The sequence below is a fragment of the Streptopelia decaocto genome, assembly GCF_964273445.1.
Source record: "Streptopelia decaocto genome assembly, contig: HAP1_SCAFFOLD_73, whole genome shotgun sequence".
NCBI lineage: Eukaryota > Metazoa > Chordata > Aves > Columbiformes > Columbidae > Streptopelia > Streptopelia decaocto.
The window spans coordinates 20107-90594 of NW_028115688.1; the positions used below are offsets into that span (position 1 = coordinate 20107).

Below are 70488 nucleotides of genomic sequence, written 5' to 3' on the forward strand. Positions count from 1 at the left end.
ACTCTGTGACTGTGAATGTGACTCTATGACTCTGTGACTGTGACCTGATTCTGTGACTCTGTGACTCAGTGACACTGTGACTCTGTGACTCTGACTCTGTGACTCTGTGACTGTGAAAGTGACTCTGTGACTCTGTGACTGTGACACTGTGACTGTTATTGTGACTCTGTGACAATGTAACTATGACTGAGACTCTATGACCATGACTCTGTGACTCTGTGACACCGTGACACCGTGACACTGTGACTAGGACTCTGTTACTCAGACCCTGTGACTCTATGACTCTGTGACTCTGTGATTATGTGACTGTGACTCTGTTACTCTGTGATTGTGACTCTGTGCCTCTGACTCTGTGACTCTATGACTCTGTGACTTTGTGACACTGTGACACAGTGATTGTGACTCTGTGACCTTGTGACTCTGACTCTGTGACTTTGTGACACTGTGACTGTGACTGAGACTCTGACTCTGTGACTGTGAATGTGACTCTGTGTCTTTCTGAGTCTGTGACTGTGACTCTGTGACTGTGACTCTGTGACTATGACTCTGATTTTGTGACACTGTGACTGTGACTGAGACTCTATGTCTGAGACTCTGTGACTGAGAATCTCTGACTCAGTGACTGAGACTCTGTCACTGTGACAGTGACTCTGTTACTCTGACTCTGTGACTCTGTGATTCTGTGACTGTCACTCTTTGACACAGTGACCCTGTGACACTGTGACTGTGAACGAGACTGTCACTGTGACACTGTCTGTCTATGACTCTGTGACACTGTGACACAGTGACTGTGGCTCTGTGTTTTTGTGAGTCTGTGACTGTGACTCTGTGACTGTGACTCTGACTCTGTATCTAAGTGTATATGTGACTCTTTGACTCTGTGACTCTGTGACTGTGAATGTGAATCTGTGACTGACTTTCTGACACTGTGACTGTGCTGAGACTCTGACTGTGACACTGAGACTCTGTGACTATGTGACCCTGTGACTCTGTGACTCTGTGACACTGTGACTCTGTGACTTTGACTCTGTGAATCTGTGACTGTTACTCTGACTCTTTGACTCTGTGACTGTACTGAGACTCTTTGACTGTGACACCTAGACTCTGTGACTATGTGACTCTGACTCTGTGACACTGTGACTCTGTGACTGACTGTAAAGGTCACTCTGTGACTCTGACTCTGTGACTCTTTGACTCTGTGACACTGTGACTCTGTGCTTGTGACTCTGTTACTCTGACTCTGTGATTCTGTGATTCTGTGACACTGACTCTGGGACTGTGACTATGGTTTTGTGACTGTGATGTGTGACTTAGTCATGGTACCAGGATCAGTCATATTTCTAGAAACTGAGTTTAGAAGCTTTTAGAGATGAATTGATAAACATGTGGTCACTGTTCCTGGTCAGAGATCAAGGTAGGTGCAAGATTTTGCTAGGACATCTGCTGGAAGTGTTGTTTAAACAGTATGGAGGATTAAATAGTACATAGGATTAAATAGTATATAGGATTGCAGTACAAGTGCTTTGCATCCTCTACAAATTGCCAAAAAGGCAGTGAAGATAAATAAAATAGACTGGCATTTTAAAATCGAGCGTGACTGTCTGCAGGCTAAACCATGTTTTCTTGCTATTTGATACTGCACTGTAGCCCTTGGGACTCGCTGTCTGGAAGAGAAAAAAAAAAACAACCAAATGAAATCTGAGAGGAAAAAAACTGGGGAGAGTGCCTGCTTTGAAATAATGTAATTATCTTTCTGTGTTGTGTTTTTTGAAGGTCCAAGTCTCCCTGTAGTGCTTTGTCTTACCCTAGAAGTTCATATACCCACTGCAAGTCACAATCAGGTTCTTTGTGCCCTGTCAGGCTCTGTGAAACTCTGTCAGGCTCTGTTGGGTCCTGTCGGACTCTGTCAAGCTCTGTCGGGTTTTTCATGGCCTGTTCAGAGAATCACAGAATCCCAGAGTGTCAGGGGTTGGAAGGGCCCTGGAAAGCTCATCCAGTGCAATCCCCACATGGAGCAGGAACACCCAGATGAGGTTACACAGGAAGGTGTCCAGGCGGATTTGAATGTCTGCAGAGAAGGAGACTCCACAAACCCCCTGGGCAGCCTGTTCCAGTGCTCTGTCACCCTCACTGAGAAGAAGTTTCTTCTCAAATTAAAGTGGAACCTCTTGTGTTCCAGTTTGAACCCATTATCCCTTGTCCTACCAAGAAAAGCCTGGCTCCATCCTCGTGAACCTCAACCTTTATATATTTTTAGCCATTAATAAGGTCACCCCTCAGTCTCCTCTTCTCCAGGCTAAAGAGACCAAGCTCCCTCAGCCTTTCCTCATAAGGGAGATGATCCACTCCCTTAATCATCTTTGTGGCTCTATTGGACTCTATCATCTGTTGGACTCTATTGGGGTCTTTCGGACTCTTTCAGGCTTTGTCGGGCTCTCTCAGTCTCTGTCATGCTCTGTCAGGCTTTATCAGGCTTTGTTGGGCCCTTTCGGGATCTGTCAGGTTTTGTCAGGCCCTGTCAGACTTTGTCTGCCTCTGTCAGGCTTTGTTGGTCTCTTTCAGGCTTTGTTGGGCTCTGTCGGCCCCTGTCGAGCTCTGTCAGACTTTTTCTGGGCTCTGCTGGGCTCTATATGTCTTTGTCGGGCTTTATTGGGCTTTGTCAGGCCCTCTCGGGCTCTGTCAGTCTCTTTCAGCAAAGTGCAACATCGCACAACAAACATTGAAAGAGACCAACAAAGCCCAACAGAGCCCGACAGAGCCCAATAGAGCCTGACAAAGCCCAACAAAGACCTGTAGAGCCTGACAGAGCCTGACAGAGCCCGAGAAAGACCTATAGAGCCTGACAGAGCCCAAAAAAAGTCTGACAGAGCCCAACAAAGCCCAAAAGAGACCAATAGGGCCTGACAGACCCCAGCAGAGCCCGACAAACCCGACAAAGACCTATAGAGCCCGACAGAGCCTGACAAAGCCCGACAGAGCCCCACAGAGCCTGACAGAGCTTGAAAAAAACCCAACAGAGCCCAATAGACCCCGACAGAGCCTGACAGAGCCAGATAAAATTGACAGGGCTGGACAGAGCGTGACGGGGCCTGATAGAGCCTGATAGTGCCTGACAGGGCCTGCCAAAGCCCAGTAAAGCCCAACAGAGCCCGACAAAGGCCGATAGAACCCGACAAAGACCAATGAACCCCGACAGTGCCCAACGGAGCCTGAAAGAGCCCAACAGAGCCCAACAGAGCCTGACAGGACCTGACAAAGCCTGACAGAGCCCAACAGTGCCTGACAGAGCCTGACAAAGTCTGACAGGGATGGACAGATCCTGACAAAGTCCAATAAAGCCTGACAAAGCCCCATAGAGCCCAAAAGAGCCTGGCAGGGCTTGACAGAGCCTGACTAAGCCTGACCATAACCAATAAAGACTGACACAGACCTACAGAGCCTGACAGAGCCCGACAATGCTTGGCAGAGCCCAATAGAACCCATCAAAGACCGAGAGAGCCTGACAAGGCTTGACAAAGCCTGACAGGGCCTGACAGCGGCTGACAGAGCCCAACAGGACCTGACAGAGTGTGAAAAAGCCTGCAAGAGCCTGACAGGGTCTGACAGAATCAAAGAGGGGCCGGAGCTCTTTTGCCAGTTGCTCAGCGCTGGCACTGGCTTCTTCTCGCTTCAAGATTTTTAAGAACACCTTGACCATGAGTGGTGATCAGCACACAACCTTGACCTAGAACGATAGTTAGGACTCCTCCCTTTGCCTCTTCTTGGAGACGGCAGCAATGGCAAGTAGGAACGGGAAGAGGAACGACTCCGTGATCGAGAGTCGGAGCGAGTGCAGGAAGAGCCTGATCATGACTTGCAGTGGGTATATGAACTTCTAGGGTAAGACAAAGCACTACAGGGAGACTTGGACCTTCAAAAAGCACAACACAGAAAAGTAATGACATTATTTCAAAGCAGTCACTCTCCCCAGTTTTTTTCCTCTCAGATTTGGTTGGTTTGTTTGTTTGCTCTTCCAGAAAGTATTAAAGTATTTGACAGGAATATATACCTTATATTCTATTGTAATACCTTAATAAGGTGTGCCAGAGAAAGAGGTGCAGGAGAGTCATCGAGCTGTTCACAAAAAATTAAACATGTATTCAATCATACATTCAAGACAGAGCGTAGTAAGAGTGGGACAGCAGCACAAAACAGCTGTAACGAATTCAGATGTTGTCGCCTTACTGTTCCACAATCATGGGCGAGCTTTCCAGCAAGTTATTCCTACCACACTAAGTTCTGCTTTGAAATACATACAGAAACATGGAAAAAAGCCAAATAAACTGTATTTATGAAGGCGGACTTTGTGTTACTACACATGCTATTAAAAAAAGAGAAAAATAGCTGTTTTCAAGAAATAAAAAACAATCTGAATTAGTTGGAATACAATAAATGCAATTTACATCAAAATAAAGAGAAAATATAAAAAGCATGTAAGAGACACATAGTAATCAACTTCAGCGGCAAATCCAGATCCAGACACTTTACCAGTCAAGTATTTCCTTGTGTTTCTCATCTATAGAATATTTTAGCAGCAGAATGACAGTGTTTGCAAACATGGAGAAAAACACCACCCCCTTTCCCAAAGGTAAATTCATAGTTGTGTAGCAATGACATTTACATTCACGGCAATCTATTAAAGACATTTTTGTACTCAGAGGGGCCCCAACAAAATCACTGCAATTACACAGTTTTAGGAACAAATCCCCAAGTGTTTAAGGACACGACAAGGAATCACGGAGCTGCACAGAAGTGTCCTCGCAACAACGGCATGACTCACTTTTTACCTTGCTGAGTCCAATATTTACAACATTTACTGCGAAATACATTCTGTTAATGCTTGGAAAATTCATACAAGGCTGCGTTGGTTAAAATTCAGCATGGTGTGTAGGAAAAAGGGTGAGATTATGTTTTTATGTACTGCTTTTGATGTTCTGCTCACTGGCTCCTTTTAACTTCTAGAAGGAGAAATAAAGGTGATCAGAACTTAAATAAAGCATCCAGACCCAACAAAAAGCAGTGAAACCAGATTCTAAAACATGAACATCAAACTTTATGTTCTGATTGCCTAAGGAATGTGGAAATCTATTCTTATACATAAACTCTTCTCTCCAGGTACATTCAGTGCAACTGAAAAAAAAAAAACAAACCAAAATTACAGTCCTACTTTGTGACAAATGACTCTACTCAGTCATCTGACAAAGACACAGCAAAAATCTCTTTAGAAGAGTGTTTCTTTGTGGAAGCCCAAGCACTGTGATCAGGTGTTTGCCATGTTTAGCCACAAAAGCACCAAAGTATTAAATATGTCATAAAATATATGGCATATTGACTGAAAATAGCAGTAGAAATGTCATTTGAGAGCAGTTACAAGGGTTCTGTTGTATTTTGGAGCCCTGCTTTAGGCGCTTCAAAGTAATCTTGAAAGCTCTACTATATTTTAGAAAATATTTATGACACTTGAAAAACTGCTGAGATCCCACATACTCATTGATCTGTCACTTTGTTCTTTCATATTTATTTGTTCTTTATTTTTACTGTGCAAAATACTCAGATTTGGGGCCTACGAATACCTGCTCTATCCCCCCACAAAGGAAGAAACATTCGAACACTGAGAATGAGACTCTTCCCACATGGGAACAAATTCCGTTTATGCCACAATGTCTTTACTAATAAAGCAAACACATAAACCAAATAATCTCTCCGTGTCCAGGAAATGGGATCTACAACTTGTGTCTTAGAACAACCAACCTCAAGAACAAACCCAGTTGAATCATCTGAAGAGACACCCCTGTCAGAGTTTAAAAATGAAGGCCTGAAAAAGTGGGCCTAAATGTGTAGACATAGAAAATGTAAGCCTAAAAATGTAGGCCTAAAGTTTTAGGCCAAAAAGCGTGGGCCTAAGAACGCAGTCATAAAAACATAGGCTGAAAAATCTAAGTCTACTCTGGGTCAGAGCCATTCAAATCTACCCCAGCACAACAAAAATTAACAGCCGCTTTAATAAGCAAGATACAATCCGAATGCCACTGTAAACTAATATCCATCAAAAAGGTTAAACCACACTGAAATGCCTCACAAAGAACACAAAGCCCTAGGAATACTTACAAAATGTGTGTTTTGCTGGGAGCTTTAACTGCTCCAGACGCGATTCTTCCAGCAGTTCCTGGTGAGTTCTCAGGGACTGGGGCATTGTCATCTGTGTATTCTGAAAACAACAGAAATACAGAAAAGAAAAACAAATTAGTCAATTCATGCAAATTCATACAAATGCAAAATTTTGTATGTAACATCGCACTTCTATTGTCTCCACACACCAACGAGACATTTTGAGAATGCACAAGCAGCAAAATATTTTTCACAGAAGAGCAAAAAAATACCCCAACTACTTGGGAAATGTAAACTGCACCTAAAACACCAAGATCCCTCCACGAGGATCGTTTTTCTATTTTATTTTACAGCACATTCTTCTTCAGATGAGGAGGAAAGCCATCAGACCATTTAGATTAGGCCCAAACAAAAACCCCAACTACTTGAGACGCTTAGACTAAGCCTAAAATGCAAAGATCCCTCCATGAGGATGTTTTTTATACTGCACTTTCACATTCTGGATATGTCTAAATCTTTGAAAGCTCCATCAGCAGCTGTTCCCTGGGACCTGCTGGCAATTTTAAAAATGAGTAAATAAATAAATAAATAAATAACAAGATGCAGATCTAGTTAGGCTCTGTCATGGTGGTTTGGTGCAGGGATCATGCATATCAGGGGAATATTTCACTATTTCTGCTCTGGTTTTCAGTGTATTACACCAAAACAGCCACCTGATGACATCATTTCAACAGCAAACCAGCAATTTGCAGGATTCAGCTTCTTTGGGGAACTGAGAAATTGCTGAGCTGACACCAAGTCCTGCAGTGTCCCTGTCACCTGCAGAGTCACCGCATCCTCACCACGGTAGCGGGCATTGTGACAAAGGTTCTATGTCAGTTGGGTATGGCAGCCGAGCGCCCCCTAGAGGAGAGGGAGCCTGTCAGCCCCGGGCCTATCACTGCCTGCTGTCCCTGCTGTCACCAGCCAGGCCTCTGAAAACTGGACAAAACATCCCCAGATTGGGGCCAAACTGGCCCAAAGTCTCCAAGAGACAAGTTGGGAAGAAGGATATGGGACCGAGGAAGAAAGCAAAGGGAGCAGGACAAAGGGAGGGAAGAGGAAAAACTAGACCCGGGCTGCAGGACTGAAATGGAGGAATTGAAAGAAAGGAGCCAGGAAGCAGGAGAGTGAGAGAAAAGGAAAGAAGAGAGGAAAGAAGAGACATGCAGCCGGACGAGGGGTTAGTGAGAGAGGATGGGACAGAGAACAGGAGGAGAAGGAAAGAAGGGAGGGAAAGAGAAAGGGAAAAGTAAAGGGAAGGGGAAAGGGAAAGGGAGAAGGAAAGGGAAAGGGAAAAGTTTCCTGGAAAGGCACCCTTTTGGCTCAGTGCACCCTCACCTGTCTGTTCAGATGCCATTCAGAATGGTGAAGGTTTCGTGGAATTCGTCCATGAATAAATTTCTCCTGTCCCTGCTGATTTCTCTTTTTTCTTCCTTTCCTCACCTTCCTGCAGTATCTCTGTCCATCGCAAGGAAAAGGCCAAGCTCAAACCCGAGTGAAACATCCCGACAGGGCTTCAAAGGGGCAAAACCCTCACCATCTGGGGACAAATTTCAGTATTTCTGGGCACGGTCTAAAGATTTAAAATGACTCTGAGCAGGGGGAAGGATCTGCTGAAGCAGAAACTGGGCCTGAAACATGGTGGCCTGGCAGCTTCAGGGTTGCAACTCCCACACTTCAACAAGACGTGACGTTTCCAGCCTGGCAGCCTTGGATCTCCTGCAAATAGTGCAGAAAGATCCACCCCTGCAACAGGAAATTCAGCTTTGTAACCCCCCGACACTCACAGCAGTGTCCTCAGGAACAAGCTTTACTCAAAGGGCTGGAATGTTTAGGGTGGTGTCAGGGTGGTCCCTCTGCCCAGATGCTGGAGGGCATCCAAAGCAGAAGCTTCCCATCAAGGCCAGTTTGGTTCCTGGGTGGAATAGAATGGATTTGGGCAAGGATATGCTGAGTAACAGTAGGGGGCACAAGTGGTGTAGTGCTGGGACCAGAGACAGACCTTTGGTCAGAGCAGGTGGTGCATGAGGTGGCCAAACAGCAGAGCTTCTTGGAGGACTGCATAAGGAAAGCTAGAAATGGGATAGAAATTGTCTAATATGGGAGATAAATAGGATAGTTAAGAGCCCTGGCTCTCTCCCAAGTGGAAGTAGAAAGTCCAGCCCAGAAGAGCTTCCCTGGTCCCTCCCGGCCCTGGCTGAAAGCTCAGGTGGCCTCCACTGCCCCGCAAGTTGGTGTCCTTCATGCCTCCCAGCTGCACTCTCATCCTCTCCTTTATCCAACAGGGACATTCAGATCTTTACCTCCTTTCTCTGAGTGCCCACTGGCCTTGATGCCCCAGAACACAGTTTCCTGTCTATAGTGACTGTGGAAAAGGTCCCTCAGTTAGAAAATTTCTCCAGAGACAGTCCCTCAGATGTCCCCACTTCCAGCATCATGCTGGGCTGATCTCAGAGCCATGGCCAACTGTGAAACCCTTCTCCACGTCCCAGGGAAGGACCGTTGCCAACAATGGAAAAAGTCAACACTATTGCAACTTTTCCTTTGCATTTATACTCATCGCTTTCCCCAGCTCCTTGTGTCCCAGGCTGAGCTTTGGAGCTGAGGGACAACAGAGATGCTCCCAAGGATGTTTTTGAGTAGTGGTACTATCACCAATAACAGTTGCAGGGAACTCCTTATTCCCTATGATGATGGTGAACTAAAGCTTTTTAATTTCATTCCCATCAGTCATTCTAGCTTCTCAAAGGGGAGTTGTTTCTTTTTAGCCAAAGAAAACCAACAGATGCCAGGTTGGTGCAAAGGCGTAAAGGAAGCCAGACTTTTTACATGGTGTCCACTTGCACACACCGTCACCTGCATTTCCAGTCTCTTCAGTCCCAATTGTGCAGCAGAGCCTGGAGTTCTGAGCTGCCTTCATCTGCCCCGTGTGACACATGTAAAATGAAACTACCCCAGTCAAAAAGTTGGTTTTGATTCTCTTCAGAGCCTGAAGCACCACATGGGTCAGAAGACAAGCCAGGATACCCAACGAGGACTCACATGCTCTGCACTTAAAGTTCAGGTGTTCCCAGGAATCTCAGGAAACAAGGCGTGCTGATTGCTGGGTGCAAGGAGTTGGTCAAGAGCCTCGTCTCCATTTCTGTAACGATGGCTTTGCTGCCTGGCTGATGTGCCGACTCTGTACATGGATGCTGACACCTGTTGAGCAACCTGCTCAAGGATGAACAAGGTGGGCATGAGGACAGCAAAAGAGAAGAACCTGGGTGGGGGCAAATGAAAGGGGATGCACAAGATGTGTTAAAGGCTGTTTGGGGGCACTTGTAAAGCAGCCCTGCACCCTGTGTGAATTATTCCTGTGGTCAGAGAGAACTTGAGATCTTCCCCTAAATTGAAAACATGAAGGAGATGAAAGGACAGTGTCATTCGGGATGGATGGGACCTCAGGAGGTGTCTTGACCAACCTCCTTCTAAAAGAAGGGTCAGACCAAATTACTCAGGGCTTTATCCAAAAACATCTTGGTCACTTCCTGGGAAACTGCTTTTTTGGTAGAGGGAACAGCATGAGAAAGGAAAACCATCAGAAACTGGAGCTCTGGATGTCCAGAGTGGAGCTCAGGATAAAGAAATGTCATTCTGAGTGCAGTGCTGTGGTCATTCAGAGGGACTCTGGATCAGTCATGACTCTATGTTTCAAGGAACAGCTGGTGAGGATGGAGAGACAGCAGCACAGGTGGGGACACACTGGGGTGAGAACAAGGTGGGGAAGCGCATGGGGTGTCTGCAGCCTGTGGGGAAACAGCCACAGGCCTGGGACAGTGCAGGATGGACTGTGGTGGAAGTGGCCAAGAATGATGCTGGATGTCCCTGAAAGAGCCAAGGTCTTTGTCCCCTTGGCTATGGCTGATGTCCCTGTCACCAAGGACTAAGAGGAGACACATCATTACCATGGCCGTGGCACCCCATTGCCTCCTTGCACCCCCAGGGAGTGTCACACCATTGTCCTGCACTGGGCATCGCACTCCCCACAGCCCCAGGAAGAGCCCTGAGCCACACGTGAGGGACAGGATCTCCCTTCCTAGGGGCAGGGGCTCAAGACTTGGCCATTGTCCTTCATCAAACAAACCAGGGTTTTTCTCAGCATCAGAGCTGCTGCACTTTGCCTTTGCCTGATGCAATCACTGCCTCCAATTATCTTCTCTAACGAGTCCCTGGGGAGGCCTTTCAGTAACAGCCCTCAGTGGGGCCCATTAATGCTTCGAGGTACTTTGGAGTTTGCTTCTGGCTTGGACTTCTTGAGCAGATTCTTCAGTCTGTCCTTGGTATCTGAGGTTCATGGACTCAGCACCAAATACACCACGGGGCTCATTAAAACACAGAAAGCCCTAAGGAGCGATGTTTCTTTCCCTAATTTTCTTCAAATCTTCAAGCCTTGTAGAACTAACTGGAGAGGTTTCAATGGGACACTTGCTGATTAAGATTTCAAAGAAGATTTCATAAAGGAGGGTTTTTTCTTTCAAGGGCATTTTCTATCATTTTCCAGTGACAGCAGCATTCGACACTGGACATTGATCCCAAGGGTCTCCTGAAGACATCTGGACAGGCAGGAGAACAGTCCCTTGAGGCTGGACACTGTATGGACAACCTCGCCCCTCACCCCCCACCCCAGTCTGCCGGTTCCCTCATTGGCCACCAGAGATTGCATCAGTTTTCCTACGTCAGACTTCTCCACTGAGCTCTGCAGGAGATGCTGCAGCTCCTGTGCACCAGCTCCACCTGCTCTCCTGTGCAAACACTGCACAGTTTAATAAACAGTAAAACACTTTCCTCAGCTGTGTGTGTAAGCTGGATCTGATGAGGTCCAGCATCCACAAGGGACATCCACACAAGAACTGGTTTAGACAGAGAGATAGGAAAGGATAGAAATAAACACAATGAACGTGTTGACTGCCATGTTAATTAGAGCTCTGAAGAACGGGGCAAGTTTGTAACTCCCTGAAGCTCAAAGCAGAAACCAGATTGTTGAGAGGCCACTGAATGACCAAAGAGCAAGTGGAGGAGAAATCTGAGAGCACTGGGAAGGGCAAACGTCCAGACAGTGCTGGAAAGTTGTCCTTTGACAGGGACATTTAATCAGGAGAGATGGGAACTCCTGAATGACGAGGGAGATGAAATAATAGAGTGTTGGTAGTAGAAGTACAGGGGAAGACCAATATTTCTTCTCCTACCCTTAGTACATCAGTCATCAGCTGTCTCACCATAAACAGCCAGTGCCATTTTAGAGGCCCAGTGTACCTGAGGTGCTGGCCTGGGATTGGCATCTATCACACAGGACCTGGGGAGACCAGAGCACCTTGCAGTGCAGGTGGAGCCTGGGCAGGGGTTCCTGGGGCATCTACACTGGCACCAGGTGTTTGTGTCCCTGGAGCTGAAGACATTTGTGTCCTGAATCCATGCCCAGTCCTGGAGAATTCTTTCCTTTCCAAAGAAAAGAAACTCCCCTACAAAGTCTTATAAATAAATAAACAAACAAACAAACAAACAAACAAACAAACAAGTAAATATATAAGTATATAAGTAAATAAGCAAATAAATAAATAATTATGTAAATAAATAAGTAAATAAACAAGTAATTAAATAAGTAAATCAATAAGTAAATAAGTAAATAAGTATGTAAATAAGTAAGTAAATAAGTAAATAAATAAGTAAATAAATATATAAATACATAAATAAATACATAAATACATAAATACATACATGAATAGAAAGAAAGAAAGAAAGAAAGAAAGAAAGAAAGAAAGAAAGAAAGAAAGAAAGAAAGAAAGTTGACACCTTCCTTTGCTTTGGATCTTTGTCTTCAGTTCTTCTTACTTTAATATTCATTGACATTAACTGATGTGCGATGGCCCTACAAACATTAAGCCAAGATCATGCTGTGTCTTGCACAGCGCCCCAGGCCCTATGAACCTTCCCTGCCCAGGACTCCTCACATTTTGCCCAGAGCGACTCACACTGAGGTGTTGGCTGGTTCCCAATCTCTTCTTGAACACTGTCAGGTTGGGGCCGTGACACCTCCCTGGGGAGCCTGTTCAGTGTCCAGCACCTCTGGGGGAAGAACCTTTTCCTCATGTTCCACTGACCTTCTCCTGGCACACCTTTCTTCCATTCCCTCAGGTTCTATCATTGGTCACCACAGAGAAGAGATCAGTACCTTACCCTCCTTCTCCCCTTTTGAGGAAGCTGTAGCCACCATGAGGTCTCCTTTGAGTCTTTTCTTCAGCTCTGATGCTCAGAAACCCCTTGGTTTGCTTTATGAAGCAGAAAGGAGAAGCCATGACCTCCAGGCAATGGGAAGGGGGATCCTGTCCCTCACACACGGCTCAGGGCTCTTCCTGGGACCGTGGGATGTGGGTGTGCAAGGCCCAGGGAAGGACAACACTGGTACAACAACTTCCAGCTTCCCCATGGGGCTGCAAGGAGGCACCGAGGCCCCAGTGCCATGAGGACAACATGTCTTCTCCTGGGCCTCAGTGGCAGAGACAACTGCCATGGCCAAGGGGACAGAGACCTGGTTCTGTGGGTCCCTTCCAGCCTTACAGCGCCCTTTGCCATCTCCACCACAGGCTGTTCTACACGGTGCTACCCCTGCCCCTCTTTCCCTGCAGGCTGCAGACACCCATCTCGCTTCCCCACCTGCTCTCACCCCAGCATTTCTGCACCTTCACTGCTGTGTCTGCACTCTCACTGGCTGCTCTTTGGAACACAAACCATGGGCTGGTCCAGCTCCCTCTGGGTTACCTCTTGCACCACAGCACTGCCTTTCCAGTGACATTTCTTCCTCCTCATATCCATTCCTCACCTTCCAAGTAGACGTCTTTTTTCTCTTTCCTGCTTCTTCCCACTATCAAGAAAAGTTCGACCATCTCATAAACTGCCCTTCAGGCAGGGAACCCAACCCATTAGTCTTCTTGTGGTCTTTTACCTGACCAGAGAGAAGTCACCTCGCCATGATCTTCTAAATCCCATGAGTGCTGCTGGCCTTTCAGCTTCTCTGACAGACACAACCATGTCCCTGCCGATGTCCCATCATGTTCTCAGGTGGGATGGACATGACAACCCGTCTCTCTTCCTGGGTAAGACCTGTGGGCCCTTGGGCAGAGGTTCTTTCCCAGCCATGTCCCTGCTGCTGGGCTGTCACCTCCAGCCACAGAACTGACCCCACTGTCCCTTTCACAGCCACATGATTCTGACTGGATTATGAGTGTCTGAGACTCAGCTGACCTCATAATAGCGAACCCATCCACCCCCCTCCCCATAGCCCAGGGCCTGACCAGATATTAGTGTGCTTGTTGTATCAAATTAAACAAATGTATTTCCTTCTAAATGTTTGAGTGGAGAAACTTTCTTTGCAGTTACTGTTGTTTTTATGTTGACATCATTTCTATCTCCTCTTCTGTCTCTTCTTTTTTTTTTTTTATTTTTCTTTTCTGCAGATATTCTATATTCAAAAACGTGTCCAGGGGAAAGATTCATTGAATCATAGAGTCAGTCAGGTTTGAAGAGAGCCCTGAACATCTTGTTTCACTCTCCTTCCCAAAGCAGGGTGACCAGGTGAGGTTCTTCAAGGTCTTTGCTCAGCTTTGCATCATCTCCATCACAGCACAGAAGGGAGAAGAAAGACCTTCAGCAGTTTTGGCCCAAATGCTGGTCACTGGGTGATGACACACTAACTGCACAGAGGACACTGCATCACAGATGATATTTGGGCTTGATGTTTCAGTGAACTTCCCACCAAGCATCCACTTCTTCAGCCCAAACAGCATCAATCGGGGTATAAGGACACCACTGGAGACCATGTCCAAGGCCTGGCACAATTTCATACACACAACATGCCTGTCTTTCCCCTGCCCATTTTGGTTCACAAGTCTCTTTCTTGTCCTTCAAGTGCCTGCAGATGGCTGCAGGAAGACTTCTCCCATCACCTTCCCAGGGACAGAGACAAGCTGAGCAGCCTGTGATTCTTCCCATTCTCCTTCCTGCCTTTCTTGAAGATGGGTTTGACGGATGCCAGGACCTGCTCGATTGCACTGTCATTTTGAAAACACAATCCAGAATCACAGGGCATCTGAGGTGAATCTCACTGGGTCAGTGGGGTTTGTTCCCAGAGTCACACACAGAAATGTCAGGGTTGTGCCAGGTGTCCATAACTGAGTTGGCTTTGTGGACTCTCATCTGATGTAGAATCATAGAATCATAGAATACTCTGATAGGAAGAGAGCCTTGGGATCATTGAATCCAACCATAGCCCAGCTCTCGCACGAAACCATGTCATTAAGAACCTCCTCTAAACACCTTTACACCCCTCCAGGGGTGGTGACTCCCCCACTGCCCTGGGCAGCCTGTTCCAATGCCTGACAACGCTTTCCGGGAAATACTTTTTTCCTAATATCCAATGTAAACCTCCCCTGGTGCAATTTGGGGCCATATCCTCCTGTCCTATCACTTGCTACTTGGGAGAAGAGACCAACACCCTCCATGTTCAACCTCCTTTCAGAGCAATAAGGCTCCCTCAGCCTCCTGTTCTCCAGGCTGAACAGCCCCAGCTCCCTCAACCACTCCTCATCACGCTTGTGCTCCAGACACTCAGCAGCTTTGTCGCCTCCTCTGCACTCTCTCTAGTATTTCAATGTTCTTCTTATGATGAGTGAGGGGCCCCAAACTGAACACAGGATTCAAGGTGCGGCCTCACCAGTAACAAGTGCAGTGGCACAATCACTTCTCTAGTCCTGCTGGCCACACTATTCCTGATACAAGCCAGGATGCTGTTGGTCTTTTTGGCCACCTGGGAATACGCTGACTCCTGTTCAGCCACTGTCAGTCAACACCCATAGATCCCTTTCCACCAGGCAGCTTTCCAGACACTCTTCCCTGAGCCTGTAGCTATCATAGAGTTGTTGTGACCCAAGTGCAGGACCCAGCACTTGGCCTTGTTAAACCTCAGACAACTGGCCTCAGCCCAACGATCCAGCCGCTCCAGATCCCTAAGTATGGCCATCCTCATGTCCCACGTCATGAGGAATGGACATGGGGACCTCAGTTCAAGGCAGCACATCCTAGTGCTGTATTCAGGGCTTCATGGAACATGCAAGAATAGCTGATGGTGTTTGTACTGAGTCGGGTTCATCTTATGTACATGAAATGCATGCTCATATCTCATCCATACAGTGGAAACATTGGCTTCTGACTTACTCATTCAGTGTCCTTGTGTTGAGGGATGAACAACCTCTCTCAGCTGGGGTGAAGGGCCAGTGCAGGAAAAGGTGGATTTGAGGGTGTCTGTGGTGACTGTCCTGGGCCAGTTTCCCCAGGTTGTCCCATGAACATGGGCACACACCAGCCCCTGCTCTGCTGGTGCTCCAGGGCTCTCCCAGGAGACCTGGCTGGGAGAGGACACTGCTGTGTGCCAGCCCTGCACACTCACACACTTCAGCTGTTCACTGGTATTTTCTTCTCTGGGGCATTTGCCAGTTCAGCCCTCCCACCCCCTCCTGAATTGTGCCACCCCCCTGCCCTCTCCCCAGCGGAGCCCGGCAGAGCAGCCACACTGGAACTGGAACTGGTCCCACAGCAGTGGGGACCAGTGAGAATGAAGGACAGTGAGAATGTTCATCCAGCCATCAAGCTGAGAGGGTCTCCAGCACAGGCAGCTTGCAGACCCAGGTCCAGACTGGCTCCCCAGGACAGCATGAGGCATTTGGCCGAGGGGATCCTCAGGAAGGTCCTGCAGCCACAGTGCCAGGGCCACCTGCCCCAGGATGCCACCTGCAGCAAAGGGTTTCTCTTTCCATGTCTTTCCTGTACACATACAGTGCCCCACTCTTCTCCTGGAACGTCCCATCTCCCCACAGAGCCATTTCCCAAGAGACCTGAGCTATGCTGACCTGGCCAGCTCTTCCTGCCCCCCTTCCCACGCTCCATACAGCTCCAACCTGGCGGTGCTTCTCTCTAGAGCAGGTGGGCTGTGGTGCCCGGGGCGATGGTTGAGTCCGCAGATTCACATTGGTCAGGATGGGAGGAAGACCCAGCTCAGGGTGGCTCCTGCTCACTCCCCCTCAGCACACAAACATGGTTCCTGCAGCCCCAGAGGTCTCAGAGAGAGGATTCTGGGCAAACAAGGCACTGCAGGGTCCTTTATTTCATGTAAACACACAGAGAGTACAGCTCTTTATTTAGAAAAAGACAACGGGTCACACCAAACATGTAGTTACAAACATAGATATAAGATGAAAAATAATTTTGCTTGTGGGTAGCATTAATACAACAAAGAATACCTAAAACCAATGAAAAAAAATAAAAAATGTACAAAACTCAGGTTGAACGAGTAATGCGTTATATTACAAGTGACATGCATAAGCAGGAGGTCACTTCATTACTGCTTTTGAAAAGTGAACAGTCATCACTTTCCTTATAGACTCCTTGAGCTCCTGGTTCCTCATGCTGTAGATGATGGGGTTCACTGCTGGAGGCACCACTGAGTACAGAACTGACACCACCAGATCCAGGGATGGGGAGGAAATGGATGAGGGTTTCAGGGCAGCAAATACGGCAGTGCTGACAAAAAGGGAGACCACGGCCAGGTGAGGGAGGCAGGTGGAAAAGGCTTTGTGCCGTCCCTGCTCAGAGGGGATCCTCAGCACGGCCCTCAAGATCTGCACATAGGACACCACAATGAACACAAAACAAATAAAAGCTAAAAAGGCACTGACCACAATAAGCCCAAGTTCCCTGAGGTAGGAGTGTGAGCAGGAGAGCTTGAGGATCTGGGGGATTTCACAGAAGAACTGGCCCAGGGCATTGCCCTTGCACAGGGGCAGTGAAAATGTATTGGCTGTGAGCAGCAGAGCACTGAGAAACCCAGTGGCCCAGGCAGCTGCTACCTTGTGGACACAAGCTCTGCTGCCCAGGAGGGTCCCGTAGTGCAGGGGTTTGCAGATGGCAACGTAGCGGTCGTACGACATGATGGTGAGCGTAGAATACTCTGCCACTATCAAGAAGACAAATGAAAAGAGCTGTGCAGCACATCCCAAGTATGAGATGGTCTTGGTGTCCCAGAGGGAATTGGACATGGATTTGGGGAGAGTGGTGGAGATGGAGCCCAGGTCGAGGAGGGCGAGGTTGAGCAGGAAGAAGTACATGGGGGTGTGGAGGTGCTGGTCCCAGGCTATGGTGGTGATGATGAGGCCGTTGCCCAGGAGGGCAGCCAGGTAGATGCCCAGGAAGAGCCAGAAGTGCAAGAGCTGCAGCTCCCGTGTGTCTGTGAACAGCAGGAGGAGGAACTGGGTGACGGAGCTGCTGTTGGACATTTGTTGCCTATGAGCATGAGGACCTGTGCAAGGAGGAAAGGACAGTGACACATCAGGAGACACTTCTCTGAGGAAAATAAACATACTGTTTCTCATGGAAAACCCCCTCCCCGATGGAGGAATGTTTCCACTCATACAGTTTCTACCAACTGAAGAAAAGAGTTCATCACAGTTTAAAATGAAGGTTGGGCATTTAGTTTCCATGAACACAGCTCTGGGGCAAGACCCCCTGAGTTGGTGTCAGAACAAAAACTGACCAACACTCCCACCTGAACCCCAGAGAGCAAGAGCACCAGGGACAGGTGGAGAAATAGGGAAGGACACTGCAGTGCTACCAGAAAATAAAGCAAGGACAGAAAGGCAGACGGGCATGCTGTGGAACCTTCTCATGACCCGGCTGTGCTGCTGTCACTCACATAATGACACTGGAGAACAAGGACTTTTAGCACCTTTTTTGTGTACCACGTTGCAGGAACCCTTCACCTGGAGGTCCAGCTGCTGAGGTGGAGACTCGTGACCTGGACCCCATGGCTTTGGGGCAGAGGGTCTGCTGGGGAGGAGAGGAGACCAGGGGTTGCACTGGGAAATGTGTCTGCACTGCAGGGGATTGCAGGGGGGGTCCTAAATCCGTCCCTAGCATATCTGGTAGGAGCTCCTTCTCCCTGCCCATGTCTGTGCTGCCTGCAGCTGTGTCTCTGTCCCTGGTCTGCTCCCTGTCAGTGTCACAGACCCCGTCCCACCCGCTGTGTGCTCAGCTCTGTCTTGCTCACACCTCCTGGCACTGCCCAGGGGCAGCTCTGTGTGTGCAGGGGCTCAGGAGCAGCTCAGACCAGTCCTAATGAGAACTGGGGTCTCAGTATCTTCTCCCATCTCCCACTGCACACCCAGCCAACCAAGAGTGGAAAACCGAAAGCACAGACTCCTTCCCTTGTGGCTGTTCCTGTCTCGATGTTGTTGTTCAGAAGAACCCTCTGCCATGTCTGTGGGGGGATCTGGAGCTCTGAGCAGCCCTGACCCACACAGCCCCCTTCAACCCCACAAGCTCCCTGCCTGCCCTGCCGGGGGTCGCTCCTTCCACCCACAGCTGCTGCCATGGGATCTCCCGGGCAGGCTGAGCGCTGACCCTGGCAGGCGGCAGAGTCCCTGCCCGGCACAGCCCTGGGGTGCAGGGACCCTGCTCTGCAGGACAGCCCTGGGCACCCCTGGGTGCTCACCCGGCTTCACAGTGTTCAACATGGCCTGACAAGAGCCCCGTCCTTACAGATCCCACCAGCTGTGCCTGTGCCAGTTTTAGGAGATGCCTTCAGGAGCTACAGCTGCACTGCCCTGCACCAGAGACTTACCATGACAAGGGCTGCAAATGTTTCTCCTCCAGTGAGCTCTCAGTCATCCTCCCAGTCCTGACCACCTTTAATCTCTCTCTGCCTTGCTCGTCTCCTGAGATCCCCAGGCAGAGCCCTCAGCCCTGCTGCGTGTGCAGAGGAGCTGCTCCTGGGCAGAGCTGTCTCTCTGCAGCACTGCCGCTGCCATGAGCTCCCTGTGTCCCAGGAGCCCAGCCCAGCTCAGCAGCACAGGAGCAGCCCAAGGTGCTTTAATGACCCCTCTAGTGGGTTTGGTGCTGAGTCCATGAACCTCAGACCCTGGAGGAAGTTGAAGAAACTTCTCAAGAAGTCAGATTCAGATTCAAACTCCAAAGTTTCTTGTACTGTTAATGGGTCCCACTGAGGGAACCTACTGAGAAACAGTATCCAGGTTTGGTTAGAGAAGAAAACTGGAGGTCAGGAAAAGCAAAGGAAAGATATCTCTGATGCTGAGGAAACCTGGTTGTGTTTCTTTAACCAAAAGCCAAGCCCTGACCTTGTACCCTAGAAAGTCAGATCGTGTCCCTCCCACGTTGCCCAGGGCCCTTCCTGGGTAGTGTGATGTGGGGCTGTGCAAGGCCAAGGGCAGGACTATGGTCCCACCCCTCCCAGGTTCCTGCCTGGGTACAAGGAGGCCATGAGGCCCCTGTGCTGGAAGGACAAGGTGTCTCCTCACAGGCATCAGAGGTGGAGACAACAGCCATAGCCAAGGGGAGAAGGAGCTCACATCTCGTGGGGGCTTTCAGCCTCTTTACATCCCGTGATCATCTCCACGACAGCCTGTCCTGTGCTGTGGCATCCCCTGCACCTCTTTCCCTGCAGGCTGGAGACATCCCCCCTGCTGCCCCACCTTGCTCTTGTCCGAGCATCTTCCTTCCTTTGCTGAGCTCTCTCCATCCTCCCCAGCTGGTCCTTGAAGCACAAAGCCTTGGGCTGATGCAGACTCCCTCTGCTGACCTGCTCCACCACAGCACTGCCCTTCCACTCACATTCCTTTCTGCTCATGTCCAGCCTGGACCTCCCCAGCTGCACTTTGGGCCATTATTTCTTTCTCAAGCTCTTTCCCACTATGCAGAAAACCTCCATCACCTCTGAAACCGCCCTTCAAGCACTCTCAGGCTACTCCTGCACTGCTGCAGCCTCCCCAGTGCTGCTGGGCCAAAGCAGCAGAGTAATGTCACAGTGTTGACAGATGGAAAGTTAGGGCTGAAATTGGGCAACAGGAGAGTGAGCAAGCTCTTCTGTCCCCAAGGACAGAGAGAAACAGGGCTGGGAATGACAAACCCGGAAGGAAACGTGTGGTTTTTCAGTGGTGTCTCTGCTGCCCCTGAGGTACTTGGGCAGACGTGTCACTGATCCCTAGGAATGACAAGGTGCTGCTGACAGGCCCAGTGTGCCAGTGGTTTGTCTGTTCCTTGATTGTGTTATCAAGAGGGTGAGAACAGGGTGGTGAAAAGAGAGAAAGGAATTTTGCCAGTGTAGCTATACCCATGGACACCCCGGTGTGATGCGCTTCCTATTTATGGGCTGCCCTACATCTACTGGATAGAGAAGGGACAGATCTTGTGACGCTTCTGAGGTGGGAACGAGTTTCTTGCACAAAGGCACCGAATCTGTCTGCAGTGCTGTCTGTGTGTCCATCCCACACTCACTGTGAATGGGGATGGCTGCCCTGGACAGGACCATCGCTGTCCCTCCCAATGCATGTGGGGGTGTGTGAGAGCCTTGGCACCTCACGTAAAATCGCAGGCCTATAACTCACATTAAAGGGAATAACTGTCTTGAATTCGATTTGTCAATAGAATTATAGAATAATTTCAGCTCTAAGAGACCCTCAGGATCATTGAGTCCAACCATAACCCAACTCTAGCACTAAACCATGTCCCTAAGAAATCCATCTAAACATCCTTTAAACCCCTCCAGGGATGGTGACTCCACCACTTCCCTGGGCAGCCTGTTCCACTGCTTCACCACCTTTTCCATGAACAAATGTCTCCTAATATCCGATCTGAACCTTCCCTGGCACAACTTGAGGCTATTTCCTCTTGTCCTATCACTTGCTACTTGGGAGAAGAGACCAACACCCACCATGCTACAACTTCCTTTCATGTAGTTGTACAGACTGATAAGGTCTCCCCTCAGTCACCTGGGCACACGTTGCCTCGTGTTCAGTTGCTGTCAACCAACACCCCCAGATCACTCTCTGCCAGGCAGCTTTCCAGCTACTCTTCCTGAGCCTGTAGCAGTTGTTGTGACCCAAGTGAAGGACCCGTGCATGGCCGTGTTAAACCTCAGACCAACAATCAAGCTCATCCAGATCCCTCTGCATGGCCTTCCCACCCTCCAGCAGATCAACACTCACACCCAACTTGGTGTCATCTGAAAACTTACTAAGAGTGCACTCGATCCCCTCATCCAGATCATTGATAAAGAGATTAAACAAAATTGACCCCAATACTGAGACCTGGGGACACCACTCATGACCGGCAACCAATTGGATTTGGCTCCATTCACCACAACTCTTTGGGCCTGGCCTTCCAGCCAGTTCTTTATCCATCGCAGATACACCATCCAGGCCATGAGCTGCAGCTTCTCCAGGAGATGCTGTGGGATACGGTGTCAAAGGCTTTGCTGAAGTCTGCCCTTGAAGGCCAAAGTAGCAATTCTGCTGACCGCTCTTCTAACTTCTCCAAGGATAATCAACTCAATAATTTCATGATCACTACACTCAAGGGGACCTCCAATGAGCCCTTCTCTATTTACAACAACAGATCCAGTGGGGCTCCTTCCCTGGTTGGTTCACTGACCAGCTGTGTCAGGATTGTCTTCCATACACTCCAGGAGCCTCCTAGACTGCTTCCTCTCTGCCATGTTGTACTTCCAGCAGACACCTGGTAGGCTGAAGTCCCCCATAAGAACAAGGGCTGCTGATCGGGAGGCTTCTCACAGCTGTCTGTAGAATATTTCATCTGCCTGTTCATCCTGGTTGGGTGGCCTGTAACAGACCATCCCCTAGGATGTCTGCTTTGTTGCCCTTCCCATTGATTCTTACCCATGGACACTCAACCCTATAATCACCCTCATAAAGTTCCAAACAGTCAAAACGCTCCCTAACATACATGGCTTCCCCACCTCCTCTCCTTCCTCACCTGTCCCTTCTGAACAGTTTATATCCACCCATTGCAGCGCTCCAGTTCTGAGAGTCATCCCACCATGTTTCTGTGATGACAATTAAATCACAGCTTTTCTGCCTCACAAGCGCTTCCAGCTCCTCCTGTTTGTTGCCTGAGCTGCGTGCATTCGTACAGATGCACTTCAGCTGGGCCATTGATTGCACTGGGTCGGCAGACCGAAGGGCATCATTAGCACTGCCCTCAGATGCCAGCATGTTGCCCTTGGCTGTGCCTCTGCCACATCTGGTTTCATCCCCTCCCCTTCAAATCTAGTTTAAAGCCCTCTCAATAAGTCCTGCTAATTTAATATGGGGGTCAATGGGGGGCAATGGGGTCAATTAGGGACAATGGGAGTCAATGGGGGTCAATGGGAGTCAATGGGGATCAATGGGGATCAGTGGGGGTCAATGGGGGTCAATGAGAGTCGATGGGGGGCAATGGGAGTCAATGGGAGTCAACGGGAGTCAATGGGGATCAATGGGGGTTAATGGGGGTCAGTGAGAGTCAACGGGAGTCAGTGGGGATCAATGGGGGTCAATGGGAGTCAATGGGAGTCAATGGGGATCAATGGGGATCAATTTGGGTCAATAGGAGTCAATGGGGCTCAATGGGAGTCAATGGGGATCAATTTGGGTCAATGGGAATCAGTGGGGGTCAATGGGAGTCAATGGGGTCAATGGGAGTCAACAAGAGTCAATGGGGATCAATGGGGATCAATAGGAGTCAATGGGGATCAATGGGGGTCAGTGGGGGTCAATGGGAGTCAATGGGAGTCAATGGGGATCAATGGGGATCAATGCGGGTCAGTGGGAGTCAATGAGGATCAATGGGGGTCAATGGGGCGGTCAATGGTCCATAAAATAAGACTAAGAATCACTTTTTTGTGGTAGTTTTGTAACACCGTCTGAACTTTGGTCAACGAGAGGAAGAGTGGTTGACAGAGTCTGTTTGCTGAGAGCAACGTGTTCCTGTACCTTTCCCGTAGTTCTGTGGTGAAGGATTCCTTCCCTTGCAGAGAGGACTGCGAGACCAGCTCCTGTCAGGTGGGACTTTGCCTCCAAACGAGGTGCAGCCTCTTCCATTGTGACATCAGCCACTGCCGTTGATGTCACAAAGCAGCATCAGCGCTGAGGTCAGCACAGCAGGGTATAAGACCAGGGGTCTCCCTGCGCCTCGGTCACTCTCGATCTTGAGGGAACTGAGATCACAGAGTTTCTGGATCACTGCTGAGCGAGTGAGATGCTTGTTACCTGCACCTCAGCAGGTACCAAGGGACAAACAGAGAAGGTTCAAGGTCTGAACAGGTATGTTTGAAAACTCCTCCTCCCCTTTCCCTAGGTGTGTTTCCCACCTCATCAGCTGGGTGGGTGGAGGGTGGGCAGGAGAGGAACACGAGGGCAGCCTGGGAGCTGGGTCTGGAGCTGCTGGAAGGCAGCAGCCGCCTTTCAGTCTCCTCATGAACGCAAGGGCTGCGCCCAGAAAGTCTTTGATCTCTGCAGAATGAGGGACAGCTCCATTTTGGATGGGACAGAGAGAGTCCCAGGGGTGGCCCAGACACAGCCTGCCGCAGTAATTGTGAGAGCTCAGCTCCGTCCTGTATTGTGCTCTGCAGGGTGGGTTCTGTCCCTGAGCCTGCTTGGTTTTCCTCTCCACGGGGACCAGAAGGACACCAGCGTGTCCTCTGTTGGCCGTGGGTCTGACTTGTGTTCCTGACAGAGGAGGTTTCCTTGGGAAACCTGGTCAGCTCCTCACCAGGGCTCTGCCTCAGGAAAGGGGCTCAGGATCCTCAGAGGGGTGCAAGGAGTTCTCTAGGAGAACAAAAGGGATTGTTTATTCCTGATGAGTGTCGCTGTGAGCCTGTTGAGAGCCTCCTGGAACAGGCAGGAGGAATTTCCCCCTTGCAGAGCGGTGTGTGCTGTGTCTTGGCAGATCAGGCTCAGCGCAGCAGGGCCCAGACACCAGAGGGTTTCTTTGGCGCTTCCTTGGTGCCCGTTGCTTGCCAGCACGCATTGACATTCAGCCACCCTCCCTCTTTCCAGTCTGCATTTGTCTGCAGTTCTGCCAAGAGAAGGGCCAGAGATAACCTGGCTGCTAAAGAAACACTGCGAGAGGGGAGACACACACCCCCCTGGCAGCTGTTGGACTGTAGGGGCACAGGCTGAACCTTCTCTTGAGAGGGTGGAGAACAGGAGCAGCACAAGTGTCCATTGGATGCTGGGCAGGAGAAACAGCCATTTGTTATGTCCCTTCCATTTCCAGAGAATCCCTCTCCAGCCCCACAGATGTGAAGTGTGGCCACAGCTCTTGTTGCAACTCCTGCTATTAGTCCAGAGTCAACCTTGAGCCCTTTGTCCCTAAGAAAACAATCTTTGCCATGACAAATCCCCCACTGGTGCAGCTGGTGACACCTCCAGCAGTGACTGGAGCTGGTGCAGGACCAAGCCAATGCACACGGCAGGAACGCCAGGCTCAAGGGCTGCAGTCCCTGCTGCTGCTCTCCAGTCTGCTGCTGATCTGCACGGGAACCGCCAGCTTCACCAGCCTTTTCTTTATCTGCTCTGCAGGAAGATGAAGGCGCTGAAGGCATCGACCCTGGTGCTTCTCGGTCTGTTCTCTTTCGGTGAGTCTCTGCAGAGCTCCAACCTGAGGACGGTGCTTTAGGAGGCACTCGGGGCTCCATCCTGCCCTGTTCCGCTTCCCCCACTGTGAGCAAAGGAGCTCAGCCAAGAGCAGAAAGTCCCCACAGAGCTGTGCCGGTCCCTGCTCCAGCGGGACGGGTGTGGGTGAGGAAGGGCTGAGCCAGTTCCCTTCAGCCCAGGGAGAGGCCGTGGCTGAGCTCTCCTGCCCCAGGGGCTGAGAATCTTCTGCAGGACAAGGAGCACAGTCCAGGGCAGGGAACGTCTGTCTATTGCGGAGCCCATACGCCATGATGGCCACTGTCAAAGGCAACAAGAGGAGAGACAACTATGGCACTCGGGAGAGACACAGAAAGGGGAGCGGGCAGGCCGAGGCACAGCCCAGCCTTAGACTGAGTTCTAAGCTCTGGTTTGTGTCTGACAGGTGTTTACCATGTGGGACAACTCGGCACCTTAACCCTCTGGAGCGCTGCACCAGAGATAGGAGACCTCAGCGCAACCCTGTCCCTGCCCGTCCAGCTCCGTAAGCTCCAGGAACAGCTTTATCATCTGCGCTGGAGCACAAAGGATGTCACTGAGCGGGCTCTGCAGGAAGGACTGAAGCAGGCAAAGCTCCCAGGCTTTACCGGACGGGTAAGGGCACAAGGCAGAAGGATCTGCTCAGGGGTTTTATCCTCCCTCCGTCCGCATGTATCCTACTCCATTCCTGTCACAGCCAACAGGCTGGTGCTGCTGGAACAAGTGCTGCCATGGCCACGCTTCCTTTTCCTGTTGCTCCACACTTCCTTATGGGGAAGAGAGAGCGTGATGGGAATGACAGCCATCTGAGTCGGACCTTCCTCTGCGCCCAGATCTCGGGTCCTCCTCAAGGGAGGGCTGGAAATAAAGAATGGTCTCAGAGGTCCAGAGTTAAGCCAGGCCTATCTCATGCCCAGAAGGCTTGTCTGTCCGTGCTGCCTGGCCTGGGGCCTCTCCACAGGAACAGCCCCTTCCCGCAGCTCCAGCATTCAGAGCACTGGAGTGAGCAGCCCCCCATTTCTGATCCCAACAATCACAGCAGAGCAAACCTGGGAGGCTTCCAGGCAATGTGGGCGTTCCCTCCATCTGAAACCGGCCTTGTCCCCGCTCACCTTGGCTGGCCTTGCAGGGTCCTGCTTGCCCCGGTCCTTCTCCTTCCAACAGGCGCTCTCCTTTGTGTTCCTTCCCAGGCTGTTCACGAGATCATCAATCAGGCTTTGGAGAAGCTGGAAGAAATGCAGGTCCCGATGCCGGATTATGCCCTGAAATCAGCAGGTACTGTGACATTGTACAAACAAACCAGTTCCAAAGCGCCTCCTGTCCAGATTGACAAGATGGGCATTGGAACGTGCCCAACGGTAAGAGAGAAGGGGTGAGAAGTCATGGGTCACCTTGTGCCCTAAAAGTGTCCCCACTGACAGAGCCTGTAATGGGCCAGTCCCCATGGGAAGCACAGAAAGGCTGGTTCACATTCTTGCCTATTTCCATGGCCAAATATGACAGTTTGATGACTCCCTGCCATCTGTTCCAGAGGGGTCGTGCCAGCAAGACAGAGGGGAACCCACTGTAGGACATGGATGACAACTGAGAAGCCTTTTCCAAGTCAACAATGTAATATTCCTCCTGACACTGCCTGGTGATCATGCTCATGTTTGAATTTCCAGGGGCAGCCGTCATTCTTTCCAAGACTTCTCCATCCCTCCGGACTGCCAAAGCAAAGGTGTTCTTGTATTCCCTGCCAGTGATGGATTACATGAGATCTCCTGAGCTGATTCTGGAGGTAGAAGCACCAAGAAGCAGTAACACAAAGGCTGGGAGAATGAACCACACATGCTGCTCCAAGTGTCCTTCCCACCTGTCTTTGCTCCTCGAAGCTTCTTCTCCTGCCCCCTTCTCTCATGGACCTGCTCTCCTCCTGTGTCTCCCTGCTGAGTGTTTCTTGTCCTTTCAGACGGACAATCATCCTGGCAACTGCTGGCCCTTCCCAGGGAGTCAGGGACACGTGTTCATCAAGCTGTCCGTGCCGGTCGTTCCCAGAGCCGTCACCATGGCCCACGTCTCAGGGACAGCGTTCCATGCAGAAAGCATCTCCGGAGCTCCCAAGGACTTTGCTGTCTATGTAAGTGATTTCTCTGGAGTCGGGGGCAGGCGGTTGCACAGCATTGCTAAGCAGGGGGTGAAGATGGGTCAAAGATTCTGGTGGCCTGAAGCTTCCTCCTGTCTCTCAGAACAAACAGGCTCCTTGGTGCTGCTTCCTTCCCATTGTATTCCTCTTTTATTCAATGTACCACTCAAAAAAAAATCTCCTGCGGCAAGCTGCTACTCCAGGAGCCACAGGGAAAAGGAGCTGGACAGTGCATGGTCCTAAACCTTCCTAAATCTTCCAGGTCCTAAACCTGTCTTCCAGTCCCAGTGCATTCGTGACCCTCAGGTCACCTCCCTCTCACTGGGATCGTCTGCTCCTTTTCTGACTGCCAGCCTGGACTCGTTGAGTGGGCAAGTGTGACGTGCTGCCCACCTACAGTTTCTCATCTTGTCCTTGTGCTCATGGTCCTTGGACTCCATAGCTGAAATAACCCCATACTTCACTGGCTGAAGTTCAGTCTCCCATGGTGCACCAGACGCTCTGTTTTCTCCATCCATCTTTCTGTAGGGCTTCAAGGAAGAACACGAGGAGCAGGGAACGTTCCTGGGACAGTTCACTTTCCAGGCAGCACTGAATCCCAGTCAGACCTTCCAGCTGAAGGTACGGGGACACAGAGGGAGGGGAACTGCAGGAGAGGAGGAGAAATGCGGCTGGATGGGGAGAGGCTTCCCTGCCAAAGGGTACAGGCAGCCCTGTCCTTGAGCGAGTGCCACGCTGCCTTTCTTCCATGCTGCGGCTTTAACTTCCTGGTGGCGCATGGCTGGACTGCCATCTTCTCTTTCATTTTGGGGTTAAACTTAGAAGTGCCACAGTTGAAGCTGGAATCAGCTTGACTGTCTGGACCCCAAGTGCACACAAGCGGCTGCATCCCATAGGATGCAGGACTGCTGGTCTGCCAGTTAGAGACCAGAAATACTGGGCTTCCTGAGGGTTCTGTTGGTGCTGGCAGTGAGTAGTGACAGGGAGGCCATTCTGTTTCCGTGGCTTTCTAGAGAAGGCAACGAGACGTTATACTGACCCCAGCACTGGGTCTTCTGACTGTGGAAGCCTGTGCCCCAAAGCAGGCGAGAGCTTTCCAGTGTATTTGCTGAGGCACCTGGTCGCTGCTTCTTCCTTTGCTGTTCTCATGGCCCAATGAGTGAACATCTGCACCACGACAGGTCAAAAGCCCCGTGGGGCAGCAGGAAGGAAGCTGCTGATCGAGGCCGTCGCTGCGGCACTTCTGTCTGTGCTCACGGGCCAGAGAGGAAAAGGCGACTCATTTCTTCTTGTCCTTGCAGAACGAGCTCCCTGGGGTCGTGAATTACATCAGGCTGCAAGTGCTGAGCAACTGGGGCCACCCGGACTACACCTGCCTGTACCGGTTCAGGGTGCACGGTGATCCGCCCAGAGATGGGGGAGACATTCCTGTTTCTTCTATCAATAAATTCCATTAATGTTCACCCAGTCGAGTTCCCGTCTGCTTTGCCTGTGATGCTGCCTGGTCCTCCCTGAGCTCACTGGAGCTCCCTGTCCTGCTCTAAACCCACCAGCTTATGGGAGACCTCAGGAGTACACAGAAAGATTTTCCTAATTAAAAGAAACGGGAAAACTCAGTCACAAATCTGCAGAAAGCCTGACATCCACACTCTTGCTGCGACACAGGAACATCAGCAAAGCCCTGCCTGGACACCAGAGATTAAATTAATGGACAGTTGTCCTATGCAGGAAGCAACTAAGGATCGACTGAGTGGAACCATCTGTTGTTACCTGCTTTCACAAGAGGCACGTGCAGCTTCAGCTGCCATCTTTCAGTCTGTTGCCGATGAGAAAATGGAAGTGTGTGTTTTTGTAAGAAGGAAGCCTTAATTGGAAAGTTGGTTCATGGACTTATTTGCCTCTCTGGGCACATCTCGAGTTAATAGCCCAGGAACTGTTACAGAGTGATGAGCAAAGCAACCCCAGGACACTTAAGAGATCCCATACCCACACCAGTTTGTCCTTCCTTTTGACCCCAGCTCCCCAAGGCAGGAGCAGGCAGGGCAGTCGTGCGCTCTGGCCGCACCAGGGAGGAGAGAGCAGGACCAGCGCTTGGCAGCCGGGGCTGGGAACAGCAATTTGTGCTCTGAGCTGGGGCTTAGTCCATGTGCAAGCCCAGCACGGGTCCAGATACCAAACTGAAGGTGTCGGTTCACCCCCGGTGCCACACACACGGCACCTTCTTCCATCGCCTCCTCTGATGAGCTGTTTTGCAGCCCCTTCCAGCTCAGCCCAGCTCAGACACCTGCACTCTGGCTCAGGGCTGCCTGGGGCTGGTGACCCTCGGGGCAGCAGCAGGAACCGCTCTGACCCTGGTTGGGGGGCTGTCTCTGGGCTGAGCCCTCGGGCCCAGGGCTGCTGAACTGGTGCTGAGGTCGACAGGTCCCCATGGCCTGTCCGTGCTGGGAGACACCTGCTCCTGCAGCACGCCTGGTTCTGATCCTGATCCTCATCCAGAAGTACACTTTAGTTTTTTTGGTTTTTTGTTAAAACTGACGTTAATTCAGGTAGAGGCAGAGGGGAGATATAAGCAGGGGCTTTTAGTCTCTATAGGGACAGACAGAGGCTGCGGTGGGTCCTGGAGGAGCTGGGAAAGGTGCCTGGGAGCAGGGAGAGCACGGGGATATGGGGACAGAGGGGCAGACAGAGCAAAGAGCCGGTGCTGGCACTGAGGACACTGCTGCTGTGCAGGTGCTGCTGGGGTCACAGCCCCAGAGCAGTGACAGACATGAACGGGCCACTGGCTTGTGCTGGTCCCCGGTGGAGCAGAAATCCCCCTGCAGCCTCTGGAGCTCCACGCAGGAGCAGTGTCGCCACCACGACGGTCCTTTCTGCACCCCCTTGTTCTACCCCACGGACGTCGGGCTCAGGTCCCACACGATCCAACACGTCCTCACCAACCACCGCTCCCCTTCCCGCCCTTTGATGTCACACACAGACAGTTGCCCGCAGTCCATGGGCCGCCCCTGTGAAACATTCATGAAATGTCACAACACCCCGCTGAGCTCCTGGAGCCCGTGGCTTTGGGCTCCGTCTGTTCCGTGGCCACTCCGGACAGCACTGGTGTCTGTTCATGGGGTCACGGGCACCAAACCCAGCTCAGGTGGGAACCGAGAGTGTCCCGTCGTGTTCAGGCCCAAAGCGCCATCTGTAGCATCTGCCCACCCCTTTGAGTGCCCAGAGCCTCCTTCTTGGGGCCGAATCCTCATGTTTAGGGTCCCAACGTGTCTTTTATCACCCACGGCCTTTGTTTAGAGCCCACAATGTCATTTTCAGGTGAAGCTCGTTGCCTGGCAACAACCACCCAGAAGTCTATGGGGAGTCAGTAGACCCAGGACAGCCAATCACACTTGAGGAGGTGGGGCAAGTCAAGTGATTGATATGTAAGCAGCCAATCAAGCTTTGAGGCCTCCAGGAAAGTTGGCGAGAGTTGAACAAACTGGGCAGCGCTCAGGGCCGGGCTGTGCTGGCTACACCAATCACATCTGGTGGGAGTGCAGTACATAGATGATTGACATGCAGACTGACCCATCACTTGATAGGAGTAGCCAATGGGAAATCCCAGACAGCCAACCAGAGGAAACAGGGCCTCAGGAAAGGCGGAAAATGTGGGGGGAGTAACCCCTCAGGCAGCCAATCAGAGAGAGCATCACTTCAGAGCAGGGTGGGCCCCAAACCAGGGCAGAGCCAATCAGCTGCAGGATCAGCTCAGGGGAGGAGACTGACAGCCCTCCCGACCAATGGTGTCGCAGCCCAGGCTGAGCTTTGCCGTGGCCACCCTGGAGCTGCCCCACGGCTGAGCAGCCCCCGGCCCAGCCCTGGGGCCCTTTTTCCTCCCTCTGGGGCCCTGGGGCTGTTGTTGCTGCCTCTGGCTCAGGTGTGCGTGGGCTGCTCTGGCCTTGTTCTCCTGGGCGGGGGAGGGGGCAGGGGGCGCTTGCTGGAGAGGAGCTGCTGGGGCTGGAGCTGGAGAGAGCAGGAGAAGGGGAAGCAGCTGGAGGGTGAAGTGCAGGGATCCCCACAGCTGCTGCTGCAGCTGCACAGAGACAGCTGCCCCTCTGGGCGAGGAAGAGTCCCTGTGAGCAGCCTCAGCAGAGCAGATCACAAACGTGCCCCGCAGGGTCTGTGTCAGTGAGGAAAATTACTGTACGGCCGTATAGTGTGTGTGTGTGGTGTGTGTCCGGGAAGCCTCGTGGTGTAGGAGCTGTCAGACACCGACGTGTTCTCTTAGGTGCAGGATGGGCGAGCGACTGGAGCTACAGAATAGGAGGGGAGGAGAAGACAGACAGACAGAAGTGCCTCAACTCCACAGCTTGCCTGGCAGTGCAGAGAGCAGGAAGTGTGGTGACTCCTGGGCCCTTGGTGACATTTCACCCTGTTTTGTGTCCCAGTCCCTCCCTGCTCCCTCCTCTTTCCTGCTGTGCCCTTCTTCCTCTTCATCTCTTCTCCCTCTGTCCCTCTGCTGCTTCCTCACCTATTCCTCCACCCTTCTGAATCTCTCTGCAGGGTTTCTCGTATCTCCCTCTCCGTCTCCACCCCTCTGTGTTCTCACCATCCCTGGTTTCTCTTTGTCGTCATTCTGGTCTGTTGCTCTGTCCTGCTCCGTGCCCCATCATTTCTCACTGTATCCCTCTGTCCTGCTCCCTGCATCTATTCCTGCCCCTCTTCTTTTTCACTCCCTCTCCATCTTGCTGCCCACCCCAGGATTTTTTCCCAATCTCTATCCTGCCCCCAACCCTTATTGTTCTTTCTCTCTCCTGCTCCCTCTCTGTCTTTCTGCCTGTCTTCCCTTTCCCTGCTGCTTCTTTCTCCATCTCTGTCCAGATTACTGCCCCTGTGCCTTCTTGATGTCTTTCTGTCCTGGTTTTCTTTCTGTCTTCCTTGCCTGTTCCCAGCCCCATCCCTTCTCACTATATCTCCCCTGTCCAGCTGGCTCTGCCTTTTCTTTGTCTTCTCTTCCTCTTTCCTGCTCCTCAGCCCTCTTTTCCTCTTCCTCCAGCTCATTGCTGCATGTTTCCCTTTTCCAGTCTCTTCATTTTGATCCGAACTTTGCTTTATTTCTCAGAATTTCTTTTTGTCTCTCCATCTGTACATCCCCTCCCTGTCTTTCTCTAGCCCCTTCCTGCTTCTCCTCCTCCCCCCTCCCTATCCCTCTGTCCTGCTCCTCAGCCCTGCTGTTTCTTCCTCCCTGTCTCATCACGGCTCCTTGTCCCTTTTTGCCTTGATCTCTCCATCTCTCCATCCTTTTCCCTGTGTGTTTCTTTCTCTCTCAGCTCCTCTGTCTTCTCTCTTGTCTCATTTGTCTCTCTCTAGTCCTCTGTCCTTCTCCCCAGCAGCTTCAACTGAATGACCAGGTGTCCGTGCACTCTGGTGTTTCCTCATCCCTGCCCTGGGGAAGATCTGTGTCTGTAGGGCTGGGGATCATTTAGGAGCTGGTCTCCTTCTGCAGACAGCAGAGCTGGGTGCAGCTACAGCAGAGGTTGTTCTCAGCTGCTGCTTATGCAGCTTGTTGGAAGAGCGGCTGTGGGGCTTCTTTGGAAGGGAGGTTTCTTGTTCTGTGCTAACTGCTCCTCGGGACCCTGCACAGGAGCGGTGTTGGGGTCTGCAGGGACGGGTGGGACCTGCTGTGATTCCTGGTGAATGTGAACTCAACTTGTCCTGATGTCCTCAAATGAAACCAGACTGACTGTAGATGGTTTTCTTGCCTGTTTCAGTTCCAAACTACATGTTTGGCACTAAAACAAATGAGACTTTGTGCTGTTTTTCAGACGTCAGTGACTGTGAATCAGCTGAGAACATCACTGCCTTAGGTACCAGGGCAGATGGTCTGTGATCAGGGATGTGGACTTGCATGGCGGTGCTTTTATGAACATTTTATGATGTCGCCACTTGAAAGCCCTTCATTTTCCTAGAAATTTTAAGATGATATTTCTTATTCGGAGGTTCAGACTCTGGTTGGACTTGATGTTGAATGGTCGATATAATGGGGTCCATAGAATAAGAATCTCGCTTCCTTGTTGTTGCTTTCTAACACTGTCTGAATTTGGTAAGCAAGAGCAAGAGTGGTTGACAGTGTCTGCTTTTGAGAGTAACGTGTTTCTGACTCTCCCTCTTTTTATGATGAAGGTTTCTGCCTGCACTATGAGTTTGCTGGGCTGTGAGGCTGTGTTGGAGCAGCAGAGGTAAGAAGTGGTGGCTTTAAAGGCATTGAAGCTGTAGTAAAACTAGCAGGAAAAGCTAGTTTCTTCCTAGAGAGCTGCCTGACAAAAATCTTCCTAGAGAGCTGCCTGACAAAAATAGTTACAAGTAAAGACCCTTGAAGTTGGCTTTTTTTTTCTAATTTAGTCTTAATATGGAGCTTTTGGTATTGATTGATTGATTGATTGATTGATTTCTGGGAAGCAAGAAGTGAGAGCCTGTGCACTCCCATAGGCAGCGCTGCCTCCCAAATAGGTGCACCCTTCTCCACTTCTATTCCTTCCATGCTTGTGTAGAACAAGGCCATGCAGTAGTGTGTAGATGTGGTGATTCCTGTAATAAATTTTGACTCGATCTTGTAAATAACAAGAATTTATTTAGAATCCGGCAATAAGCAAAGACAGCGCTGGGTGCGGCCTAGAGACCTCAGTCTCTCTCACGGCACGCGCACACACTAATTCAGTCCTCTGGGTTTTATATACCATCTCTAGTCCACAGCTTCTGCGTGTAACTTTCCAACTCATGGTGTGCCTTGCATCATGTGAGGTTGACTCTTGTGTAGCCAGTTTCCGTCGCCTTACTTTGGTTACTTATTAGGTAAATACATGGAGCAGAACAAAGCAAGCAAGCATACAAAGACTTCTCAGAACTCAAACAAACATCTCCTGGTTAGGTAATTACATCAAGCAGGACAAAGCAAGTAAACATACAAACAAACATCTCCTTGTCAGGTAAATACATCAAGCAGGACAAAGCAAGTAAGCATACAAAAAAACTCAAGCAAACATATCCAGGAGCTTTAATGAACAAACATTTCTCGGAATTGCTTGTTACAATTCCAATGTGACTATGAGGTCACAGCCCCACGGTGATGTGCTGTGCTGTGTCTTGGCAGCAGCAGCATCATGGTGCGAGCGTGGGGGCCATGGTCCTCACCCTCCTCCTCCTCCTGGTGTCCCGGACGCCCAGGCTGCTCCAGCCGAGCGCAGGGAGCAGGTGGGCGGGCAGGGGCAGCACCAGCCCCGAGCAGCTCAGCAGGGCAGCAGTGGGGCCAGGGATGGTGCTGGGGCCGGGAGAGCAGCCGGGCTGGGCTGGGCAGGGCGAGCCAGGCAGCACCAGGGTGTGGGCAGGGGGCAGACGCCCCGCAGGGAGGGGAGAGGGGCTGCGGCTGCTTCAGGGGCAAGTTCTGGGCAAGCAGGGGCTGGGAGTGGTGGCCCAGGGGCAGAAACCAGCACTGAGTCCCTGTGGGGCCCTCCCTGCCCCCCAGCCTCGTGCCACACGGCCCCATCCCAGGGCACGCTTTGAGCCTTTGGGCCTGTTTCAAATCAAAGCTGGGATTGCTTTGGCCCTTTGGGCCAGTTTTGAGCTAAATCTGGGCACATTTGTGCCCTTTGGGGTCGTTTCTGCCTAGATCTGGGTGTTCTTTGGCTTTCCAGTCCAGTTTATACCCAAATCTGGGGGTGTTTTGGCCATTTTTGGCCATTTTTTACCCAAATCTGGGCATACTTTGACTTTTTGGTCCAATTTCACCCCAAATCTGGGGATGTTATACCCCTTTTTGGCCATTTTTGATCCAAATCTAGTGGTGCTTTATTATTTCTGGCTCTTTTTACCCGATATACTCAGGTGCTTTTGCCCATTTTTTCCCCTAATGGAGGTGCTGTGATCCCAAATATGGAATGTTTTCACCTTTGCTGACAGTTTTGCACCCAAATGTGGATGTTTTTGTCTCTTTTGGCCACTTTTTGCCCAAATACTCAGAATCTTTTGCGTGTATTGGCCAATTTAGCCCCCAAATATGTGGAATATTTTGTCATTTTTCCAGTTTTTTCCCCAAATACGGCTATTTCTCTGCAATATATGGGCATTGTTGTCCTAAATATGTTGTGTTGTGTTTTGTTTTTCTCTCTTCTTTATGTCCTCTTTTACCCAAAATGCAGGAGTATTGCTCTGTGAGCCTGGAAACCTCTCTGATCTGTGCTTGACTCCAGGCCATGGCATTGGCAGAGCTGATCGAGCTTCTCAGATGGATCCTGGTTATGAGCCTTGGGCTGTCCCAGAGGTAAGTTGTCACTGTCTGTCTGCTTGAGGGAATAAACACTCGCGTTTTAATAGGTTATTTGTGTGTGATTGTACTCACAATAATCTCAGAGGCTTTCCAAAAACTTTTTGTGCCTTGGTGGTGTTACACAGACAAGTAATGAATATTCATTTGCCTGAAAACCTGCTAGGTCTCAGCAAAAAGGTCACCCATGTTCCATTTCTAGCTGTGGGAACATACACCTTTGTATGTGTCCTGTGTCATTACCTCACCCCCTCCCATCACTGCAGGTGACTGAGGAAGAAGGAGATCACAACCTGCCATGGAAGCTCCTGACCCGTGTTTGACTCCCTGTTTGCTTCCTGCAGTCCATGGTGATCAAGCCTCTTGGTGTAATCCTGTTCCTGAGCCTGGGGGCAATCCCAGGGGTAAGTGTTCAGTCTTCATTGGTCACTGGCCTTTTGACCATGAGCCAGCACTGTGCCCTTGTGGCCAGGAAGGCCAATGGCATCCTGGGGTGTATTAGAAGGGGGGTGGTTAGTAGATCGAGAGAGGTCCTCCTTCCCCTCTACTCCACCCTGGTGAGACCCCATCTGGAATATTGTGTCCAGTTCTGGGCCCCTCAGTTCAAGAAGGACAGGGAACTGCTGGAGAGGGTCCAGCGTAGGGCAACGAAGATGATTAAGGGAGTGGAGCACCTCCCTTATGAAGAAAGGCTGAGGGAGCTGGGTCTCTTTAGTTTGGAGGAGACTAAGGGGGGACCTTATTAATGTTTATAAATATATAAAGGGTGAGTGCCATGAGGATGGAGCCAGGCTCTTCTCGGTGGCAAACAATGATAGGACAAGGGGTAATGGGATCAAGCTGGAACACAAGAGGTTCCACTTAAATTTGAGAAAAAACTTCTTCTCAGTGAGGGTGACAGAGCACTGGAACAGGCTGCCCAGGGAAGTGGTGGAGTCTCCTTCTCTGGAGACATTCAAAACCCGCCTGGACATGTTCCTGTGCGACCTCACCTAGGTGTTCCTGCTCCAGCAGGGGGATTGGACTAGATGATCTTTTGAGGTCCCTTCCAATCCTAAACATACTGTGATACTGTGTATTTGCTAATATTTGGTTTATTATTTGTTAACATTTTCCTGCAATAGTTGAGCCTTGCAGTAGCCAGCAGGTTCTTTGCTAGAAGAAACATGGATGATCATTTTTTGCCCTGGTGCTCCATGCTCCCAACTTAGTGTGGGTTTCGTTTTGTGTGTGTGAGAGGTGTCCTGGTCAGAAGGCCCTGAGAGCCCCCATGTTTGTCCATCTGGTCCTTGAGGGGTGTTGCATGTGGCCTGGTCACAGTAGTTTGGAAGCTGCCAGGTCCCAGCCAAGGGATCTGCAGCCCCTCTGCAGCTTTGGAAATTTCAGCATGCGTCTGGGTCCCATGTTGTTGCCTGACCCCCGTCCAGGCACTGCAGGTCACTGAGGACAAGGTAGATCACAACGTGAAATGGAAACGCTTTTCCTTTCTGCTTGTTTCCAGCTGTCCCTGTAGGCAGCGGCCACTTGACTTCTTGAACTTGAGTCTGTCCGTGAGCCTCGGGGCGATCCCACAGGTACGACCTTGGAACAAATGAGCGTTTACATGTTCATTTTCTGTTTCTGTGAAATTTAGCTTGCTACTTTCTTGGCTGACGCTCGGTCACGCAGAGGGGAAGTGGATCCGCCTCAGTGCTGTGCCCCAGAGGGCTCTGCCTTGCAAAGCTCTTTGCCAACTGCTCCATCTCTGCGCTGCTCGCAGTGCCGGCTGCCGAGCCAGCAGCAGTTGGGGCTGAGTTTAGAGCTGGGTGAGCTCCAGGGAGTCCTTTCTCCTGACAGCTCCAGGCCTGGTCAGTGGCCACCGCAAGTGCTGGATAAATGTTGGCAAGATGCTCCTGACGGGAAGGGAGAGAGGAGCTGCCACTGGGATGGGTTTGGATCCTGAGGACGCAGCGGTGGGTGACAGGGTGGCCATTGGGGAGGGGCAGTGTGAGCTCTGGTGCTGCTGTCACCAGGTTGGATCACCAGACCCAAGCCACCATGCTGGTTCACCAGATCTTTGGCGGATCCCTGTGGTTCCGTGTTGAGCGCTGGCTGCCAGGTCCTGGGCCTGTGACTCTCAGGGCAGCGGTTTCCCTGAGAGCCTTGCAGTAAAAATCTTTTGGGAAAACTGCTGCGTGTGTGTAACTTACCCAGAGGTGCAGCTGGTCAGTCTTGTGGTTCCTGTGGGTTGTGGTGTGTGTTGTAGTGATGAAAAAAGCTGTTGGCTGGGGGCCCCCAGCTCTTTGCCACCAGCTGAGGAGCCCATGTTGGCAGTTATGTAGCAGCACTTGCTGTCCCAGCACACAGTGGAGTTGCACGCTGTGAATCCTGGTGCTGGCATCCCAGAGCCCAAAGCTGGAGAGGGGGAACACGGCAGCTGCCTGTGCTGTGCTGGGGTGGTGTTGGGTGCGGGTGTTGTGCCAGGGTGTGCTTACTGCTCTTGCTTTTGCAGTGAAGTTCTCAGTGTGCAAGAGCATCTGGGAGACCTCTGACCCTTTCCTGGACCTGGTGCTGGAGATCAGGTAGTGGGGCAGGGTGTGGGTGGGGGGAGCTGTGCTCTCACAGGGGATGTTCCTGCAGCTGCACCGTTACTGCTCTCGAGGCTGCGTAACTGCCAGTCTCAGGCAGGGTGCAGGCAAGAGGGAAGCAGCTTCTGTTGTTGTGCTGCCTCTGTCTGGCAGAGCAGAGCCTGTTGCCTGAGCATGAGCCACGACTCCTCCATTGAGGCTCCACGGGACTGGGGACAGTACAGCCGTCCCTCATGGCATGCTGGCCAGTGCCTGGCTGGGGTCAGGCTCAGGGGTTTGGTGCAGTCTGTGGCCCTGTGCTCATGATCTGTTTTATCTCTCAGGGCCAGCGTCTCTGATCAGGTGAAAAAAGCTGTGACCAACAGACCCATGTCTTCACCAGTGACAGGCCAGGTGAGTCCTGAAGGCTGTTCTGGGCCAGAGCTGCAGGGAGCTGCTGCCCCTCTGCCTGCTCTGCGAGGGCAGGTGTGCTGCAGCTTGGCAGGGAGGCAGGCACTGCACCCAATGGACAGGTGTGAGGGAGGATGACTTGCAGGAAGGATCCTGCTCAGTTAAGAGTTGCTGTGTGAGCTTGGAGGGGATGGGACTGCAGTATCACCCTGTGTCCTTGGCACAGTGATTCCGCCTGGAGGCCCAAAAAGCTGCTCGTCCTCCTGCAGCTGCCTCCTGTGCCCAGAACAGTTCAGAGCTCCTGCAACACCAGCAGCACAAGTGGGGCCAAAGCAGAGCTGTCCTGGCAGAGCTCCTGGGAGAGCAAGCAGCCACCTACCTCACCCAAGCTGCTGCTGGAGCCCATCCCCAGCCAGGAGCCCAGGGGCAGTGGGGAGAATGCTGAGACCCTGGAGAGGGACTCCTGCAGCAGCGGTGCTGCCAGCCCAATGCACAGCACAGCGGGGATCTGCCCAAAGCATCCCAGAAGGCCCAGGGTGGAACCAGCAGCTTCTGCACCTCTCAGGAAATGGACTGTGGCATGGACCTTCCTACTGGCTCCAGCACCAAGATGGCTGCACCCAAGACTCCAAATTGGCAAAATTGAAATCCTCCCTGTTGGCCAGCACTGCTCTGGAGCTGAACATCACCATGTCACCACCACCAGCCATGAAGCTGGTGCTTTCTACCAAAAAGTGAGTCTGAGCTTCTGCCTGGAGTCTTTGACAGGTGCCTTATGTCTTCTGAGCTGGAGATTGTGTTGGGGAGAGTGTAGACTGGATGCTGGGTGTCTTGCTAAGCTGGAGGCAGACAGGGAGAGCCCCTCAGCCCCAGGGCTGCAGCAGTTGCTCTGGTTTGGGGTACAGAGCCAGGTCCCTGCTGTTGTTCCCATCCCTGATTAAGGCTGGAGAAACGCCTCCTGTCTTCTTGCTCAGGACAGAGGGGCGGCTGTGCCAGTCCCTGGAGCGGGGTGGCCTCACCAATCTTCTCTGAGTGTCTTGTCCCCTGGGGCGATGGGAGCAGGTGACTCCCCAGCTGGAGGCTGCAGAGTCTCCTCCTCCCCACACAGGGGCTGGGACCGGCCCTATGGGTGCCGCTGTGCAACCAGGGCTCAGGACAGTGCGCTGGGGTTTCTGTTTAAATTTCCTTCCTTCCTTTTTTTCATTTCTGCTTCTAAGAGAAAACACTTCTGATTTGTTGACCACCCCCCACTTTCCTCTCCCCTTCTGTGTCTTTACCCTTCCTTTTTCTCTGGGCTCACCTTCTTGTTTTCTTCTCTTGGCTTATGAAAACCTCTTTTCTTTAGATCACCAAGTTTGTTGTTTTTTTCTTTTTCATGTCAATAACTGCAGCGCAGCATCCTGTGGAAGGTGAGCAGAAGTGACCATTGCACACCACCTCATTCACAACTGGCCAACCACAGCTACCCCATGGACACCACCCACCCCAACTCCTTGGCCTTTTGGCAAGTCGAGGTAAGTGGTGCCAGTCACTCCCAGGCTCCTGCACGGCAGCAAGGCCAGTAGTCCACGAGGCAACTGTCTGACATGGCAGGTGGCCTGGGGTAGTGATTTCAGCAGCCACCTGTCCTGTTCTCTTGGATTGGCTAAGATGGTGGCAGTTGGGTGCTGTGCTTGTGCACTGTGGAGTGTGGAGGAAGAGGGGGGCTCCTGCTCCTGACCTGGCCTTCAGATCATGTCAGCCTCTTTTCCTGTTCTGCAGGCTGTCCTCATCTGCTCTCCATTGGCCAAATCATGAAAAGCCGACCTTCAGCTTCATCCTCAGCTCAGCCCTTTGGCTCCCAGCCTCCCCGTGACCAGCTGTTCCACTGCCCACCCTTTACACCACCTTCCTCCCTGAAGCAGCGAGAAGGAGCCCAGCCAGGTCACCCCTGGTTCCTCCAAAAAGTGTCAGTGTAAGCAGCACCGTGGAGCAGACAGCAGCCCCTGTGCTCTGGCTGGGAAGGACAAGGATCAAGTCTCCAGCCCCCAGGGAAGAAGAAGAAGTATCTCACAGGAGGGCTCAGTGTCCCCTGCGGGGAAGGAGGTGGCAGGCAAGGGTCCCAGCGGTGGCAGGGAGGCACCCAGCTGTCAGCACCGAAAGATCAGGCCCGTGGTGCAAGTGTCAGGCCCCAGGACCTGTCTGGACACAGGGCCCATCTGCCCCCTCAAGAGGAAGAAAAAGAGGAGATGGAGGAGACTTAAGAGTGCTGCTCAGGGTTAGAATTAGGTTTAGCATTAGGGTTACAGATTGTGGGTAAGGGATAGAATGAGGGCTTGGGTTTAGGTTTAGTGTTTAGGGTTTGAGTTAGTGATAGGGTTAAAGTTAGGTTTATGGGTTAGGATTAGGATTAGAGCTACAGTTTGCTGTTAGGTGCTAGGGTTAGACTTAGGGTTAGATGAGTGTTAGGGGTTAGTGAAGAGTATTATGGTAAGTAGTTAGGGATAGGGGTAGGGACAGAGTTAAGGTTGGGTTTTGGCTAGAAGTAGGTTTATGGTTTAGGTTTAGAGTTAGTGTTAGTGGTTAGGATTAGGGTAGGGTTAGGGTTGAGGAATTGGCATTGTAGTTAGTGATAGGGTTTGGGGATAAGGGAAATGGTTAAATTTTGGGTTTGAGGTTAGGATTAGGGGTCTGGTAGTGTTTGGAATAGTGGTTAGGGTTAAGAGTGTTAGAGTAAGGGTTGGAATTTGGGGTAGAGCTGGGGTTAGAGGTTAGGACCAGGATCAGAATTTTGCCTAGGGTTATCATTTGTTGGTGATTGTTTCTTGGCTAGCGTGTATTAGTTAGGGTTAGGTTTCAGTGTTAGGGTTAGGGGCTAGGGTTAGAGGATATGTTAGGCTGAGAATTAGTGCTACAGGTTAGGAGTAGGTTTGTATTAGCGTCAGAGGGGGCTAGTGTTTCATCAGATGTAGGGATAGGGCTTTGGGTAAAGCACAGGGTCAGGATTAGAGTTACCAGTTAGGGATTAGGATTAGTGTTAGGTTGAGATAAAGTGTAAGATGAGACTTAGATACAGGTTAGGGGTTTGGGTGTAGAGTTAGAGTTAGTATTAGGTAAGGTTTCAGGTTAGGTTTAGATTACAGGTAGGTTTAGGGGTTAGGGTTATAGTTAGGATTAGGGTTTGCGATTAGGGTTAGTGGTTAGTTTTCGAGTTCTAATTAGAGGTAGGGTTAGACTTAGCCTTTGGGAAAAGAATTAATTTTAGTTGTAGGGATAGGATTTGGGTTAGTGTTAAGGTGTAGGGGTTATTGTTAAAGTAAGTATGAGGTTTAGAATGAGGCTTGCAGGCTAGGGTTGGGGTTAAGTTTTAGGAGTTAGGTTTAGAATAAGTGTTAGGGGTTTGTTTTTGTGGTTAGAGTTAGAAGTAGAGTTAAGGATAGGGTTATAGTAAGCCGTTAGGATTTAGGGTTATGGTTATAGTTAGGCTTAGGGTAAGATTAGGGTTATTGTTAGGGTTTGGTGTTAGGGCTTTGGTCAGGGCTAGAGTTAGCATTAGGTTTCAGGTTTAGTCTTAGGGTTAGGATTTCCAGTAAAGGTTAGAGTTAGGGTAAAAATTAGGGCTTAATTTAAGGGTTAAGTTAGGGTTACATTTAGAGTTGGGGTTAGGATTAGGTTTAGCATTTAGATAAGGGCTAGGTTTTAGATAAGGTTGAGGGTTAGTGTTAGATAAGGTTTTGGGTTAGGGGCTAGAGTTAGGGTTAGAGTTTGGGATAGGCTTAGGGAACATGGTTAGGGTTAGTGTTTGGGGTTAAGGTTTTGAGTGAGTGTTATGGGTCAGGTTTTGGGTTAGAGTTAGTCTTAGAGTTGGGATTAAACTTTGGGCAAGAGGTTAGAGTATAGCGTTAAGGGTTAGGGTTAGGAGTTTGTATTTGGGTTATATGAGGTTTACGTTAGGGTTACGTGGTAGGGTTAAGGTCTAGGGTTAGATTTAGGGTAAAGGTAAGTGTTAGGAGTTACAGTTAGGGTTAGGCTTAGGAATTAGGGGGTGGGGTTAGATTTTGGTGTTAGGGGTTTGAGCTAGGGTTAGGGGGAATGGTTACATTTAGGGTTAGAAATAGGGTTAAACGTAGGGCAAGGGGTCAGAGTTAGGGTTAGAATTCCTGTGTTTGAGTTAGATGAGGTTTAGGATTAGGGGTATGTGTTAGAGTTAGGCTTTAGGGTTAGGAGTTATGGTTAGTGCTAGAGTTAGGAGCTAGGGATTAGTCTGAGAGGTAGGGTTTGAGGTTCGAGTATGTGTTTGCATTGGGGTTTGGGTTAGTTGTTCAAGTATTAGGGGTAGGATTTGATTAGTGTTGGAGTTCGAGAGTAGTGTCAGTGGAAGTGGTTAGGGTTAGGGGTTAGTTATAGGACGCAGGGCTAGGGTTAGAGTTATGTTTAGAGTCAGGGTTAGGGTTAGATTTAGGGGTAGGGTCAGGGTTTGATTAGGATTAGGGTTAGAATTAAGGTTAGGGCTTTTGGGTTTGGGTTAGGGGTAGAGTTTGGTTTTAGGTTGAGGCTTAGATTTGTGATTACAGTAAGAAGGCTAAGCATTAGGTTTAGAGTTGGAGTTAGAGTTAGGGGTTTGCATTAGTGTTCCATTAGGGTGAAGAGAATTGGGTAGAATTTAGGGTTAGACTTAGGGTTGAGGGAGTAGCGTTAGTGGACATAGTTAGGAGTAGCTTAGGTGTAGAGTTGGGGCTTGGGGTAAGATTTAGGGGTTGGGGTTAGAGGTAGGGATAGGAAATATAATTAGGATTAGGGTAAGGGTTAGATTAAAGTTTACGGGTTAGGCAGTAGTGTTGGAAAAGGTGGTTAGGGTTAGGTTTTAGAATTCTGTTGGAGATAGGGGTTCGGGTTCATGGTTAGGGAGTAATGTTATTGTAAATGGTTAAGATTAGCATAGGAGATTAGGTTTAGGGGTGAGGCTAGAGTTAGGGTTAGAGTTAGGCTTAGGATTCTGTTTAGAGGTCAGGTTAGGGTTAGATTTCATGTTGGGGCTAGTGTTGGGTTAGGTTGGCTTAAGGGTTGTGGTTAAAGTTAGGTTAGTGATAGGGTTATGGTTAGGTTAAGGTGAGGGTTTAGGTTTAGTGTTAGGACTAGGTTTCAAGTTAGGGTTAGAGTTAGTATTAGGGTTTAAGCTTACCATTAAGGTTTTAGTTAGTGTTAGGAGTTAGCATTAGAGTTATCATAAGTGTTCGGTTTGTGTTAGGGAGCAGTGTTACGGTTAGTGGAACTGGTTAGGGTTAGGTAGAGTTAGTTTCAGGGTTTAGGGGTTATTGCTCGAGTAAGGGTGAGGTTTAGATTGATGGTTACTGGCTAGGGTTAGGGTTAAGGTTTAGGGCTGAGCTTTAGAGTCAGCTTTAGGGGGTTGGTGTTAGGCTTAGGTATTAGGGAGAAGAATTAGGATTAGATTGAAGGATAAATTATGGCTAGGATAAGTGGTTAGGACTCAGGTTTAGGGTTATAGTTCCTTTTAGGGTTAGATTAGAGTCAGTTATTGGGTAGCATTACCAGTTAGGGAGAAAGGTTAGAGTTAGGGTTTGATGTTAGCGTTAGATTTTGGGTTGGGGGTATTGTTAGGTTAGGGTTTGGATTTCTATTTATGTGATGTTAGTCTTAGGGTTAGAGTTAGGGGTTTGTCTTAAATTTTAGGATTAGATTTAGGATTAGTATTTAGGTTTACATTTAGGCTTAAATTTTAGGATTTGGTTCAGGGTAATGGTTGGATTAGGGTTAGTGTTAGGGGTTCCGGAGTTGTCTTAGGGGTAGAGTTAAGTTTTGGGGTTAGATTTAGGGGTAGGGTTAGATTAAGGTTTAGGGTAAGAATCGGGGTTAGGGCATTGAATTAGTTTTAGAGTTAGGGCTAGAGGTTGGTCTTAGATTTAGCCTTTGCTTTAGGATTACAGTAAGTGATTGGATTAACATTAGAGGTTTAGATTTAGGGATAGGTGTTAGGGGTAGTGTTAGGGTTATTATTAGGGTTTGATTAGGATTAGGTTTAGGGTTTATCGGTAGGGATGTGGTTAGTGGTAAAGGTTAGTATTAGGGTTAGTGTTAGAGGTAAGGATTAAGGTTAGGGTTTAGGGAATAGTGTTAGTATAAGCAGTTAGACTTCATGTTTCGGGGGAAAGGGTAGGAATATGGTTAAGGTTAGCACTATTTGTAAGTATTACAGTTATAATTAGGTTTAGGTTAGGGGTGAGTGTTAGGGGTTAGAGTTAGAATTAGGGTTAGGGTTAGGGTAAGGGTTAGAGGTCATCCTAGGGGTTACCATTATAATTTTCATTAGATTTAGGATTAGAATTAGGCTTAGATTTTAGACTTAGAGTTAAGATTTGAGTTAAAGATAGGGATTAGGATTAGGGTTGGGGTAAGGTTTGGATTAGAGTTAGACGTTGGGGTTAGGAGTTTTGTTATTTGGATGGTCAGGTTTAGGTTTTAGATTTATATTGAAGGGTTAGGGCTAGGACACTGGGTTAGGGTTAGAGGTAGTGTTAATGTTATTTTTGGGATAGAGGTTTAGGGTTAAAGTTTATCTTAGAATGATGCGTTAGGATTTAGCATTGGATTAGAGATAGGCTTAGGTTAGGCTTTCCGATTAGGCTTAGAGGTTGAGTTAATGGTTAGGGTTAGATATTAGGGTTGGGTTAGTGTTAATTTTAGTATAAGTGCTTATGGTTGGTGGCTGGGTTCAGGAGCTAGAGATAGAAATGGGGCTAGGATTAGATTAGGGTTATGTTTAGGTTTAAGGTTTCATTTAGAGTAAATTTAGGGGTTAGGCTTAGATTTCAGGTTAGAATTAGGGTTAGTGTTGGGTCTGGGTTAGGGTTAGGTTAGGTTAGTTTCAGCTTACCATTAAGGTTAGGTTAGTGATAGGGTTAGTGTTAGTTTAGGGTTATAGTTTAGGATTGGGGTTAGGGTTTAGGGTTGCTGTTAGGGTTAGAGTCAGGGTTAGGGTTCAGTTTTAGATTTATGGTTAGAGTTAGTGGTAGAGGTTAGGGGTAAGGTTAGGGTATGGGTTGGAATAGTGTTACGTTTCAGGGTTAGGGTGTAGTTTGGATTTACATTTTGGGTTTGGTTAGTGTTCAGGTTAGAGTTAGGGTTAGTGGTTAGTTTTAGATTTACAGTTAGGGTTAGGTTTAGGGGCCAGGGAGTTGTGTCAGTGGAAGTGGTTAAGTTTAGGGGTTAGTTTTAGGATTTAGGGTTTGAGTTAGGGTTAAGTTTCAGATTAGATTTAGGGTTAGATTAGAGTTAGGGGATGGTGTTTACAGTTAGATTTATGGTTAGGGGTTTGGATGAGGTTTACATGGGTTAGAGGTGAATTTAGGGGTTAGGTGTAGATTTCAGGTTAGAATTAGTGTTAGTGTTAGGTTAGGTTAGGTTAGGTTAGGTTAGGTTAGTTACGGCTTAACATTAAGGTTAGGTTAGTGATAGTGTTAAGTTAGGCTTAGCGTTTAGTATTGGGGTTAGAGTTTAGGGTTACTGTTAGAGTCAGGGTTAGGGCTCAGTTTTAGATTTATGGTTAGAATTAGTGGTAGGAGTTAGGATTAAGGTTAGGGTAAGTGTTGGAATAGTGTTAGGTTTCGCGGTTAGGGTGTAGTGTTAGGGTCAGTTGAAGTGGTTAGGTTTATGGGTTAGGGACAGGGGTAGGGTTAGGGTTAAGTTTAGATTTAGATTTAGGTTTATGATTAAAGTTAGAGGTAGGGTTAGGGTTTGAGTTTAGGCTTAGACTCAGGCTTTGATTTAGGATTAGAGTGAGGGTATGGGTTAAGCATTATGGTTAGATTTTTTTAGGGATAGGTGTTAGGGGGTAGGCTTACAGTTAGGATTAGGTTGTGAATAGGATTAGGGTTTGGGGATGGGGGTAGAGATTAGGTTAGGGTTAGAGTTATGGCTTAGAGGTTAGGATCAGGGTGGAGGTTTATCAAGGAATGTTCATATATGTGGTTATGGTTAGGGGTTAGTTTTATGGGTTAGGGGAAGGGTTAGTGATTAGGGAGATGAGTTAGTATTATAGCTAAGGATAGTGTTAGGGTCAGCAGTTATGACTTAGGGTTAGGGTTTCAGCTAGGGTTAGATGATGGTTAGGGTTAGAGTTGGCATTACCAGTTGGGGGAAGGGTTAGAGTTAGAGTCTGGTGTTACGGTTTTGGTTAGGGGTAGAGTTAGCGTTAGATGTTTAGGTTTAGACTTGGAGTTAGGGTTAGGAATTACAGTTAAGGTTAGTGTTGGGGTACAAGTTAGGGCTTAGTTTAAGGGTTAAGTTAGGTTTAAGTGTTAGGATTGCATTTAGAGTTAGGGTTAGCACTAGGGTTATCATTTAGATAAGGGTTAGTGTTGGATAAGGTTTAGGGTTAGGTTTAGATTAGGGTTAGGGAATAGAGTTAGAGTCAGGGTCAGGATTAGAGTACAGGTTAGGTTTAGGGGTAAGGGCCTATGGTTAGTGCTTGTGGTTAGGCATTTGAGTTAGGGATAGGGGTTAGTTTTCAGGTTAGGGTTAGGCTTACTGTTAGGGTTAGGCTTAGGGTTAGGAGTTAGGGTTAGGGTTGGAATTGGGGTAAGGGCTTCGGGTTACAGTTAGATTAGTTTTAGGTTAGTGTTAGGGTTGGTGGTAGGGGTTTATTTTGGGGTTAGGGGTTAGGGAGTAGCGTTATTATAAGTGGTTAGGATTACCGTAAGGGGGTAGGGTTAGGAGTGGGGATAGGGTTAAGGTTAGAATGACGGGTTAGGGTTGCAGTTAGGGTTTGGGATTAGAGGTAGAGTTAGGTTTTGGGACAGGGGTTTGGGGTTCAGATTAGATTCAGGGTTAGGGTTTAGGATAAGGATTAGGCTTTTGGTAAGTGTTGGGTTAGTGTTACGGGTTGGGGTTACGGAGTAGTGGAAGTGGTTAGGAGTAGGATTAGGTACTAGGGTTAGATTTCGGGTTAGGGTTTGGATTTACATTTTGGGTATGGTTAGTGTTCAAGTTAGAGTTAAGGTTAGTGGTTAGTTTTAGATTTACAGTTAGGGTTATATTTGGAGGCCAGGGAGTTGTGTCAGTGAAGTGGTTAAGGTTAGGGGTTAGTTTTAGGATTCAGGGTTTGAATTAGGGTTAAGTTTCAGATTAGATTTAGGGTTAGGGTTAGATTAGAGTTAGGGGATGGTGTTTACAGTTAGACTTACGGTTAGCGCTTTGGATGAGGTTTACAATTAGGATTAGATTAGTGTTAAGATATAGTTAGTGTTAGGGCTAAGCATTAGGTTTCAGAGTTAGGGAATAGTGTTAGCGTAAGCAGTCAGAGTTAGGTTTTAATATTAGGGTGGAAGGGTAGGACTAGGGTTAGGGTTAGAGTTAGGATTATGGGTAAGTATTAGAGTTAGATTAGGTTTAGAAGAGGGTTAGAATGTAGGGTTGGAGTTAGCGTTAGAGGTTAGTTTTATGTTTTGGGTTAGAGTTAGGATTACGTTTTAGCTTTAGATTTAGGTTAGAGTTAGGGATGGGGTTAGCATTAGGGTTAGGGTTAGTGTTAGGCAGTAGTGATAGTGGAATGGTCAGAGTTAGGTTTTAGACTTATATTGGAGATGGAGGTTGGGGTTGGCATTAAGGGTTGCAATTCTGGTTAGTGGTTAGGGGGTAGTGTTGGTGTAAGTCATTAGGATTAGTGTAAGGGGTTAGGTTTGGGGGTTAGGGGTCAGGATAGCTTTAGGGTTAGGATAATGGGTTAGGGTTTGAATTAGGGTTAGTTTAGGGTTAGAGTCAGTCGTAAGAGTTGCAGGTTAGGATTTAGGTTTAGGGCTTGGTTTAGGTTAGTGTTTGGTTTAAGGCTGGTGTTAGTATGATGGGTTAGGGTTACTTTTAGGGTTAGGGTTATAGGTTATAGGGATATAGGGTTATAGGTTAGGGATAGAGGTAACATTAGGGTGATATTTCAAGTAAGAGTTAGGGGAAGGCTAGGGTTAGGGTTAGTTTTAGGGTTAGGAGGGGTTTGGTTTAGGTTAGATTTTGGGCTAAGAGGTAGGGTTAGGGTGGTGGTTGGGTTAATGTTATGGTTAGTTTTAGGTGAATGCTAGGTGTAGGGTAAGTTTTAAGAGCAGGGGTTAGGATTAGGGTTAGGGTAAGGGATGGATAAGTGTTAGGGTTAGGGCTTAGGGAGTGGTGTCAGTGGAAGTGGTTAGGGTTGGGGTTTAGCTCAGGGTCCCAGGGGGATTTGTCAGGTTCCAAGGCCTGGATGAAGAGCTCCCTTCTTGGTCGCACACATCCAAAAAGACAGGGACACGTCTGTGACTGATCTGCCTGGCGCTGTCCCACCAGCAGTGGCAGATGCATCCTGGAGAGGAGTGGAGCTGCCAGGCGCTGTCAGAGGATCTCCCTGAGGTGCCACTCGCTGCCCACCCAGACTCACACACTGTCCCTGGATGTGACAGATACACCAGCTACGAGCTCTGGACACAGGACACAACTGTCCAACAGCAAAGACCATCTCTCCTGTCCTGAAAGACTCTTATGACCCCTGGAGCCCTAAGCCATGGACCACGTGAACTCATTGGACATTTTAGAGGCGTGGCCTATAGGCTGAGGAGTGAGATCTGTGTGTATATCCAGAGATAGGAAAAGTGCTGTTGATTACCTGGAATGTATTGGAGAGTGTGGGACCCGGGCACAACACAGATGGTACAGAATAAGGGGGGGGCACTGTCCTGGTTTCAGCTGGGAGAGAGTTAATTTTCTTCCTAGTAGCTGGTAGAGTGCGGTGTGTTGGATTTAATCTGAGAAGAATGTTGATAGCACAGGGGTGTTTTGGTTGTTGCTAAGCCATGTTTATACCAAACCAAGGAGTTTTCATCAAGGAGGCTGGAGATGCACACGAAGGTGGGAGGGGCACAGGCAGGACAGCTGGTCCAAGTGGCCAAAGGGATGTTCCACACCATATGATGTCATGCTTGGTATGTAAACTAGAAAAAAGTTATCTGGGGGACCGCTGTTTGGGATCTGGCTGGGTGTCACTCAGTGGGTTGTGAGCAATTGCATTGTGCGTGACTTGGTTTATATCTCCTGTTATTATTATTACCATTTTTGCAATTACTACTATTACTACTGCCATCATTATTATTATAATTACTATTACTATAATTATTTTATTTATTATCATTATTATATTATATTATATTATATTATATTATATTATATTATATTATATTTATTGTAGCTGTTTGTTGTAGCTGTTGTAGCTGTTGTAGCTGTTGTTGCTGTTGTAGCTGTTGTTGCTGTTGTTGCTGTTGTTGCTGTTGTTGCTATTGTTGCTGTTGTTGCTATTGTTGCTGTTGTTGCTATTGTTGCTGTTGTTGCTATTGTTGCTATTGTTGCTATTGTTGCTATTGTTGCTATTGTTGCTATTGTTGCTATTGTTGCTATTGTTGCTATTGTTATTGTTTTGCCTTTCTGTCTCATTAAACTGTCTTCATTTTAACCCAAGATGTTTATTTCTTTCCTGATTCCCATCCCACTGGGCTGGAGGGAGTAAGAGAAGGGCTGTGTGTGATGTTCAGCTGCCTGCTGGGTTAAACAAAACAGTCCTGATGAAAGGAGTGATCATGCAAGGTGTCCCAGAGGAAGAGGTGAACCTGAGGAGGGCACAGGGTAACAAGGGCCCTTCAATGCCAGGACAGGCTGTGAGGAGCCAGGATGCCAAAAGATAGACAGGACACCATCTTGGGAAGCCCAGAGGCTGGATCTGGTTCAGCCCGCCCCTGCCCTTTGTGCCATGAGGGACACCCCATGGTCCTGCCCAGCCTTGTCCTCGGCTCCTGAGCCAGCTGGGAAGATGGAAAGGGCTCAGCAGCAGTGATCCTCATCCAGCTGGGTCTGTTTCCCAGCCCAACCAGCGTGGCCAGAGCAGAGTCATCCCATGGCCCCAGGGCACCACAGCCCCTCGCTCTGCAGAGCAGCATCGCCAGCTCAGGGCCCTGTGGGGAGCACAGGGAGGGAACCAGGACCAGCCGGCCAGGCCAGGCTGGACACCCTCACCTGGGGAAAGGGATGTCCCTGGAGAAGAGCAAGGGAGCATTTCTGTGCCTGCAGGGAGGAATCCAGCAGGAAGAGAAACCTCTTTCTGCAGACACTCATTTGGGTCAGGCTGCTCTGTTGCTGGAGCAGGACTCTTGTTCTGGTCTGAGGAGAGGGGCTGGCACTGATGGACACAGGTCATCTGTGGTGGGGATCTGCTGGAGCTGAATCTGCTTTTCCTGTCTGTCCACACCTACTTAGGAGACACTCTGCATCAGTATCCATTGGAGAATTCTTCTATCACATCTTCAAAGTGCTCATTCAAAATGTCCTCTTTATCTGCTCTCCTGAAACCTCTCTAATTAACTCTATAAGCTTTGTAGAGCTTGAAGAAAATTATGCAGGAGATGTGGCTTGTGAGAGCTTGGGGCATTTTAGTGAGCTCATGCTGCATTTGAGGCTGAGTCCATGAACCTCAGGTACTGAGAACAAACAAAGCTCTCAAGGAGGCAAAGTCAGAAACAAAACTTCAAAGTTCCTTGAAGCATTAATGAGGCCTGTTCCTGACAAAGGCTCCCCAGGGATTCGTTGGAGGCTGTGATGACAGGTGGGCCAAGGCCCTGTGCAGGTGGCTCTGATGCTGAGAAACTTTTTGATTTGCTTTCTGAAGCAGAAAGGAGACCCATGAGCTCCAGGCAATGGGAAGGGGGATCCTGTCCCTCACACACGGCTCAGGGCTCTTCCTGGGACCGTGGGATGTGTGTGTGCAAGGCCCAGGGAAGGACAACACTGGGACAACAACTTCCAGCTTCCCCATGGGGCTGCAAGGAGGCAACGAGGCCCCAGTGCCATGAGGACAACATGTTTTCTCATTGGCCTCAGTGGGAGAGACAACTGCCAAGGCCAAGGGGACAAAGACCTGGGTTCTATCGATGCCTCCCAGCCTTGACAGTGCCTTTTGCCATTTCCACCACCGGCTGCTCCACACAGTCCTACACCTTCCCCTCTTTCCTTGCAGGCTATAGACGCCCATCTCGCTTCCCCACCTGCTCTCACCCCAGCATTTCTGCACCTTCACTGCTGTGTCTGCACCCTCACTGGCTGCTCTTTGGAACACAAACCATGGGCTGATCCAGACTACCTCTGGGCGACCTCTTGCACCACAGCACTGCCCTTCCAGTGACATTTCTTCCTCCTGATATTCAGTCTCTGTCTTCCAAGTTGCTCTTCTTGCCTTTTTTTCTCCCTCTCCTGCATTTTCCCACTACCATGGAAAGCTCGACTATCTCAGAAACTGCCCTTCAAGCAGGGAACCCAACCTGTCAGGCTTCTTGTGTTCTTTCATCTCACCACACAGAAGTAACCTCACCATGATCTTGTAAAACCCATGAGTGCCTTTCAGCTTCTCTGGTAGACATGACCATGTACCAGCTGCTGTCCTGTCATGTACTCAGGCAGAATGGACATGACAGCCCATCTCCAAGTCCTCTTCGTGGACAGGGCCTGTCCTAGTGCAGAGGTTCTTTCCCAGCCATGTCCCTGCTGCTGGTCTGTCACCTCCAGAGCCAGAACTGACCCCATGGTCCCCTTCACAGCCACAGGCTTTTTACTGGAAAATGAGTTTCTGAGACACAAATTACCTCATAACACCATCCCCATCCATCGCCCTCCTTACAGCCCAGGATGTGACCTGACACAAGTGTACTTGTTTTATCAAACTGATCAAATATATTTCATCCTCCTGATCTGAGTGGAGAAACATTCTTCACAGGAACGGCTTTATTTATGTTGACAACTTTTCTATGTCCTTCTCTGTCTTTTTTTTTTTTTTTCTTCCTCCATCTATTCTCTCTTCAAAAACCTCTCCAAGGGAAAAACTCTTTGAATCACAGAATTACTCAGGTTTGAAGAGAGCCCTGAACATCATCTTATCTCGCTCTCCTGCTCAAGGCAGAGTGAACCAGGTGAGGTTGTTCAAGGCCTCCATCCAGCATTGCATCATCCACAAAGGAGCTGAAAGTGCACTGCATCACATCATACAGGGGGAGGAAAAAGACATTCAACAGTGCTGACCCAACTGCTGGTTACTGAAAGGTGCTGCACGTGGTAATTGGCTGCACAGAGAACTTTGTACCTTTGATGACGTTTGAGCTTGATGGTTCAGCCAGCTTCCCACCCAGCATCCACTTCTTCAGCCCAGACAGCAACAATCTGGCTATAAAGACACCGCACATGACCATGTTTTAGGTCTTGAAAAACTCCATGTATACAACCATGCCTCTCTTTTCCCTGCCCAGTTTGGTTCAGCAATCTCTTTATTGTCCTTCAAGTGCCTGGAAATGGATGCAGGAGAACATATCCCATCCGCTTCCCAGGGATGGAGGTAGGCTTAGCAACCCCTAAGTCACCCAGTTCTTATTCTTGCCTATCTTGAAGATGGCTTTGATATCTGTCTTTTCCAAGGATCCCAGAACCTCTCTGATTGCTTTGGTTCTTATGAGAGCACAATCCAGCACCTTGGGCAAGGGTGACGTAGCAGACAGGACCACTTGCAATGAGCCTGTCCAAGGCAGCTGAGATGAATCTCACTGGGCCAGTGGGGTTTGTTCCTGGAGTCACACACAGAAATGTCAGGGTTCTGTCAGGCTTCCACATCTGAGCTGGCTTTGTGGAGTTCTTCTGCACCCAGGGATGTTCAGAGAGTCTTTCCCTTTTACTTACAGAGGTAGGATTCACGGTGTGTCTCTGGCCTTCTTTTGCCACTCCCAAAGGATGGGACCACTTCATCCCTGTGCTGTGTCACCATACTCTAAACTCTTCTGGGATGCCCCACCTCATTAGCAACGGACATAGGCACCTCTGTTCAGGGCAGTAAATGGGCCACTCCATGATAATTGATCTGGGGCAGACTCCCCAGGGTGTCCAGCACACATGGGCAGAGACCAGACCCTGCTCTCCTGGTCCTTCAAGCCTGTCACAGGAGGCCTGGCTGTGAGAACACGTTTGTGTGCTCCAACCCTGCACACCACACTGTTTAGCTGTACAATGGTGTTTTGACCTGCAGGCCACTTTCTTGGGAAGACTCTTGAGATAAGCTTTGGAAGAAGACCTAAATCTTCAGGAACTGCCCTGAGGAGATCACCTTTCTTTGTGGAAGTCTGTTATGGAGCCCAGCGTTGTCACAGAAATGCCCATTGCCTGTCCCTGTCTATGGCCACAGCACTGCCACACAGCAGGGCAGTGACCAAGCTGCCAGAGCACTCAGGCCTTGCACCAGTGCCAGAGATCAGAAAGAATGTGTGGGAGTGGAAAGAGAACAACTCAGGAGACCAAGTGCTGGTGTTCCCTGGCAGTGCTGCCATGACAGAACATTGTTCTTCTCCACCCATGAACAAAGGAACTGTCCCTTGAGCTCCAAAAATGCCTTGCAGGTAGGATCTCAGGAAAAAAAAGTCACTGCAGGGCCCTTTATTTTGTTTAAACACAGAGAGCACAGCTCCTTATTTAAACAAACACCCGCTTGGAAAATAAAAGCCGACAGTGAATTAGAAAGGAGACGATACTACCAGAATCGAAAAAACAACACCACCACCACCAACAGAAAGAAGCAAACAGTCTGAGCCTCCAATGAGTTAAATTTTTGCTGTTATGCAAGATAATATGGGCAGAAAACCTCCAGTCATTTGTTTGCACAGGGCATCCTTGAGCTCCTGGTTCCTCATGCTGTAGATGAGGGGGTTCACTGCTGGAGGCACCACTGAGTACAGAAGCGCCATCATCAGGTTCAGAAATGGAGACGAGGTGGAGGGAGGCTTCAAGTAGGCAAACATGCCAGTGCCAAGAAACAGGGAGACCACAGCCAGGTGAGGGAGGCATGTGGAAAAGGCTTTGTGCCGTCCCTGCTCAGAGGGGATCCTTAGAACAGCCCTGAAGATCTGCACATAGGACAGCACAATAAAAACAAAACAGCTGAATAGTACTAAGAGACTAACCACAATCAGCCCAGCTTCCCTGAGGTAGGCATCTGACCAGGAGAGCTTGAGGATCTGGGGGATTTCACAGAAGAACTGGTCCACAGCATTGCCCTTGCAGAGTGGTACTGAAAATGTATTGACTGTGTGCAGCAGAGAATTGAGAAACCCAGTGGCCCAGGCAGCTGCTGCCATGTGGACACAAGCTCTGCTGCCCAGGAGGGTCCCATAGTGCAGGGGTTTGCAGATGGCAACGTAGCGGTCATAGGACATGATGGTGAGAAGATAAAACTCTGCTGAAATGAAAAATCCAAACAGAAAGAGCTGTGCAGCACATCCTGTGTAGGAGATGGCCCTGATGCCCCAGAGGGTATTTGCCATGGATTTGGGGAGAGTGGTAGAGATGGATCCCAGGTCGAGGAGGGCGAGGTTGAGCAGGAAGAAGTACATGGGGGTGTGCAGGTGCTGGTCCCAGGCTATGGTGGTGATGATGAGGCCGTTGCCCAGGAGGACAGCCAGGTAGATGCCCAGGAAGAGCCAGAAGTGCAAGAGCTGCAGCTCCTGTGTGTCTGTGAACAGCAGGAGGAGGAACTGGATGATGGAGCTGCTGTTGGACATTTGCTCTTCCTTGACATGGAGGCACTGTTTTGAAAAAGGAAATGACAAACAAGGGAAGACTCCTCTGAGATGGCCACTGCATTTTTTCATAGAAATCACCCAGAACTGAAATGCATTCCCTTTCTCTGGTCTGTGCTGGCTGAGTGTGCTGCCAAACAACGAACTTTGCTGCAGTGGGGACCTGACAGCTAGTTTGTGACAGTTTCAGCATTTACAGGGAATGTCAGACATAATCCATCATTAATAAAAAAGTTCAATATCTGCATTCATGATTCTCAGGAGTGTGGGTTGGAGAGGGGAAGCTTAGCATGTCTTTATTATAGTTTTGTCTGTGTTTTTTATTTCCCACCACCCATCTTGCGAGTGGGGTTTTTGGTGTAGAAATTCTAATTTTAATGACTGAAAATGTGAAGATTCTTGAGACAGAACATGCAAAAGGGCTCAGCTATCTGCAGCTTAGTGCAGAGTCAGGTGAGCACCAGTGTCCATCAGAATTTTTCTCATCTGCCATATGCTTTCACCTGTGGCACCTTGAGATGAATTCACACAGAAATTACCCTTAAAAAAAAACCCCAAAACTGGACTCCTATGGGAGCAGGGGAGCACTGTTCAAAAGGGCAGGTCTGCTAATCTTCTCTGTCCAAGCCCAGAGGTGGAGATGTGATGGAGAGAGCAGGACATGACCCATCCCAGAGAGAAGCAAAAGCCTCTGAGAGAAGAGTGCCGACCCCCAAGGAAAGGCTCAGCATTCCTGGGATCCTACAGCAGAGCTGGGCCTTTCTGGGGCAGCTTGCAAACCCAGCAGGACAGGCAGAGCAGAGAGTCAGGGCTGCTGAAGATGGGATGTGCTCAAGGGACAGTCAGATCATTGCCAAGCAGACAACACCCAGCATCATCTGCAGAGAAGGACCAAAAGAGCTCCTGAACACCCCCTGCTCTGCTGCCTGGAGCTGTCCCTGCCTGCAGCTGTGTCTGTGTCCCCAGGTCTCCTCCTGTCACTGTCACAGACCCCATCCCACCCACTGTGTGCTCAGCTCTGCCCTGCAGACCCCTCCCAGCAGCCAGCACTGCCCAGGGGCAGCTCTGTGTGGGTGGCTCTGATGGGAACAGGAGCCCAACCTGGGGGGCTGAAAAAGTAATCCTGATACTGTCTGCAAGCCACAGTGTGTTGATTTCTGATACTCACAGGTTTATTCACCTCTCAGAGTAACAGTTTTGAAATTTCAGTGCCTCCTCCTGAACTGAGACAATAATTTCTGTGTCCCATTGCCCAACCAGACAACTCAGAGTAGGTGACTGATAGAATAGGATCCTTCCCTTTCTGGTTGCCCCTGTTTTGCTGTGCTTCTTTAAAAGTGCCCTGGAAGATGTGTTTTAGTGTTCTGGAGCTGTGAGCAGCCCTGACTCATGCAGTGCTCTCCCAAGAGCAGAAGGACCCTGCATTGACCTAATCAGAAGCTGTTCCTTTCATGCAGAACTTCTCCCTATAGAACCATGGGGATCTCCATGGGCAGTCTGAGTGCTGACCCTGACCAGCAGCAGAGTCCTTGCACCAACATACAGATCCTGGGGTGCAGGGACCGTGCTTTGAAGGACAGCCCTGGGCACCCTTATTCAAAATTTCTGAACAAGAGCCCCCTCTTACAGATCCAACAAGTTCTGGGTTTAGGAGATGCCTCCAAGAGCTACAGTTGTATTGCCTTCACCCAGTGACTTACCGTGACAAGGACTGAGAAAATTTCTCTTCCAGTGAGCTCTCAGTCATCCTTCCAATCCTGACCACCTTTAAGCTTTCTCACTGCCTGTCTCCTCTGCCCTCGGTGCTGCAGGCAGAGCCCTCAGCCCTGCTGCGTGTGCAGAGGAGCTGCTCCTGGGCAGAGCTGTCTCTCTGCAGCGCTGCTGCTTCCATGAACTCCCTGTGTCCCAGGAGCCCAGCCCAGCTCAGCAGCACAGGAGCAGCCTGAGGCATTTTAATGACCCTCTGGTGTGTTTGGTTCTGAGTCCATGAACCTCAGACCCTGAAAGGAAGCTGAAGAAACTTCTGAAGAAGTCCAAGTCAGATCAAAACTCCAATATTTCTTGTAATGTTATTGGGTCCCACTGAGGGACACAACTGAGAAAGTGTTCCCAAGGTGTGGTTAGAGCAGAAAACTAGAGGCAAAGATGGCAGATCAGGGAAAGCAACATAAGAATGTCTCTGAGGCTGAGTAAATCTGGGTATGGTACAGGCTGCCCAGGGCAATGGTAGAGTCACCATCCCTGGAGGTGTTTAAAATGCATTTAGATGAGGTTTTTAAGAACATGGTTTAATGCTAGAGTTAAGCTAGGTCATGGTTGGACTCAATGATCCTGAGGGTCTTTTCCAACTGAAATGATCCTACGATTCTATATTTCATTAACACAATAGTGCATGTTATAGAGAGGAAGAAGTTGTGAAATAGAGGGTAGTGGGACGGTGTCACGCTGAAGTGAAATAGATTGAGCTTTGATTTTGAGGCTGCAGAAGAAGGAGAATGTGCTGGGATATGGACAGAAATAGAGGATTCAAATGAGTCAGGGGGCTGGGACATCTCAGGTGTTTAAGGAGCATTTGCAGGGCCTTGGAAGAAGTTGCAAAGCTTATCGGGAACTCACAGCCATTGGCAAAACATCAGAAAATGACCGCTTTGTGTTTGCACTGATTGTCAGTGAGGAGACAGTCATCAATAAACTGGGGACATGATGGGGTCAGAGTGAGGTGAGGGAGCAGGGGTGTTGGTTAAAATCTGCCGAGATGGAGGCACAGGCATAGGACAGTGTAGGACAGCCTGGGGTGGGGATGGTCACTTTGTGGGGGCTGGGATCCCACAACAGAACAGAATTCCTTGTCCTTTTGGCTATGGCTGCTGTGACTCCCACTGAGGCCCCTGAGAAGACACCAGTTCCTTGCAGCTCCAGTGCTTTGTTACAACCTCCTCCACCCTCCAGAGAGCCTAGGAGGAATCCTGTCACTGTCCTGCCCTCAGCATTGCACACTCCACATCTCAGTGCTTCCAGGAGGAGCCCTGAGCATCCCATGAGGGAAGAGATCCCCATTTCTAGAGTATGGGGGTCAGGACTTGACATCCTGCTTGATGAAACACATCAAAGGCTTTCACAGCAACCTCCACTTTTGATTTTCAACCTGTAATCAGTGTCTCTGGCTTTACCAGCCCCACGGGAGGGCAACCTTGTCTGCTCATTCTCTCCATGGTCTCTTCTGTGATGGCCCTCAGTGGGGCCCACTAACACCCTCAAAACCTTGGAACTTTGCTGCTTTTACCTCTGTAGAGGCTTGTTCAGTCCACTTTCAGGATCTGCAGTTTATCAACTTGGCACCAGAGGGCTCATGAACATGCAAAATGCCCCACAAGCCAAATTTCTCAGCAGTGTTTTCTTAATTCCTCAGTTCTTATCTGGTTAATTAGAGAGATCTAGGAAGTGAAAATATTTCAATAATAAAAGACAATGAGAAAAAAATGTATCCCACTTTTCTTCATTTCTCGGCTTACACATTCAGTGACATCATCAATCTACAAATGGTAATGAAACCAAACGTCTCCAAATGAAAACTGAATATGTAGGGAAGTCAAGACTGGCACATGTTTTACTTGTAGAAGAAGCTGCACATAGATACAGAAAGATGTTTCTTAGCTGACAAAAAAGAAAAAAAAAAAAAAGCACCACAGGTTCAATAAAAATGAAATACAATGAAATACACTTCTCTGATGTAAAGTAAGCCCATATTCTCTCACAGCAAGTCATCAAGTCATACCCTGAAGTCACAAGCTCCCTTGATTTACAGAGGGAAGCAAAGAGACAAAGTGAATGAAATGCTCGCTTTTGCAGCACTCCAAGCTGAGTGCATTGTTTGTTCCTGTTCACAGCAGCAGCTAGGCTCAGCTCTAGATGAGCTTAGTCCTTTCTGATTTTCTCCCTGCATGACTTCATGGCATCCTTTTATTCCTCTTGAGTAGTCTGCCCCTCCTTCCAAAGGTTATAAATTCTCCTTTTATTCCTAAGTTCCAGCTACAGCTCTCTATTCAGCCAGGCTGGCCTTCTTCCCTGTGGCTTGCCTTCCAACACATGGGGACAGCCTGCTCCTGCGCCTCATAGATTTCCGTCTTGAAGAGAGACCAGTCCAGGAAACTGGACTGCTTTGTCCTTCAGGACTGCCCGCCAAGGGACTCTGGCAGCCAGCCTCCTAAACAGGTCAAAGTCTGCCCTTCAGAAGTACAAAGTAGCAGTTCTGATGACCACCCTCCTTATATCTCCAAGAATAGAAAACTCGATCATTTCACAATTGGTATGCCCAATGTGAACCAACATGCCATGAATCCTACTCTACTCACAAACATCAGGTCCAGTGGGCATCTTCCCTAGTTGACTCACTGACCAGCTGTGTCAGGTAGTTGTCTTCCATAAACTCCAGAAGCCTCCTACAGTGTTTCCTCTCTGCTGTGTTGTATTTAAGCAGACATCTGGTAGGCTGAAGTCCCTTACAAGAACAAGGGCTGGAAACGGGGAGACTTCTCCCAGATGCCTGCAGAATATTTCATCTGCCTCTTCATCTTGGTTGGGTGGTCTGTAACAGACCCCCCTCACCAGGATGTCTGCCTTGTTGGCCTTCCCCTTGATTCTTACCCATAAACACTCAACTCTATCATCACCTTCAGCAAGTTCCAGACAACCAAAACAAATCAATGAGCCCTGCTAACTTCCCCCAGAATCCTTTTCCCGCTTTGAGAGAGGTGTGTCCCATTTGTCGCTAGCAGGCCAGGTGCCATGTAAACCAACCCATGATCAAAAAACCCAAAATTCTGCCACTGACACCAGTCCCACAGGCAAGTCTTCCTGTATGTGCTGGGTCTTCCTGCACCTTTCCTTGCCATACCCTGCAATGGTAGGGACAGAGCAGAACACTACTTGTGCTCCTGATCCCTTAGCCAGTCATCCCAAGACCCTGAAGCCCTTCTTGGACTGCCTTTGGATTTCCCTTTCCAGTCTTATCACTGCTTACCTGAAAAATCAGTAGAGGATAATAATCTGAAGGCCTAACCAGGGGAAGAAGTTAACCCACTCCCCAGGGAGGCAGCAGCCTTCCCTGACAAGTGGATCTGGTCTGCATATTGAGCCTTCTGTCCCCTTTAGAAGGGTCTCTCCTATGGGCGCAACCTGCCTTTTTTTTTTTCTTTTTCTACATCAGCTGTGTTGACGGAGGATGCACGGTTACTTCTCCTCTACAGCACCTCCAACTTAGTTGTACCACCTTCCTCAATGTTATTGTTTGGTTCCACTTGCAGAGCTTGATACCTGTTTTGCAAGGGAACCTGGGAAGGTGGGTTGGTCACAGCATAGACCCTCTTACTTCTGCACTGGGCAGGAACCTGTTGTCATTGCCCCCTGTCTTGCCAGTCACTACATTCCACTGTGCAGAGAGAGAGTAGTGAGTCCTCTGTACCGTGTCCCCTGTCTACCTGCTGGGCCTTTCCCTGGGAAGGTCAGGTTTGACTCCACTGGTCGGTCTACCTCTCACACTCTCTGATGCTCCTCAACGTCCTCACCTCCTCTTGAAGCTCTGTCACTAAGTGGAGGAGTTCCTCTACCTGGGCATGGATCCCACAGCTCTGCTTACGGCTGCCATCCAGTCCTGGTGTAAGATCATGGCTCACCCTAGAGCCCAACACCTGGGTAGCAGTGTCTGTGCACAGGGTAGCTCCATCAGTAGTGACAGGGGTCAACCTTGCGGAGGCTATGGCTTTCTGCACAGTAGTCACCATACTCCCTGGCTGAGCTGACAGAGATTCCCCGCCCTTTCTGCGTATCTTTTCACGTGAACTGTCATGAAAACTACCTTGTCCTGCTCTGTTTGCCTGCTCTGTTCACAGTGCTTCTGGTCCCGGCACTTCCTGGGCTGCTTTTTATAGGCATGGTCACCATTGCCCCAGCAACGCTCAGGTCTCGTCAGCAACTCTTGCAAGCTCCCAGGGCTGCCCCAGCAGTCCCCTGACTTGGGAAAATGCTGCCTGTGCCTAAAAGCTGCCACTGTTTCTGCAGATTTGAATCAACTTCACAGCAAGTCCTCTCAGCAACTGACAAAAGTCAAGGTTGGTTGTTCATCCCCCTTTCTCATATCCTCTTCATGGTCACACAAGCAAAACCACAGGGTGCCTCATGGTGTGTACCCTCTATATTTGCTCTCTTGCACAGAAAAATGCTCCCTTCTAATAACTGAGATACTGGTCCATACAAGTATGGCGTACAACATACCCTCTTTGAATCACCAAAACTACCGGGACACTTTTTCAGCTATCATGACCAGTAGTTTCTCCACAGCTGAGAATGGGATTAAGAGAGATCAGGAGGTTACTATCTCATTTTCTTCTTCCTCTTCCTCTTTCTTCCCTTCTCTTGATGGTCCTGCTTTTTCATCATCCCTTACTTAGTGAGCTGACTTTCTTTGAAGCTTTTTTCTTTTTCCTAGGGGCAACTGATATTGGCAGGGATCCATCCTCTTGCCCATCTGCAGTGCCTGTCAGCCTGGGGTTTGAGTAGCAGCAGCTCTGGTCAGCGGGTTGGAGCAGCCACAGTGATTATTGCATTGTTGTCAGATCTAGAGCCCTTCTCTTCCTCTTGGGGGTACTGAACGATGTTGAACAGGGCTCAGCAGATATGGGCCAGGCTCCAGCACATTGCAGTGATCTGTGTCTCCCTGGAACTGTCAGGGTGACAGCTCACCTCTTCTGAATATTCTACCAATTTTTCAGGATTCTTTACTTTTTCAGGGGTGCAGTTCCAAAACTTGGGACATGCCCACAATCCTAGGCATTTGCTGACGCTGTTCCACATACTCTGTCACTCGTAACTATCCAGCATCAGGGCAGATCTCTAGATGGTATTCTTAAATTGCTTGCTAACCTGGGCCAAAACAATATTCCCAAGAGATACCACTAGAAGTATTTTACCTACCCAAGGATGTTGAAGGTACCAATAATTTATTGTAATGAAGGAGGTGACATCACAGAAGAAAGTAGCAAATATGCCTTTCTGTATTTCGTCCATAAAAAAACTTCTCAGATGAGGCGTAGTTTCTAATTGTCTCCACAAGATGGTGTCGGAAGTACAGTAATGGCTTCAGTACAAAACTCAAATGCCAGATTAAACTCAAGGTCACTATTCTAATAGCCAATTTCCCAGGTAAAACATCACTAAACGTTGCAGAGCACCTCAAAGTGCAAAAGCCAGCACCAGCCTTTAACATGTACAGTAAAAACAAGAGTAGAGTTCAGATCAATCAAACTGATATAAACAACAGATTAATCAATATCGTGACCCATGACTATCAACAGATACAAATCCGTTATCACCCCTCAGTTAATATGCTGTTATCTCAAGTTCTTCTTGCAGCATGTTGGATGCTGAAAAGGACTGTTATGGCTTAATCCCAAGTGGCAAGTAGGATCACACAATCTGTCGCTCAGTCCTCCTCCCCACATGGGATAGGAGAGAGGATCAGAAAGGAAAAAAACCTCACGGATTGAGATAAGAATAGTTTACTAGAACAACAAAAGAAGATAAAACAATAATAATGACAATAACAGCAACAGTAATAATAACAAAATAATAATAATAATTTGAAGAGGAGAGGAGACCTCACATCGCCCTAGGGTGGAATCAATGTGCTCAGCTAGCTCCCTGAAATGCCTGTACACCAATGCGTGCTGCACAGGGAATAAGCAGGAGGATATAGAAACCTGTGTTCAGTAAAGAGATTATGATCTGGTTGGAATTACAGAGACATGGTGGGACAGCTCACATGACTGGAATGTGGTCATGGATGGCTATGTCCTTCTCAGGAAAGACAGGCCAGCCAGGCGAGGTGGTGGAGTTGCTCTTTATGTGAGAGAGCAACTACAATGTATTGAGTATTGTCCAGGCATGGATGAGGAGCAAGTTGAGAGTCTGTGAGTGAGAATTAAGGGGCAGGCTGGCAGGAGTGATACTGCTGTGGGTGTCTATTACAGGCCACCAGATAAGGATGAGGGAGTTGATGAGACCTTCTACAGACAGCTGAGATCAGCCTTGCAATTACAGACGTTGTTTGTCATGGAGGATTTTAACTACCCTGATGTTTGCTGGAAGGACCATTCAGCCAGCCATCCACAGTCCAGGAGGTTCCTCCAGTGCATTGATGAGAACTTCCTGATGCAAATGGTGGATGAGCCAACTAGGAGAGGAGCGCTGCTGGACCTCGTCCTCACTAACAAGGAGGGTCTGGTTGAAGCAGTAAAGGTTGAGGGCTGCCTTGGCTGCAACGACCATGAGATGGTGGAGTTCAGGATCTTGTGTGGCAGGAACAGAATACCAAGCAGAATCACGACCCTAGAGTTCAGTAGGGCCAACTTTGGCCTTTCAAGCAATTGCTAGGGGAAATCGCATGGGCAAGGCTACTTGAAGGTAAAGGGGCTCAAGATAGTTGGTTGACATTCAAGGACTGCTTCTTCCAAGCTCAAGATCAGAGAATCCTGACACATAGGAAGTCAAGGAAGAGAGCCAGGAGACCTACTTGGTTAAACAGGAAACTGCTGGGCAAACTTAAGTGGAAGAGGATAGTTTACAGATCATGGAAGGAGGGGCTGGCCACCTGGGAAGAATATAAGGCTGTTGTCAAAGGATATAGGGAGTCAAGTAGGAAAACTAAGGCCTCCTTAGAACTAAACCTTGTGAGAGGGATCAAGGACAACAGAAAGAGTTTCTTTAAATACATGGCAGATAAAACTAACACCAGAGGCAATGTAGGCCTACTGATGAATGAGGTGGGTGCCCTGGTGACAGAAGATACAGAGAAGGCAGAGTTACTTAATGCCTTCTTTGTCTCTGTCTCCGCTGCCGGAGGCTGTTCTGAGGAGCCCCGTACCACTGGGGCCCCAGAAGAAGTCAGGACAATGGAGGAGTTTGCCTTGGTTGAAGAGGAATGGGTTAAGGAACAATTAAGCAGTCTGGACATCCATAAATCCATGGATCTTGATCAGATGCACCCGTGGGTGCTGAGGGAGCTGGCTGCAGTCCATCATCTTTGCTAAGCCATGGTGAACAGGAGAGGTGCCTGAGGACTGGAGGAAAGCAAATGTCACTTCAGTCTTCATAAAGGGCAAGAAGGAGGACCCAGGTAACTATAGACTGGTTAGCCTCACCTCCATCCCTGGAAAGGTGATGGAACAATTTATCCTTGGCACCATCTCAAGGCATAAGAAGGATAAGAGGGTCATTAGGGGCAGTCAACATGGCTTCACCAAGGGGAAGTCATGCTTAACCAAAGTCATAGCCTTTTTTGAGGACATAACCAGGTAGATAGGTGATGGCAAAGCAGTGGATGTGGTCTATCTTGATTTCAGTAAAGCATTTGACACCTTCTCCCACAGCATCCTTACAGCTAAACTGAGGGAGTGCAGTCTGAATGATCGGGTAGCGAGGTGGACTGTGAACTGGCTGAAGGAAAGAAGCCAGAGAGTCGTGGTCAGTGGGGCAGAGTCCAGCTGAGGCCTGTATCTAGTGGAGTCCCTCAAGGGTCAGTACTGGGGCCTGTATTATTCAATATATTCATCAATGATTTGGATGAGGGAATAGAGTGTACTATCAGCAAGTTTGCTGATGACACCAAGCTGGGAGGAGTGGCTGACACTGGAAGCTGTGCTGCCATCCAGAGACCTGGACAGGCTGGAGATTTGGGCAGGGAAAAATGTAATGAAATATAACAAGGGCAAGTGTAGAGTCTTGCATCTGGGCAAGAAAAACCCCAGGTTCCAGTATAGGTTGGGGAATGACCTGTTTGAGAGCAGTGTAAGAGAAAGGGACCTGGGGGTCCTGGTGGACAACAGGATGACCATGCGCCAGCACTGGGCCCTTGTGGCCAGGAAGGCCAATGGTACCTGGGGTGGATTACAAGAGGGGTGGTCAGTAGGTCAGAGAGGTTCTCCTGCCTCTCTACTCTGTCTTGGTGAGACCACATCTGGAATATTATGTCCAGTTCTGGGCCCCTCACTTCCAGAAGGACAGGGAACTGCTGGAGGGAGTCCAGTGCAGAGCCATGAGGATCATTAAGGGAGTGGAGCACCACCCTTAGGAGGAAAGGCTGAGGGAGCTGGGTCTCTTTAGCTTTGGAGAAGAGGGACTGAGGAGTGACACCATTAATGTTTATAAATATGTAAAGGGTGAGTGTCACAAGGATGGAGCCAGGCACTTCTCAGTGACAACGAATGATAGGAGAAGGGGCAATGGTTGCAAACTGGAACACAGGAGGTTCCACTTGAATATAAGAAGAAACTTCTTCTCAGTGAGGATGATGGAGCACTGGACCAGGCTGCCCAGGGAGGTTGTGGAGTCTCCTTCTCTGCAGACATTCCAACCCGCCTGGACACCTTCCTGTGTAACCTCATCTGGGTGTTCCTGCTCTGGCAGGGGGATTGGACTGGATGAGCTTTCCAGGTCCCTTCCAACTCCTGACATTCTGGGATTCTGTGATTCTGTGATAATAACAGTAATAATAGAATATACAAAACAAGTGATGCACACTGCAACCACTTGGTGCCTGTGACACCAATAGCCCATTAGTTCCCAAGCAGCTGTATTTGCCCTGAGCTACCTCTACTTTCAATAGTGAGCATGACATCACATGCTAAGGAATAACTCTTTGGCCACCTTGGGTCGGCTGTCCCAGCTTTGCTCCCCCAGCTTCTTGTGCACCTGGTAGATCATGGGAAGATGAAAAGTCTTTAAGTAACCAGTAACAACCAAAACATCAGTGTATTATTCGCCTTCTTCTCATACAAAATCCAAAACACAGCTACTAGAAAGAAAATTTACTCTATCTCAGCTGAAGCCAGGAAGGTATTCACAAGTAAACAAGGTCTCTTCTCTCCAGGGGAGGCCATGGGGACCCAGTAAGATCATGAAAAGGAGGCTGGAGGATGATTAACATCTCCTTCAGTAAAAGCCCATGGATGGTTCAATGTGCACTGGAAAACACCCCAAGTCATAAGAAATGCTCTGAGCCCATTCCACAGCTTTAGGCCCCTGGAAAAGAGCTCAGTGACAGTGACACCCAATCAGTTGTATCTGCATCCCTCACTGAGCAGCACAGCCAGTGTGGAGTCACCCCATGGTCCTGCAGCCAACTGGCTCTGCAGAGCATCACTGCCAGGTTGGGCACTGCGGGGAGCACAGGGAAGGTGCCAGGGACACCAGGCCAGACCAGAGGAGGGATAGGGGGAGATCAGACAGGAGCTGACCTGGACAGGCAGTTGCCTTGGAGAGAAAAATGCTGGTGTTGAGCTACTCCAAGATAATACCCAGAGTTTAGGGTGCAGGGCCAGAAGTCCTTGCTGTCCTGGTGCTTCACCAGACCTGGGAAGAGGCTAGAGAAAGATTGGTTTCCACCACTTTCCATCTCCTAGTGCCATCGTCCCTCCTGAAGAGTAGCATAGAAAGGAAATCTGGAACCCTATGTCTTCACTGAGAAAAATATTCACCCAGAAGCCACATCATCTTGCTCTGGTATGTCAGTCCTGGTGCTCAGCACATGGCCTTAAGACAAGCTTCCCCACCCTTACACCAAAAGTCACTCCTAGACAAGGCTCCTCAGCTAGAGCTGAGCTGGAGAACTGGGTTCCAGCTGTGACCAGAAGAAGAACAAGGCCTCTCCTGAGTTCTCTACAGGGTTGGCAGCCTCCTGTGATTCCCTTTAGAAAAGGCAGCATGCAGAGAACTTAGGAAACTGTTGACCATCCCTTTGTTCATTGGAGGCTTCTAGGAACAGTCCCTCAGTCTCAATATCCAGCCCTCTTGTTGCTTCATGAACAGCCAGGAGAAAGTGCCTCAGGAACCTCATTAGACACCCCATCTCCTATAGCCCGGACAGGCAGTGCTCTCCCCATTGTAACTCTAATGGTTCTAGGGACCCAAGAGACACCTGTCTAGGAGATGTTGGGCAGGTAGTGCTGTGCTCCCAGCAGCTCCTCTGCAGCCAGACCAGCTTTTCATGGTCAGAAGAGGACTCACTGCTGCTCATGGGGTCAGGGGGTCTCTTCTAAGCTGCAGCCACTGGCAGTGCCTGCTGGGAACTCCCAGACTGAGGACTGAGTTTTGGTGTCCTCCACCACTCCTCACGGTACCTGCTGCTGGGCCTTGTGCTGCTGGTCACAACCCTCTGAGCCTGGCTGTTCAGTCAGTTCTCAGTGGTGCTAAATAGGAATATGGCCATGAGCACACTGGGCTGCACTGGGAGGAGCATGGCCACCCAGACAAGGGCACTTATTGTCCAGCTTGACTCAGCACTGGTGTGGTCACATCTGGAGTGGTGTGTTCCATTTTGAGGATCCTTATTCTGGAGGAATGCAGATGACCTGGCACGTGGCCAGAGGAAGTCTGCCAAGATAGGGTTGGGGTCATGTATGGAGAGCGTGAGAGACGCTGGTTTCTCTAGCCTGGTGGAGGCTGAGTGAACATGCTGGTTTAACTGAAATGATGTTAATCTTCATGCAGTTAGAAGCTTTTCTCCTTCATAGCTAGCACCGGCTTTTGATTAGACTTACTATGAGAATAACGAGATAATGCTGCTTCTTCCCTGGGATTGAGTCAATCTTTTCTTCCACTAGCTTTCCAGTGTTTGGGATTTGGTATCAAGGTGATGTAAGATGTCACTGATATCTTGACTGTTGTCAGGGAAAACAAGGACTTCTTTGTCTTTCCAGCTGCAGGTCTGCTCAGGACAAGGGTGCTCCTGTCTCTGGGACGGGCTGTTTGGTATGACTGGAGTTACAAGAGGGGTTGCACTGTGTGCCATTTATTTGAATTTATATATATATTATTAGTAGTAATAGTAGAATATTATTACTGTTGTTGTTGTCTTATCAAACTGTTTTTTTTCTCAACCCATGAGTTTCTCCCCTCCCTTTCAGTTCTCTCTCTTATCCCACTTAGGGGGATGGAGAGAGTATGTAAGTGGCTATCATGGTCTTAGTTGTGGGCTGGGGTTAAATCATGACAGGAAAGAATAGTAGTAGCTCTAGAGAACTTCAAAGTCGCTTTCCAAGATGATGGCAGTTTTTTCATAATGGGAAAATCATGACAAAGGAAAACCATCATAAACTGCAGCTTTGGAGGTCCAGAGTGGACCTCAGGATAAAGAAATGTCATTCTGAGCATAGTACTGTGGTCGTTCAGAGGGAGTCTGGATCAGCCCTTGGCTTTGTGTTTCAAGAAACAGTTGATGAGGATGAAGAGACAGCAGCACAGGTGGGGACATATTGTGGGGAGAACAAGGTGGGGAAGCGCATTGTGTGTCTGCAGCCTGCAGGGAAACAGCCACAGGCCTGGGACAGTGCAGGATGGACTGCGGTGGACATGGCCAAGGGTGCTGGCAAGGCTGGATGTCCCTGCAAGAGCCAAGGTCTTTGTCCCCTTGGTTATGGCTGATGTCCCTGACACTGAGGCCTAAGAGGAGACACATCATTGTCATGGTCACGGGGCCTCATCGCCTCCTTGCACCCTCCCAGGAAGACCAGGAAGTGTCACACCGTTGTCCTTCACTTGGCATTGCACTCCCCACATCCCCAGGAATAGCCCTGAGACACATGTGAGGGACAGGATCTCCCTTTCTAGGGGTGGAGGGTCAAGGATTGGCCATTCTCCTTCATCAAACAAACCAAGGGTTTCCTCAGCATCAGAACTGCTTGTGCTTTGCCTTTGTCTGATGTAATCACAGCCTCCAAGTATCTGCTCTAATGAGACCCTGGGGTGGCTTTGTCAGTAATGGCCTCAGTGGGGCCCATTAATGCTTCAAGTTACTTTGAACTTTGCTTCTGACTTAGACTTCTTGAGAAGATTCTTCAGTCTCTTCTTCGTATCTGAGGTTCATGGACTCAGCACCAAATACGCCATGGGGCTCATTAAAACACAGAAAGCCCTAACAAGCCATGTCTCTTCCCATTATTTTCTTCAAGTCTTCAAGACTTGTACAATGAATTGGAGAGGTTTCAGTGGGATACTTAATGATGAAGATTTCATAAAGGAGGGTTTTTTTCTTTCAAGAGTATTTTCTAACATTTTTCATTTATAGAAGAATGATAGCAGCATTCTACAATGGACATTGATCCAAAGGGTCTGCTGAAGATATATGGACTAGCAGGAGAACAGTCTCTTGAGGTCAGACACTGTATGGACAACCTCAGTCCTCACTCGCCGCAATCCCACGAGTTCCCTCATCAGCCACCTGGGACTTGCATCACTTTTCCTCACATCAGACTTCTTCACTGCGATCTGCAGCTGGATGGTGCAGCTCCTGTACACCAGCTACCACCTGCTCTCCTTAGAGACCTGGCTGCGCACAAGCACTGAAAGGTTTCTGTTCAATGCCAACAAAGAAAACATAAACACTACACAATTTAATAAGCAGTAAAACACTTTCCTCAACTGTATGTCAAAGCTGGATCTAATGAGGTCCATTGTCCACAAGGGATTTCCATACAAGAACTGTTTTAAACAAAGATAGGAAAAGATAGATATAAACACAATTAAAATGTTGAGTAATGTGTTCACTAGAACTCTGAAAAATTGAGTTTCTGGCTCCCTGAAACTCAAAGCAGAAACCAGACAGTAGAGAGTAATCTGAATTATCAAATAACAAGCTGAGAAGGGAAACTGAGAGCACTGGGATGGGCTTATGTCCAAGTAGTCTGCAGAAAAGATGTCCTTAGACACGGCTATTTCATCAGGAGAGGTGGAAACTCCTGAATGACAATGGACATGAACAATAAAGTATTGGTAATTAAAGTACAGGGGAAGATCAATCTTTCTTCTCCTGCCATTAGTTCAGACTGGAATTTCCCATTCTGTCATGGTGGGAATACACTGCCAGCTCTTAAAAGTATTCAAATGATTCAGCTGATTAAAATGTGATTGATTGTTTTTTTTACATGTAAAACAAAAATAAAAAAACATGCACCTTTCCAGGCAGACATCAGTGTTCCGACCATGAGCAGCCGGTTCCACTTTTAGGGGCACTAGTGTACCTGACGTGTTGGTCTGGATTAGCATCTATCACAGAGGACCAGTGGAAGACCTGAGCACCTTGCAAGTCTCAGGTGGAGACTGAGCAGGGACTGGGCATCTGCACTGGCACCAGCTGTCTGTGTCCCTGTAGCTAAAGGTATTTGTGTCCTACAGCCATTCCCAATTCTGGAAAACTCTTTCCTTAAAAAAAAAAAAAAAATAAATAAATAAAAAAGAAAATAGTTTTCCTCCAAAGACTCAAAGACTTACTGACACCTTTCTTTGATTCTTTGATTTGGTTCTTTGTTTTCATTTCTTATTTTCATTAACATTAACCGACATTTGAGAGGACTATGATAATTGAAAAAATATCATTTTGTGTCTTGCACAAAGCCAGTGCACCCAAAACCTTCCCTGTCCAAGGCTTCTCAGTCTTTATCCAGATCTGTTGACCTTTCTTCACTGGTTTAGATGTTGGTTTAGATGGTCACCTACAGCACAGGAGGATTCATGCCCCATAAACGTCTGCTCTGCTCCAGTTAGAAACAGGACCCAACATCATCATAGGACAGTAAGGGAAATGAGGGTGGAAGGGACCTCGAGAAGTGTGTAGTCAACCCTGTGAGAAACAGAGCTAGACCAAGTTTTTCAAAGCTTGGTTCAGCCCAAGCTTGAAAATCCCCAAGAACAGAGACTGCAAACTCTCTCTAAG

The 70488-nt window shown here is 49.0% G+C and overlaps 2 protein-coding genes and 2 long non-coding RNA genes across 4 annotated transcripts; 2 read left to right on the forward strand and 2 right to left on the reverse strand.

Moving 5' to 3' along the window:
• Nucleotides 1–16610: 16610 nt before the first annotated feature.
• Nucleotides 16611–17552, reverse strand: LOC309452663 (olfactory receptor 14J1-like; the record flags this gene model as incomplete). The annotated part of the gene is made up of 1 exon (XM_082077303.1): nucleotides 16611–17552. One exon carries the CDS (start codon nucleotides 17550–17552, stop codon nucleotides 16611–16613), a length of 942 nt encoding a protein of 313 aa, XP_081933429.1.
• Nucleotides 17553–25262: 7710 nt separating this feature from the next.
• On the forward strand, nucleotides 25263–26738 carry LOC309452666. Its single transcript, XR_014186607.1, has 4 exons — nucleotides 25263–25355; nucleotides 25931–26015; nucleotides 26405–26520; nucleotides 26692–26738. It is a non-coding gene; the product is annotated as an uncharacterized lncRNA (long non-coding RNA).
• A 12063-nt stretch (nucleotides 26739–38801) lies between these two features.
• Nucleotides 38802–39994, forward strand: LOC309452665. Its single transcript, XR_014186606.1, has 3 exons — nucleotides 38802–38855; nucleotides 39513–39635; nucleotides 39883–39994. It is a non-coding gene; the product is annotated as an uncharacterized lncRNA (long non-coding RNA).
• A 13759-nt stretch (nucleotides 39995–53753) lies between these two features.
• Nucleotides 53754–54710, reverse strand: LOC309452667 (olfactory receptor 14A16-like; the record flags this gene model as incomplete). Its single annotated transcript, XM_082077305.1, has 1 exon — nucleotides 53754–54710. The coding sequence occupies one exon, from the start codon at nucleotides 54708–54710 to the stop codon at nucleotides 53754–53756; it is 957 nt and encodes a 318-aa protein (XP_081933431.1).
• Between the last annotated feature and the right edge of the window lie 15778 nt (nucleotides 54711–70488).